General features: G+C 44.5%; 1 protein-coding gene and 1 long non-coding RNA gene across 2 annotated transcripts; both read left to right on the plus strand.

Annotated features, from left to right (window-relative positions):
• The first annotated feature begins 25205 nt into the window (after positions 1–25205).
• LOC144767437 (uncharacterized) lies at positions 25206–43060 on the plus strand. The gene is made up of 3 exons (XR_013598220.1): positions 25206–25421; positions 38706–38770; positions 43006–43060. It is a non-coding gene; the product is annotated as an uncharacterized LOC144767437 (long non-coding RNA).
• Positions 43061–51373: 8313 nt separating this feature from the next.
• LOC144767326 (uncharacterized) lies at positions 51374–55802 on the plus strand. Its single transcript, XM_078650832.1, has one exon. It carries the CDS (start codon positions 52585–52587, stop codon positions 53911–53913), a length of 1329 nt encoding a protein of 442 aa, XP_078506958.1. The 5' UTR covers positions 51374–52584; the 3' UTR covers positions 53914–55802.
• Positions 55803–72089: the final 16287 nt, after the last annotated feature.

The following is a 72089-nucleotide window of genomic DNA, read 5'->3' on the forward strand; positions in this document are numbered from 1 at the left end:
GAAATTAAAGCAAGCTCATCAAGGGCCAATTGGACTAGGCTACAAACTAGTAACAGCTAAACAGATTGTTTTTAATATGAAATTATTGTCCTGAAGAAGGTGACGAATCTTGTTTCACCGAAACACCGCATCGACAGTTCTCATTTTGAATGAATGAATGAATGAATACGCATATATATAGCGCATGGCTACCCAAGGGCATCCCAGCGCATTGGTGACACCTAATTATTCTTCACTGATCAAGGAAAGAGAAAGGTTTTCAGCAGTCTCCTGAAACAGAGATAGGTAGGTTCCAGATGAATGGAGTCGGGGAGCTGGTTCCAAAATTTTGCGGCATGAAGTGAAAAACGTTGGCCACCCTTCCGTGTCCGTTTAATCCTAGGGACTGTAGGAAGTTTTTTATGGTTAGATCTAAGAGTCCGGGAGATATAATTGCAGCATAGGCTGAATCAGAGCGGGTCCGTTGTCGGTAATGGACTTATGAAGAGTGCACATGGCCTTAAACCAAATCCTTTGCTGCAACTGACAAAGTGCTGACTTAGCAGAATTCTGCTTTGGTACATTCATTAGAAGTCGGGCGGCGCAATTCATTAGAAGTCAGGCGGCGTAGTTCTGAACAATCTGCAGGATTTTTGTGGTTCCATGAGGTGCGCCCAGGTGGACCGCATTAGCGTAATCTAACCGCGATAAAATAAGAGCTTGAACCAACAGACGTCTAGCTTCAAAAGGAAGAAGAGGCAGAATCTTCCTGATCAATCTAATCAGGCCATAACAGGTAGTAACGACCAATAAATAACGAGGCCCCCTGGTTAACGTGCAGGGCAGACAGCAGGGGAAAAAAATGAACAACCAAACTAGAAACGATCTGCCCTGATAAATGCAGGTTAGCGGCTCACAAGGAGTCCAGAGGATTCAAATTAACAACATTGAGCTCACCACAACACACAATCAGGCCGCACGATAAATCAGACTGCATATAGAAAAATAGATATTTTTATTCTCATTTTAGTATTTAGTTCCGTAGTGCATCAAAGATTTAAATAACAATACAATTGATAACATTTCGCATTTCACAAGGTTCCATAAGGACCCCACCTCACCCTCTCAACACCCTCAAAACAGTTCATTTGAATCCTTTGCACTCCTTGTGAGCCGCTAACCTGCATTTATCAGGGCAGATCGTTTCTAGTTTGGTTGCTAATAACAGGTAGTAGAAACTTTACGTGATTGTACTAAGAAGCTAAGATTAGGGTCCAGCCATACGCCTAGATTCTTAATTTGTTTCTTAGGTGAAGGGGGAGGGCCAAGGCAGCTAGGCCACCAGGGATCTAAATTAATGGGGGCCATGTGTCCTAGCATCATAATTTCCGTCTTAGAGCCATTAAGTTTAAGAAAAGACGAATCCATCCACTCAGATACTTTGCTCAGTAAGGTTCTTGTCGCAAGTATCATGTCGGCTGAGGGACACCACCAGCTGAGTGTCATCAGCGTAGGTGACCAACTGGACCCCCAGGGAAGCACCACGTCCGCCAGGGACCTCATGTAGATGTTAAACATGGTAGGGCTTAATGAGGATCCCTGAGGTATGCCATACTGCAGAGGAATCTGTTTCGAAAGAACATCCTCTTCAAACACCGCGAAGGATCTGTCAGAGATAAAGGACTGCAGCCACTAAAGGGCAGTCCCTGCTACACCCACCTCCCTCAGTCTTTGAATCATGGTAGAATGATTTACCGTGTCGAAGGCTGCGCTGAGATCTAACAAAATAATAGCAGCGCAGCCTCTGGTATCCACGATTTTCCTGGCTTCTTCGACTACGGCAAGAAGGGTGGTCTCCGTGCCCTGCTTGCTTCTGAAGATCGTCTGGGTGGGGTGTAGGCCTTTGTTATTCTCCACAAACGCTGCTAATATGGAATTAACATGTTTTTCAGCAAGTTTGCGAATACCTGGCAGTAAAGAGATGGGGCGATAATTCGCCCAGTCCTCAGGGTCTAAATTGAGTGTTTTCAGTAGAGCTTTAACTCTTGCTTGTTTCCATAAAGGCGGTACCAGCCCGGTTGCAAGGGAGGAATTAATGACATCCCGAATAACTGGGGAAACAGTCTCCGAGACCAACTTAAGAATGGGAGGGGGCGCGGCGTTGGCCGGGGATCCCGACTTAAGATTGCCCTGGAGTCGCTGCAAATTGGATAGGGCAAGCGGAGCAAATTCCTCCAGCCTAACTTGTTGAACGGGTGGAGGAAATTGTACTTCAGGCTCAGTTTGCTGAAACAGCGAATAGATGTTAGAGACCTTAGTGGTGAAAAAATGTGCTAATTCATCACAGCGTTTTTGAGCATTCACCGGTTCAGTCAGAGGACCAGGGGGAGTGATCAGGGATTTAAAAATGTTAAAAATTTCCCTGGGAGAATTGGAGGCAGAGTCAATTTTCTCCTGATAATAGCTGGCTTGTGCAACTTTTATTTTACTTTTATAGAGCCTAAGTGCAGTTCTGTAATTGCACTTAGTGGCCTCAGAAAAATCCTTCCTCCATTTCTGTTCGGACTGCTTGCATGATTGTTTAAGCAGTCTTAATTCGAGGGAGTACCATGCTTTTTTATTAATGCCAACTCGATGGCATAATTCTTTCTTAGGGAGGGTGAGGTCCAAAGAGGACTCCCGCCAGCTATTTAAATACTCATTCGCCCTAATATGATTAGAGCAGAATGCAGGGGTAGAGTTGTTAAGGTTATTTGTTCATTTTTCCGCTGAGAGTTTAGACCATGTGCGACCCAATTTTTTAGTCCTTATAAAAGGTTGTGACCGATCTAGGGGGGTCCAAACAAAGGATAACAGGAAATGGTCCGACCAAGGTACAATAAAGGTCTCAGCCAAAATAATGTTATCAAGATTAGTGAAAAAATGGTCGAGCAAATGGCCTAATTTGCGGGTAGGGCCAGTAACAATTTGTTTCAATTGAAAAGCTTCAAGGGCTGCCATGAGATCGTGCGAAGGGGAGGTGTCAGGTTCGTCGAGGTGAATGTTGAAATCACCCAGAACAGAACAATTGGAGGTGAGACTGGCACAATTTATGGCAATGTCTGGCAGATCATTGCAGAAATTGGCATGTGCTCCTGGTGGGCGATATAAAAGAATTCCTGAGAAAGTACAAGTAGGAGAGAAGCCAATAGCAAAGGAAACACTCTCACAATCCGATAGAAGACACCTAGTTGATCTACAACTATAAATATTGTTGTATATAATGGCAATTCCCCCACCCCGGCCACTGTCTTGATCTTGTCTGATAATAGCGTAGTTCGGTGGGAAAGCCCAGACCACATTGGCATGCGAGGCTGTATTTGTCCATGTTTCAGTAAGAAAGAGAGCGTCAGGACGGGAAACATCCTTTACAACGCAACTTTTACCACGCAGTGCCTATACGACGCAACTATTACAACGCATGTCATTACAACGCATTGCGCTGGGGGGCGCTCTAGGATAGGGAATAGATTTAATTTACTATCCAACACCTTCCCTACTATCCACGGGGACTGGAGTTGGAATAGTAAATTAAACTATTCACTATCCAGCACCTCTAAGCGCTATGCGTTGTAACAGCATGCGTTGTAAAAACTGCGTTGTAAAAGCATGCGTGGTAAAAGCATGCGTTGTAATGTCATACATCCGTCAGGACTCCTCTCTTCTAAAAGCAGGCATATTTCACTCGCATGCTTGGGAAGGAACGGCAATTAAGAAGTAACGAAGAAAAAGATTTTACTTTCCCAGCTTCTAAAGGGGGGAACTCTAAAGGCTTAAATTTAAAATTACAGAGAGGACAGTAGTTATGTTCCTTCTCAAAAGACATAGTATGTCTACATATATTCGTCCTCTCACCTCGGATCCTCAAAAGCTGCTCCCTGTTGTAGCAGGAATTACCGGGGGGGGTTTGAACAGGGGTTCCGGCCCCTAGCCCCGTCCTGGCGCAGACGGGCGCAGACAAGCTTGCCTTTGGCGTGCCTTCGGCGCGCCGGCGGCGCACGTCCGCTGCACGGGAAGTGGGACATACTGTTTAAGTAGGCAGGGGTGACCAGAGCGCTAACCTCCCTGTCCCCGCCCCTCGCCAGCCGGCAGAGCAGCAATGGAGCTGCCTGCACCCTCCACACAATCGGTACAAACCGCGGTGGACCGGGGTGCGCCGCGGAAACAGGAGAAGATTAGGCAGGTAAGAGAAAAGTGCCAGTGGTAATAATAAAAGCACAACGATAAAAAAGTATTTATAAATGACCCCCAACCAAGCTGATTCCTAGCCCAGGAAACCTGCCTGTAGTGTGTCAATTTTATAATATAAATTATTTTATTATGTATTGTATTGCTTTTTAATAAATATGATAGTGTTTTTACCAAGAATAATGAAGAAATAATATTGTTTGATAAATAAAACAGATATATAATTCTTTTTTTTTAATTGTTTCCCTTATTATTCTCTATTGCTCCTTGCTGATTGTGTCCCTTCTGGAAGATATAATACTGGTTATGGGAAAAGTGGTATAAATTAAGGATGTAAATTTGTTAATTTGTTTTTTGACTCCACCCTACATTTCTTACACCAGTTGTTAACATAGTAGACCTCAGGGTTTACGCCCACCAAGATTTTGGCCTTATAAATCAAGGAAAGGGGACCCTTATATTTGTTGCATATAAACCCATCCCCTTTTCCATAAAGGATATCTCCCAATACTTTTTTGGGCCCATGATTTTAGGAAAATCCACAGTAAAAAATGCCCCACCAGTCTTAGAAACAGGCTCACAAGCAGAAAAGTAGAGGTACAGCTAAAGGGGTTACGAGACCCGGACAGAACTCTTCATTCGGTGTTTCAGAGGTCGGGCTGCCTGTCAGGTGGCAACACCCCTGATGCCTCCAGTTAATTGTAGAAGTATTTCCAGAGAGACAAGCATGCAACACCTCCATGTGTTTTGCACAAAATAGCTGGCACGCCTAGTGCTTTCTCAAGGGAATCATAGAAACGATGAATAGTCTCGTTCATAGTACACATCACACGAAGGAATCCCAAAAAAAGTCTCTGTAATCATTCCATATACTGCATGGCTCTCGCTTGAATTACTCTGATAAGCAGCCAACACCACGGCCCTCATACTGACCTGTGGGACCAGCTCTGGCACTGCCACACTGTCCTACAGGCCGGTCCATCCCTCTACTGGAGGTGTGACCAGAGCATGTGCTCAGGGTCAGAGACTCTTTGATGATTGTTTTCGGAAATGTACGCCAGAACCAATGCACATATATTGTTACAAGCTGGGCCCTGAAGGCGTTTCCAATACAACCCAGCCACCTCTATGGGCCCAGCTCAGACTGCAATAGGATTAAACAAATGAGCGCTGGCTGCACTCAAGTCTCAATGAAAGCAAAGCGCTGTGAGAAATGCTAAAAAAGTGTGGCAAATGCATTTTAGTGTAGAAATGTGGTGAGATGCACTAAAATGTGTTAACCTAACCCGTGATGCGTGGCACTTGGCACGGCTGATACTTGACAATGCCTCCTCCCTGTGTGGAACATTGGAATTCTTTCGGCCATCAAAACAAAAGTAAAAAACAGAATTAACAAAGAACAGCTCTTGTAGTGTCTTGTGAGTTAGCGATGATGGGTATGGTCCCTGACGGACTCAGTAGAACGGTACATAAGAGATAGGGTGTGGTTAATAAAGATTCTTGACATAGAATATTCAGTCAACAGTTTATTCAGTGCAGAATAATTTTTTTTATAATTGACCTCTGTGTGTGGCGTGATCATTTATATGTACCCAGGCTGGGGAGGAGGCTACAACTGGTGACAAGATAGGGTTTACATAACCCAAAGAACAAGAGTGCTCCCCCAGAGAGTTTGCAGAGGTCAGCAAACTGCTCATGCGTGCCACCCGTGACTCATTAGAATAGAAGATCGACGATTGGCGTATGTAGAGTCAAAGGGCCACTCCAGCCAGAGCAAAGCTGTCGAAGGAAACAAAGGCTTTTCAAAGAAATTTACATATCCTCGGCCAGACACCTGCTTGTAAGGCCGTGAAAGAGATACCGCGCCACAACGTGACACAGATCCATAAGTCATACCGACCATTAACTCTAAATGTAGCAGCAACCAGGTACAGAGAAGCCTGTTAAAGCACGGTCTTTTAGAGGCAATTAAGATGGACACACACAAAGGCTTCAAGAGTGGCTCTTTATTGCCAATGAACTGCAGTTGAGACAATTTGCTAGTAGCTGCAAAGAGATCTAATTTTACAGAAGGGAAATCAGTCCTTTTATACAATTTTCAGAACGAGAACATGTTAATTATTACCTTAACACCATGGCGTGAGCATTTCAGAAATCTTCACAAATATTCCACGTGTACATTTGCTTTATGCATGACGCACATGATTTGGCTAATATTTAGCCAAACTCTTACGCTGCTGCCTCCTGACCTGCAGTCTGAATCTGTTATCTTGTTTTTGTCAAACATGCACTATCTGATCTGGACAGCAGATCCTCGTGTTTTCTGCTTTATCTGTTCATGTCCACACACGGTATTTATTCTGAGCAAATATTTTACCCAAGCAGGAGCAGAGCAGTTTGACATGTTCCTAGGTCAGCAAGTCCACTTCCAAGAAGTGGACCCGCTGAACTGGCTTCTGCAAATAACTGAAGGTTAATGAACAATTACACAACGTGGAGTTACAACAGAAGGGACACGTACTCTTTCATTTGCAATCCATTTGGTCAAATCTGAATTTCAGACAATTTAGTTTAACCCTGTGTGTATTATGAAGCTGCCTTGTATTGTGGTGGGCCCATATTACATTAGTGGGCCCATATTATTTGCAAGCTGGTGGAACACAGAAATTCATGTAAAACTACGGTTCATCTTAATGCATTCCTTCCTCAAAGGGCTAATTAATTTTTCATCTTTCACAAACGACCCTTTGAACCTTAGTTTAAAATAATTTCATCTTTATACATATCAGTATTCAATATTTGTATTGTGCATAGTTATCATTGTCAGAAATGTCTATATGCATCAATTCAGTAGTTACTGTTTGCAGCAGTATTTTATCATTTTCCTTTGATATTGGTACTGGACATTTGGTCAGCTGTCCCAATAGTTGGCAGCACATAGGCAGGCAATTAATACATAGACAACAGCCTATTATTAATAGGAATATTGTTATTAGCACCATTCCTATCTTCCAACCCCATGCACTCAACCAACTCCAAAGTGAACTTTCCACATCCCATGTGCCGGAATCCCTATGTGCTTCTATACCTATATGATGCAGTCTTTTTATTGCTTCCCTTACCGTAACAGAGGAATCAGGGACATAGGTGCAACAGGACGCCCCTATAATAGCACAGACTCCTCCCCTTTCTGCTAACATCATGTCAAGAATCATTAAATTTTGTAAAGAAACTAATCTCACAGCCTGAAGCTGTATCTCTTTGATCCACACTTCTCCTGCCTCGCCGTGGTGCGTGTCTTTGCATGTCCTTTCGTACTTCTTTTGTTTCTTTTATCGCTATAGCAGGTAGTACAAAACCCAGGTGACAACATCCACCCCAATTTATTGGAAGCCATGTATAAGCCCTTTCTCCACAAATAAAATAAATTGAGTCACCTACGTAAAGCGGAATGCTATTATTTCCGGCTGTCATTTCGAATGTCATGTTACAATTTGAACTATTGCCCACCTGATAGGTCCCATTACTTGTAATACAAATACTCCCTATTGTGTTGTGTTTTCTTAATTTTAACTTCAAAAAAGGTATATTCTTGTTTGCCTCTTTTGATGGGCCTGCTATCCCAGTGCTTGTATTCTGAGTTGGAAAGATCGGGGTAAAGATGTCAGACAGGGGAAATGTTGCATTCTGCTCTACTACCTCCGTGCAATTTCCCAGTGTCAGAATATCTACCATATATTTGTTATATAATGTTCCTGCAGGCGGAGCCGTAGTTGCCCCTGAACCACCAGAAGTGCTTTTCTTTAAATTCTGTAAAACAGCTATTATCTCTATTTTTACTATCGTTACGTAAATAGCATAACAGGATGCTGCAAAGGGCAATGGAACTTGAACCAGGGGCAAACTTTGATCTACAGAAGCTGGGAATTGCAAACATATCCAGCAATTTCCCATTGTTAATATCTTATTGGTGTGATGCAACAAAGTCACAAAGGAATTATGGTGCATGTCTTCTCTGTGGGCTATTTCTTCAGGTGACAAAGTGTATGCAGGTATGGTAGCAGGTGGTGTTGGTGTCGGGACCATTTGTTCTATGGGATAGAACACATCCAATAGGTACACAGTAATCAATGCTAACAATAGCAGACAGAATATTACTCCAGGTATGCACATTTTAGACTTGTACCATTTTTCCTCCATTTTTAGAGCTGTATATTTCCTATCCATCACTATCTATTCCTATACGTTCTTTAATTAGATGTGGTGTTATTAATGAAACTATGCTGTGAATTACCACTGTGAATCTTTACTATAATATAAGCTAAACATACTAAAAGCATAAACACATATAAGGTGAGGCTGTAGTACACAATATATTGCGAACAGTTATTAGTTAATATTTCAGATGGCCTTTGAGAATGTCTTTGTACTTCCCACCTCCCAAAGATATGCATGCAATTCATGTAATGCACGACCCTTTGGTCATGTATATCAATTGGTAGTGCAGCCGCACTTAATTTCACAGGAGTGTCCACTATAATCCACCCCAAAGGTAGCTTTCTAAAGCTAGCTGTCTTGACGACCTGGAAAATGTTCTTTGCTGGTTGCTGCAGCAGCACGGGTGCTCGCAGTGACAGGAGGACTCGCAAATACCTCCTGGATCAGTTCATCTACTATTTACTGCAGTGGCACGGGCACTTTGCAGTGACAGGAGGACTCGCAAATACCTCCTGGATCAGTTCATCTACTCAATGCTGGACTGGCACACTTTTTGCTTTTTTCTTTTTTTTTTACTTTCTTTCTAGACTAATCATTCCCTGATGACTTGTTGTACTTTTTCCTTGCTATGCAAAAAGAGCTATTACCCCTGGTGGTAGTGTGCAATATATCTCTTTCAGTCTGAAAGTACTCTATTCAAAGCTTGTTGTAATGCTATACTATTTAAATCTCGCATTAATTGATATTCTAGCTGATCAAATACTTCCTGAAGGTGAATTAGTGCGTCTTCGCTGTTTTCTTCACTGCTATTCTCAAAGTCAAAAATTTTTGTCAAAATATCTGTTAGGATAATATCTAGTAGTAGTACTTCATCTACTTCCTGTAGAAGATCAGGTACCGGAATCACTGACATTTCATCTCCTTCTTCTTTGTAGATCTCAAATTGTACCTTTTTTCCTCTTTGACTGGTTCTGGTGTTGGCGTGTGTTGCTGACTTGTGTCTTGACTGGATGCCGTTTCAGGGGGTGCCCTCTTTATATGACTGGCGTGGATCCAGGATTTGTAGTTGGTGCACTTTACTGCAGTCTTTGTGGCGAGCAGAACTTGCTGTGGACCCTTCCAGCGAGCTTGGAGACAGTTGGACCTCTGGAATGATTTGATGAGGATCCAATCTCCGGGCTTGAACTTGTGCCCCTCGACTTGCAGTGGCTCTGGAAGGGCCCCCTTCACGTGCTGGTTGATAGAAGCAAGAGTACGTGTAAGTGACATGCAGTAATCATTCAACAATTCATTAGTCATCATAGGCAGAGCATTTTTGTCTGGAACTCCCCAAGCTACCATTGGCAACCCAGTGACTATTTCATGTGCACTGAGTTTTGTCTTGGCATCCGGTGTGCTCCTCATGCTCATTAGGGCAATTGGTAAGGCATCCATCCAGGTCAATTTTGTGTCAGCACATACTTTTGCTATCTTGTTCTTTAAGACGCCATTTTTCCTTTCTACTGCACCAGCAGCCTCTGGATGATAGGCACAGTGCAATGTTTGCTGTATTCCCAGAGCTTTGCATGTTAATTTTATTAGTTCATTACAGAAGTGGCTGCCATTGTCTGAAAATATTATCTTTGGGACCCCAAAGCGTGGGATCAACTCCTTTATCAGGCACTTGGCTGTGGAGATGGCATTGTTATGTTTCACTGGATATGCCTCTATCCATTTTGAGTACATACACACTACCACCAGGATATACCTATACTTATTTTTAGGTGGCATCTCCACATAGTCAATTTGCAGGGCTTTGAATGGCATTGTTGGTTTTTCAAAGTGGCCTTTAGGTACTGGAGCAGTCTTACCCACATTGTACTGTGCACATACCATACATGTTTGACATATTTCCTGTGCTACTTTTCTTATGTTCTTGTTCACCCAGAATTTGTCCATACAATTTACTATGCCATCCCTGCATATGTGGGCCGGGCCATGCATGGCCAGACACATTGAGTAGACCATTCTATCTGGTAACATGTATTTCTCCTTGGTCTCATTCATCCAGCATCCTTGAACAAAAGACCCATTCTTTGACCAACCCATCTGTTCTTCTTCTGTTGCTCCTTGTTGCATTAGTCTTACACCTTCAGTTGTTAGATCTAGTGACTTCACTTCTTGTGGTAATTCTTGAGCTGTTAATACTAATGCTGAATGACTTCGTGCTGTCTGTTTTGCTGTCATATCAGCAAATGCATTTCCCTGGCCTACTTTGTCTGTCACCTTTTTGTGAGCACTGCATTTAACTATGGCCAATTTCTTTGGAAGTGCCAAGGAGTTAAGTAATTTGGTGATAAGCACTCCGTTCTGTATCTTTGTGCCTTGTGAGGTAATAAAACCTCTTTCCTTCCAGAGTCTTCCAAAGGAATGTGCCACATTAAAGGCATATTGACTGTCTGTGAATATGTTAACACATCTTCCTACAGATAACTCACAAGCTCGTGTGAGTGCCACAAGCTCTGCTGCTTGTGCGGACAACTCGGGTATCTTACAGGACTCAACTACAGTTTCATTTGTTACAACTGCATAAGCTGCTGATGTATTGCCATCCTCTGTTCTAAGGCATGACCCATCCACCCACAATTCTCCTTCAGCATCTGCAGAGGGTGTATCAGTCATATCTATTCTACCCCTTGTTTGTTCCTCAGTTAACAAAATACAATCATGGTCTGAGTCCACTAGATCATCAGTGGGAATAGGTAACAGAGTGGCAGGGTTTAGAACATTACACTTGTGCAGTGTTACATGTGCTGCAAACAAACAGATCTCATACTGCGTGAGCCTGGCATTTGTAAGGTGTTGAGTACGTGTCTTATTCAGTATCAGCTCCACAGCATGTGGAACATACACATCAACTTCATGTCCCATTATTATGCTTTCTGCACGTTGTAGTGATAGAGCAGTTGCTGCAACCGATCGTATACAGGAAGGTAAAGCCTTGGCTACAGTATCCAAGGTGGCAGAGAAATATGCGCATGGTCTTTTGTGGTCACCAAATTGCTGGCAGAGAACCCCAAGAGCACACCCGTCAGACTCATGAACATAGAGTTGGAAAGACTTAGAATAGTCTGGTAGGCCTAAAGCAGGAGCAGAGCAGAGAGCTTGCCTAATGGCAAGGAAGCTTTGTTCATGTTCTGGCAACCACTGAAGGGGTTCGGGCGTGTCCTTGTGGGTCAGGGCCAATAAAGGTTTTGAAAGCAAGGAAAAGTTAGCAATCCAATGTCGACAATAACTGGCCATGCCTAGAAAGGCTCGCACCTGTTTTTGGGTGCGTGGCACTGGTGTCTGTAGAATCAATTTAATGCGCTTGTCATCCAATCTTCTCTGCCCTTTCGACAGGATGTGTCCTAAATAGGACACTTCCTGTTGAACAAATTGTATTTTCTCTGGGGACACTTTGTGACCACGTTCAGCTAGGAAATTCAACAAATTAATGGTGTCAGTTGTACATTGTGTCTCAGAGTTGCTGCCAATCAGCAGGTCAGCTATATACTGTATTAGCACAGAATCGGGTGATAAATTGAATGTATCTAGTTCTCTTTTCAAGGCCTGATTGTAAATACTCGGGCTCTCTGTGAACCCCTGTGGAATTCTTCGGAAACAAAATGTTCTCCCGCCGACAGAGAATGAAAACAGGTACATGCTACCCTCATCTACTGGAATTGAGAAGAAGGCATTCTTCAAATCGACCACTGAAAAATATGCCATTTCTGGTGACAATATTGAGAATATTTATACTACATTTGGGACAACCGGGAACTGTGGCACCACAATCTTATTTATTTCTCTGAGATCAACTATGGATCTGTAACTCTTTTCAGCAGTGTTTCCATCCCCCTTTTTAAGGACCGGTAATATAGGGCTGTTGCAAGGGCTGCCTGTTATTTCTTTCACAATCCCTTCTTTTAGCAAGTCAGTTACTATATCCTGCAACCCCTTTAGGCCTTCTGGAGCTATTCTGTACTGTGGTATTCTTGGTAATTTCACATTCTGTTTTATTGTAATTGTTACAAGTGTTATGTTCATTTTCCCTGTGTCATTTTTATGTTTTGCCCAAATTCTCGAATCAATTTGATCTATTATGTGTGCTGGTATATTTTGTATTCCTATTGACAGTAAACAGTTGTCTATTTCCTCTGTCATCGGCCCATCTACTTCCAAGAAAACTCCATCTGCCCTACACTTAATTGTTGCATTCATTTTTTTAAGCAAGTCCAATCCCAACAAATTAAATGCACATTTTTCTGATATTAGAAATGAATGGGTGTCCTGTATTGGGCCTATACTGTATTTTAAGGGTGCCAAAATTGGGCTTGTTACAGGTATGTTGGTGAATCCCACTGACTTATTTATTTGTCCCGAGAGAGGAATTGGTGGCCCCTGTATCTATTAATAATTCCACAGGTCTACCTTCAATCTTTCCCCTTACATATGGTCCAGTGGGTTCTACAGGGACTACCATCCGCTGTATTTACTCTCTCGGGCCTCCCTATTGGTTATAATAGTCCCATTCCCCTTGGGGTCCTTCTTGATAAATCCCATCATAGGGGTGATGTACCTGCATTTTTGGTATTTCTGCATTATCAAAGAAATTTGTATTGGGGGATACTGTGTTGGGTCATGTTGTGAGTCACGTCCTTGTTGTTGATGACCAGCTCTCCCCATACTCCTTCCCCGGCCTCTTGATCTCCCCATCCCACCCCCTCTTTGTGACTGTTTGACGGGGTGTGGGCATTAAGCTCTCCAATGATCTTGTCCCTGTGTGTGTGTTTGCTCATTTGTGGTGTTATGCTGTGCTGGGGGAGCTGAAAATGATCTTTGTGGGCCCCCACGGCCTCTTCCTCTCCCCCTGCCTCTTTGTCCTCTGCCGTTATACTGGTTTGCCTGCTGAATCAAAACTTTTGTTTTTAACTCCTTTATTTTGTTATTTTTAAATTCCAAATCCTTTTTTCCTAGCATCTCGTAATACTGTGCTAATTGCGAAATTTCTGTCAGTGGTTTGCATGACCAAATAGGGTTGTATTCTAGAATCCCTTTCTTAATGGCAGGCCTTAAATTATTTACAAAGCAGGAGACAAGTGCACTTTGTGTTGCCTCTTTTTCACTGTCTAGTCCACTTGAGGCTGTGAACACCTTCTGTATTCTAGCAAAAAATGCAGACACTTTTTCTTCAGTATCCTGTATACATCCATTTAATTTTGACCAGTCAAACTGTTTTCTTGGTACCAGTATATTTATTTTAGCCATTATTTTGGCTGGTAATTCCTTAATATCATCTGAAATATCCTCTCCTTGTTTCCTTTTTTCTTCAGTTAAATTTCCCCACTTTATTTTTAAGCCTTCATCATCCTCTCTCCTTATTTTCCCCCAAATATCTGGTGGCAATATTATAGAAAACATTTGTTCTATGTCATCCAGGGTGAGAGTGCCAACTCGTAGTATTATTTCTGTCTGTCTATACCATTCTTCTCTGTCTTGTCTAATATCAGGAAACTGAAGGGCAAACCTGTGTAACTCAACGTTAGACCATGGTGTGTGCACTTTAATAGTAGTGTGTCCTGGCTGACCTCCTGGTACTTCTCTCAAAGGCATGGTGTGATCAGGAGAAAGAACACAAGAGTTGGTTAGTGTATTCCCTTCCTCCTCTTTACTTTTTTTCATTTTTGTACATTTGTGTTCTAGTAATAGTAGCGTATCTAGCCATTCTGCTAATATCTGGACGGCATCTAATATTTCTGTGTTTGATGCCCTTACATCATCTACTACAGCTAATATTATATTGATATGAGCACGGGACAAACTGTCTGGTTGGGGGTATCCTTCTTGAGCAGGCCAATATTTCTCCCACTCTTTAAACTTGAAGAACGCCTTTTTATCAAGTTTTTCCAGAGCGCTGCGTTGAAGTGTAGGCGTGAGATCAGTTGGGAAGCGGCATTTTCCTGTGTGCAATAGAGAAGTACCATTTTTCATTACCTCTTTTACCCATTCTTGTACCTCTTTTTTCTCTTTGTCTGATATTTTTATGCGCAAGTCCCTTTTACTTGTGTGGGGACTAGATGTAAATTGTTGTTGAAGAGGTGTTGTCTTATCAGTTTGTCTTATCAGTTTGTGGTGTGTGTACTGCTGACTGAGCTTGCATTCTTTGTGGACTGTATGCTGGTGGAGTTGTTAATAATGCCTCTATTACAGGATCTTCTGTATCTTCCTGTTCTAAGGGAGCATTAGGTAGAGTGGGGTAAACATCTGGTATTGGTTTGTGAACTGTGAAACATTTGTCTATTTCCATTTCTTTTTCCCTACAACTAGTTACACATCTTTCTTGTGCCTTTCCTCTATCATGTGCCATAGCTTTTCCTTTCAGTGTCCTAGGCTCCCCATACCATCTATTGGCGGCATATGATTGCCATGCATGAAATGCATCCCATTGTAATAAACGTACTTTTTTCCCTTTCTTTTCATGTTCTCTTAAACAATCTTCTAAATAAAGCATTTTAGCTCTATCAAACGTGCCATATTCTGGCCATTGCAAATCAGGATTTTTCCTGGTATAATGAGTCAATTGATCTAGATGAACAGCTGTAGGGTACCCTTTTTTTCATGCCATGTACCATGCTGGGGTACCACAAGGAGGTGTAGGTTGAGTGACATCTAAGGCGTCTCTAAGCCCCTTGGCGGTACTTAAAAATAGTTTACTGAACATTTTTATATTAGAAAAACACAGTTGTATAACCTATTTTAACCATATGCATATATTTTTAGACTTCTTTCAAAGCTGAATTTTTAGGCATGCTCTGTTTGGAGGCAACCACCCACAGTCCCTCCTGAGGCAACCACCCTCGGCTCCTCTTCTGTCCTTGGGATCCTCACGATCTTTCACAGACTGGACAGCCCTCCTCAGGCACCTATCCTAAAGGTGCCCTCAGACCTCCCCTAGGGATCCCTAATGAATCCCAGTGTGTACCCTCATATGTACCAGAAAAAACAACACTAAATGTATAACATTGAGTTCAGTGCACTACGCACTGCCTACCTGATCACCTGACCAGTAATACCGTTGTATGCGTCCTTCTTGTTGAGGCAAAAAAATCACCTGAAGGCTCGAAGGGAGCTGCTGGTGTCTGATGTCACAGGCTTATCAATGGAGTGTCAGTGGAGGAGTGTGGCTCACTGATTAGAGCGGCAGACCCTGATACAGAGGTCTGGCCCGGGACCAGGGTTCAATTCCCGACGCGGCAGGGTACTGAGCCCAAAAAATGTCCACGGACTCGATAATTCTCGCCTCGGTGCCTATTCTAATCATGGGGTCCTGCGCTGCAACTCTGGGCAATAGTTGCTTAATCTCCACTACTGCGGCCCACCCGCGGCGGGATGCCTGGCTTTCACCCTGGGGATACCCAGTAGGGGTTATCTCACAGGGAAAAAGCCAGGACGGGTTCCCAAAGCAAGCGCCTTGATGCCTTCGGGTGATACGTGCGCTATATAAATCGCAATACATTTACATTTACATTTACAATGGGAGCCTTCTCGTCTGGGCCTTGTAGGAAACGAAGTCCAATCAGCAGCTGCGCAGCATACACCGAGACTGGAAGGCCCCCGAAGAGTCCTGGGACCGCAGTAGATTAACCCCTGCAGAGACCACCAGTCCCCAGCGAGTCCACGGCACCATCTGTTAAAGCACGGTTTTTTAGAGGCAAGTAAGATGGACACACACATAGGCTTCAAGAGTGGCTCTTTATTGCCAATGAACTGCAGTTGAGACAATTTGCTAGTAACTGTAAAGAGATCTATTTTACAGAAGGGAAACCAGTCCTTTTATACAATTTTCAGAACCAGAACATGTTAATTATTACCTTAAACACCATGGTGTGAGCATTTCAGAAATAGTCACAAATATTCCACGTGTACATTTGCTTTATGCATGACGCACATGACCATGCTAATATTTAACCAATCTCTTACGCTACTGCCTCCTGACCTAGAATCTAAATCTGTTATCTTGTTTTTGTCAAACATGCACTATTTGATCTGGTCAGCAGATCCTCGTGTTTTCTGCTTTATCTGTTCAATTTCCACACACGGTATTTATTCTGAGCAAATATTTTACCCAAGCAGGAGCAGAGCAGGTTGACATGTTCCCAGGTCAGCGAGCCACTTCTAAGAAGAACCTCGTTGAACTGGCTTCTGCAAATAATCTGAAGGTTAATGAATAATTACACAACGTGGAGTTACAACAGAAGGGACACGTACTCTTTCATTTGCAATCCATTTGGTTTTAACTGAATTTCAGACAATTTAGTTTAACCCTGTGTGCATTATGGAGCTGCCTGCATTATGATTATGATTAGTGGGCCCATATTATTGGCAAGCAGGTGGAACACAGAAATTAATGTAAAACTACGGTTCATTTTAATGCATTCCTTCCTCAAAGGGCTAATTAATTTTTCATCTTTCACAAACGACCCTTTGAACCTTAGTTTAAAATAATTTCATCTTGATGCATATCAATATTCAATATTTATATTGTGCATAGTTATCACTTTACCCCCGTGCATTCAGCTATAAGGGACACGGGACACGGGAGAGCCGGGTCTAAAATACAACAGTCAAAATTTAGGGGGCTCTCCTTTTGTAATAATTACCCCATTAGATAGACCAAACACTAGAACCATCACCACCGAGTTAAGTGTAAGCCCCACTAAGACACACCTAGATGAAAATTGACTGCTTGTCGAAACTGACACATGTATAGTAAATGGGGGCAGTAGGGTGCACACTTCCGGTGAATCCAGTAATGGGCCACAAAACTTTGTCCTACCTCATGGAATATTGCTGGGTTGAAGAATAAATTATTGTCTTCTGACTGGCTATCCTTTATTGAAACCAATGAAATAGTGGTCTTTCAAGAAACCTGGTCAGTGGGTCCTGAGTTCAGATTAGGTTACATACATTTCTATAAACCTGCTATTGCTGGCCAGAGTGTAGAGACCGAGGGGGGGCTAACTATCTGGGTAAGACAGAGTGACAGGTATACAGTTCAGCAGCTGGACACGGATAGTAATGATATCTTAATAATTAAGATAAAAGTCCTCGGTGTTGAGGACCTTATACTTTTTAACCCCTTCAGTGCTAATGACAAGGGTAACTCGTCATGTAGGGCCCATTGATTTCAATGGAAAGTCAATGGACCTACATGCACACCCCTTAGCAGCCAAGTGGTTAATGTATATGCCAGAGGGTTGCCTGAAGGGAAAGTTTCAGGCACTGTTGCCCTTTTTGATTCCTATCTCAACCAGTACAAAGGAGAGGGAAACATAGTGGTCGCTGGGGACTTTAACTGTTCTTTTGAACCGTTAGATACAAACGACGTAGAATTAGGACAAGAGGAAGATTTGCTATGGGACGTCCCGCAACTAACATTGAATCCAATTAAGAAATGGTCGGAGGCGGCCCTAGAGCTTAAAGTGCTCTGCTTGGAGCATGGATTAAGGGCGGTCAAAAAAATCTGACAAGCATGGCTCCCCCACTTATAGAAGCGGGTTGAGGTGTAGTTGCATAGACTACATACTCAATAACAAGGAATATTGGCCTAGTCTATTAGATATGATTGTCCAGGAGAGGGTGGAAAGTGATCATAATCCCCTGGTGTTAGCACTTGTACCAGTAGGCAATCGCATAGAAGTTGGTTTTTCTGCGGGTGTAGAATTACATCTAAGTAACGACACCAGAAGAGTAAAATGGTTGAACCTACTAAACAAAGAGGATCAGTTGGAGGCCATCAATAATTTGGTGACAAAGGTGAGCACAGACCTCCAAAATTGTCTTGAGCAACAGGAAAATAAGTCCAGTGTTACTTCTGCTCATATTGAACTTTTTAATAAGCGCAAGGGCATTTTTACATCTAACAGAGGAAAAACAAAAAACTCTGCATAAGGCATCGGCTCACTCATGGTATGGGAAAACATGTAGGGTGGCATTTAAAGCATTAGCTATGGTGATAAGATCCAAGAACAGGGACAGGATCCAGGATGCACCGGTGGAGTATAAGTTAGCGCAACACAAAGCGAAAAAGGAATGGGACAAGGGACATTGGAAAGAGCTGCATTGTACTAGCCAAGACAGGAACATGGTTGGATTTTGGCACTTGGTTAAGTGGGGTAAGGGAAATCCGAGCCAACCGCCGAACAACCATGTAGCTCCCGAACTCTGGGTTTCGCACTTTAAGACACAGTTTGCCAATGATGCTCGAGAATGTGAATTATCCCAGGGTCCTTTGATTACCCAAGTTGGTAATCCTGCACTGCACTTTGCCAAGCAGGAAGTTGAAGCTGCACTTAATACTGTACCGAGTGGCAGAGTGCCCTGGCTCGATTGTGTTCTTGCTGACCTGTTCTTGTATAATAAGGCTCTGTGGGTAACATACATACAGATCTTAGTGAATGCCATTTCAAAGGGTTCTCCAATCCCTGAGTCATGGATGGGTGCGGAGATTATACTGATTTTTAAAAAGGGGGACAGATCGGATCCTGCTAACTACAGGCCTATTAGTTTAATCGACTGCATCCAGAAGGTGACAGCCAGGCTTGTGTTAAGTAGAATCCAGGGTTGGACTGACGAGTTTGACATCCTTTCACCTTTACAGGCCGGGTTTCGCTCACATCAGAGCACAATAGATCAGGTTTTTAGATTTGTTTTAATTTATTGGCGTGTGGTGATCCTTAATGGAGGTAGAATATATGCCGCTTTTGTAGACTAAAAGTCGGCTTGTGATCTAGTCCCACGAGCCAAGTATTGGAGTGTCCTTGCAGAAAAGGGAATGCCCTTGGACCTGCTGGCTTTTTTAATCAAACTTTATGACGCAAACTTTGCTCAAGTTCGCTGGGGTCAGCAAGGTCAAGTGACAGATAGATTCCCGATCGCTAGAGGGGTTCGACAGGGGTGTGTACTGGCACCAACTCTTTTTTCTCTTTATATTAACAGGGTGACCCAGTACTTCATGGACCATCCTACTGATGCTCCAACTTTAGATGGCAGGAAGATACCCCTGTTAATGTTTGCCGACGACACCGTGTTAATTTCAAAAACCCAACAAGGCCTGCAGAAGGCGATAGGGAGATTTGAGATGTTCTGTCAGGATTATGGTCTTGAAATTAACGTAGACAAGACCAAGTTCATGGTGCTACTCAAACAAAAAACTGTTAGAGGGAGAGTCAGCATGAACGGTGTTACACTTGAGCAGACCCATGTTTTTAAGTATCTTGGCATCACACTAGGCTCAATTGGAATCCACACTTGGATCAGCTGTTACTTAAACACGCACAGCTATCTGGTGCTCTGCTGAAAGAACACTGTTTATCCTTTATGAAGCCGATTGCCCCTGTGCTAAAAATCTATAACGCAAAAATTGCATCTTCGGTTTTATACGGGGCTGAATTATGGGGTTTTAGCAACCTAGCGGCACTTACGACCTCGCAAAATAAATTTATGAGGGATATAACAGGTTTGCCTCAATCTACTCCACTAATACCACTCTATTATGATTTGGGAAGCCAGTTTTTTGAGGATGTGGCACGCTTCAGACCAGTGGCCTACTGGAGGAGGCTCTGGGTTACCACCGAGGTCACCCAGTATGCACAAGCCCTACTTGTGATCAGGGACGCCGATAGTGTGGGCAAAATGTCATGGTTGAGGCAGGTAAAGGCCACTTATACTGACATGGGCCTTAATTGGCTGTGGCAAAATCCCACAAATAGTGCATTTCCATCTCGAAAGGATTTGAGGGGGCTATACTGGAACATGGTCACTATGAAACGCTTTGTCTATGACGAGTTCCTCACTGTCAAGAGACTTTCTAGAGACCAAACATGTATCTGACTATGAAGGGTACTGGGACCTTAGTACGGTACCCAGTGATAGGAAATGGTACCACCAATTTAGGATAGGTACCCTTCCTATTAAATCATTTACTGGTAAATGGGGTACAGCAGATTCCTGCACGGAATGTCCGTTTTGCCCGACACAGTCAGAAACAATAGCTCATATTCTATTTGTTTGCCCTGTTGTTAGATTTGGGGTCTTTGGTTGGCACAGGTAGGTACTTTTGACAAGCCGGGACCCTCTCCTCTAGTCAGGATAAGGTGATTATACTCCTAAAATAACCCCTGCTCACCCCCTTGGTAGCTTGGCATGAGCAGCAAGGCTTTATCACAGAGGAGTTCTAAGTTAAGCATTTGTGACCACATACAGTAACCCAGTGACAACACTACAAATGGACACCACACAAGGTTTTATATAAAAAATAAGGATATTTTATACAGAGTTACCACAAGACCAATAAACAACAAAAAGAATCCTCAGTACTATTAGATTTCAAGAGTTCTTGTAAAAAGGCTTAAATCAAGGTTCTGTGCGAGTCGGTAGCCTGATCCGGCTACAGCGTTGTTGAAAATAACACAGAGTCTAGCAGATCTAGCGGACCGCGTCGGTACGGGCCACTCAAATGTCGACAGACTCAGTCACAGTACCTTTTACTTGTGGTGGCCGGCACGGATGTGCGAGCCGGTTCTGGTGATCGTCACGGTGCAGAAAGGAAGCGTTGCAGGGCGCGTTGTCCCTCGATGCGGTGCAGGCAGCGGCCCGTTGACCGAGTCAGTGGATCCGAAGCTTGAGGGCGAGACGGTGCTTCGGTACGGTGCTTGCAGCTTGCGGTGCGGCGAATGAGCCGGAGTTCGGGAGCTGGCATTGATCAGTCCAGACAGCGGTACGAGTCGTGCGGTGCGTCGTGAAGCGTGCGAGGTGGTGCCCAACTTCGGTGTGGTCACAGGACTCAAAGTCAGCAGCAGTGACCGCGTCGGTCAGACCAGTTCGTTTCGGTGTAGCGAGGCATTGCATGTCGCGGTGTCTACCAGTCGCGGTGCAGGCTACGGCTCGGTGACGGCGTCAGGACGGAGTCAGTGAGCGCAAAGGTTGCTTTGTTCGAGGCGGATGTTGCTTGATGTGGTGCCTACAGGACACCGGCCTGGTCGTGAGAGTCGGTCACAGCTCCCTGCCTCTGTATCCACTTGTTTCCAGCAGCAATTCACAAAGACTGGTGAAGTCCACTGGTCCTGAAACTTCGGTCAGGGGGCAATCTCTCTTCCAAACCCTTGGAGATCTTTGCACAAGTTGAAAGAAAAGTGCACAACGTTCTTTCTCCTCCCTTTGGCAGTCAGGCAACCACTGCAGGCCAATCCCTCAAGCAGCACTTCAGCTTGGGAATAGTCTCTCCTCAGTTTCTTCAGGTTCCTCCTCCTTCGCAGAGGTTTTGTCTTGTAAATCCAGAAGTGATCTAATCTCATGGGATCAGGGTCTCAATATTCATACCCCAAAATCCTTTGTTCTCTGAGGGGAGAGGGGCCTGTGCCCAGTTCAAGCCAGTTCTGAAGCACTCTGTTTACCAGACCTCTCCTTTCCTTTCACAGCGCAGGGAAGGCACATCAGATGCCCCACAGGAGGTGGAGCCAGCATTGTGGAAGGCAAGTATAGTCCTGGAGTACTTTGTTGACAGTCTTCCTTCTCTTCTTTCAGTGTGCAGGGCAGAGACATCAGACGCACCACAGGGGGTGGAGCCGGCATTGTAGAGGGAAGGCCCAGCCCTATTCAGGTCCCAGGTACATCTTCTCCCTCCCATCTAGATGCTGATCTCCCTATTCACCACTGGGCTGCCCCAGCCTGTCTCTTGTAATCCCCCAGCCCTGTCGCTCACAGAAACCAGACAAAGGAATACACAACCTCCCAGAGGCGGGCTCAAATGTTTAGGCAAGCAAATACCTATTTTCTAAAAGTGGTATTTGCAAACACAGAATATTAAAATAAACTTCACTAAAAGATGTATTTTATTATTCTGAGTTCAGGCATACTAAACTCGAATTTCTACCATGTTCCTTGAGTCTGCTAGTATTATAAACATGTTTTAATCCAGCAGCCCAATCTGGCCTATGGAGAACAGGTAGTCTTGCAATAGTAAAAAATGACAAATGGATGTAATTCACTAATAGGACATGCCACACATATCAGGGCTTGTCCTACCTTATACTTACAATGCACCCTGCTCTTGGGCCTACCATAGGGGTGACTAATATGAAGACAAGGGAAGCTTTAGGGACTGCCAAGTGGGTGCACGTGCCCAGTCAGCATGACAGTACCAGACTGCACGCATGCTCTGCAATGGCAGACCTTAGACACATTTTACAAGGCCGCTTCTGTGGGTGGCACAACCAGTGCTGCAAGCCCACTAGCGGCATTTGGATTTACACGCCTTGGACACACTCAGTGCACTGTACTAGGGTCTGACAACTAAAACAAAATATCCAATCATGGAACCACTAATCAATATATCAATTTATAGTAGGGAGCACTCGCACTGTGGCACTGGACAGCAGTGGCACAATGCCCAAAGCATCTAACACCAGTAAAAACACCTGAGGCAAAAGCAAAAAATGGCTGGGAGACCCACGCCAATTGTGCCAGGTCTAACAGACACTATGGTGGGATTGTACGTTACAGCTGTGGACAGCCTTTTTTCGAGCACAACTGCCCACACTTTATGCTATTTGTGGGCACAGAGTCTTGGCCTCTCACTGTCTGAGCAGGACGGGCACGACCTTTGGAAAGACCATACCAGTTTCCTCCAGGAGGTCAGGTTGAAATTCAGTTATTTCAAGTTCCTACACTGGACGCCGGAGTGCATCTATAAAGCACATACGGCAGATGACTCCAAGTGCTCGAGGTGCTGACGTTGTGGTGCACTCGCCTGTGACATTTTGCCTTTCCTGCGGACTGTACAGTACTTTGTGCTTCTGGGAATCTGTTTGGGATACCTTGATGACCAATCTAGAGCGGGCACCGCAATGATGGCCCATCTGACTCTGCTTCACAAAATGTCAATTTTCCAAGATTTAACACTCCATGGTAAGAGTTATCCGGCTACGACCTTCGTAGTGGGAGTTGTCTTTTTGGGGGCGACCATGGGGCCTGGTACCCTGCCTTTTCTCTCCTGTTTTCATGTCCCTTCCCCTCGTGTTCCCACTCGTCCTCCTTCCCTGATCATCTGCGGGATCTTCTGGGCCACATCACCTCTATCTGAAGGAGTTGTTTTATTTATTGTTTTTCCTGATATCATTGTCTTCTCACAAGTTTTAGTTTACAAAGTATCTTGGACTCTACTGAATCGATAAACTTTCATAATTGTTATATGCTCATTGTATATGAAAAATCAATAAAGAATTGAGGTATTAAAAAAAGACACAGGGAGTGGTGTCACTTAACATTCAACTTTGACAATATCAAAGGAAGAGACATTACTGAATTTATAGACATGATCAGAACAAATGTATTGTGATAAAATTAACAACCAAGTCTCACTAAAATAGACATTCAATTTAACATTCTACTGAACTGTGTGCAGTACTCGTGGTGAAATATGAGTAAGGTTTTGCCAACAAAATGTGGGACAGAGGTTCTGTTCTGTGCCCAATAGACACTTGTGAAGTTGTAACTAATCCCCATAGTTTGGAAGAATGGACCAGGTTTGAGTGAGACTTCAGACCGACCTCCAAATGTGTGAGTGCCACTCATGATGAGTGAGGCTTGAGGGCTCTGATGTATACACGTCCAAACTAATGTCGCTGTCGAGGCACTCAAGGCTGCTTGCATGACAATGCTACAAAGAGTTGATGCACTCACTAATCCACGGTGTACTGATGACCAGCGTACTATGATCTAGGGGCTTATATAAAGGAGTACAATATTTTCGAGTAATGAAATGCCCCTCCCCCGTTCTTCAGACCAGTAAAACACCCACTCGTTTTTATGATACAATGCAAACTGTGCGAGAAAATTCTGGTTCATACTTGATATCTCTATCTTAGGAATTAATTGCTTCAAAGATAAATTGCTTTTGTTTGTCACTGAATCTTTGTTGAGAGAGGGAGGTGGTTACTGTAAACAAAACAACAAAGCCTGGAAGAGGCCGCTATCTTAATAATTTAGAAGACAGTTGTGCTCTTAAATCAGAAACTCAAAACCTAATTAGAGCATACATTTCAGTCTTGTTCGAGGATATAAAACTGTATCAAATATAAGGAATAACCGACAGACAAAGGAAAATTGAAAATAAACTGTTCTTTTAATTGTCGCTTTGACACATGACCTATGCCAAATTTTATTTGATCTGGTGTTTAAAACTCCATGATATTTTCCTCTGTTTACTTTCCTATGTACCACGCTATGGATTTGAAAAACCTGCAAATAAGTCATTTAAAAAAATATATAAGCTGTCCATTTTCATTGCAAAACTGACCCATATAACCATATATTCATTGAAATACAGATAAATTCATTGAAATACAGACTGTCACTTCCAGTTGTCACCTTTCTGTAAATACTCTTTAGTCCTTTACATCAGTGTTTGGAAGATGCTCATCTGAAGTGAAGCTATAAATACTTTTCCACAGCAGCAGCCAAGTGTGAGGCCTGTACTTGAACTGTGTGACCCTTAAAAACATTCACATCTGTGACATCTGAAATCCCATGTCTTTGCATGTATAAAGGCTTGTTTGTGTGAAATTTAGTCACAGATGGAGCCTGGAGGCTGCGGTTCCGTCAACGGCCACCAGAGGGCGCTCTTCGCCTGCTGATGAAACCCACTGAGCTGCACATTGTATGAAAGGGAGAAGGGTTTCCTCTTCCGGGTCAGCGGCGGCAGAGACAGCGGCAGCAGCGGTGACATCACTTCTTGTCTCTCCTGGTGTGTCCAGCCTGCTGCAGAGGAGGAAGAAGCCCTGTCTGGTGGGCAGTTACTTCCATCTACAGACCCTCACAGACCCCCCTCAGACCCCAGACCTGCTTCTGCCCCCCCTCAGACCCCAGATCTGCCCCCCCCCAGGAGGAGGAGAGAGCCTGGACAGGTTTCTGCTCAGGTAGGAGAGCTTCTAACTCACTTGGCTGCAATTTATTAATCCATGGATCAGATTTCCCCCGCCTGGCATTCATGGTCAGGTCAGGAGAGCTCATCTCTTCCTGCTGCTGAGCCTGAGTGGGGAGCGGAGGAGGTGAGGCCTGTCCAGGGGAGCAGTGTCTCTCTTCGGGGCCTGTGCATAACCCCCTGAGGCTCAGGTTGGAGTCAGAGGCGCTGTATGGGGTGGAATGAACTCTGGGCTCCTCTGTCCTGAATGAGAACCCATCACCGAGAACTCCTGTGAGAAGCACAGAGAGGCCTGTCCAGGGGTGCAGAGGAGGTGAGGCCTGTCTAGGGGTGCAGAGGAGGAGAGGCCTGGCCTGTCCATGGGTGCAGAGGAGGTGAGGCCTGTCCAGGGGTGCAGAGGAGGTGAGGCCTTTCAAGGGGTGCAGAGGAGGCGAGGCCTGTCCAGGGGTGCAGAGGAGGAGAGGCCTGTCCAGGGGTGCAGAGGAGGTGAGGCCTGTCCAGGGGTGCAGAGGAGGAGAGGCCTGTCCAGGGGTGCAGAGGAGGAGAGGCCTGTCCAGGTGTGCAGAGGAGGAGAGGCCTGTCCAGAGGAGGTGAGGCCTGTCCAGGGGTGCAGAGGAGTTGAGGCCTTTCAAGGGGTGCAGAGGAGGCGAGGCCTGTCCAGGGGTGCAGAGAAGGTGAGGCATGTCCAGGGGGCAGAGGAGGAGAGGCCTGTCCAGGGGTGCAGAGGAGGTGAGGCCTGTCCAGGGGTGCAGAGGAGGAGAGGCCTGTCCAGGGGTGCAGAGGAGGAGAGGCCTGTCCAGGTGTGCAGAGGAGGAGAGGCCTGTCCAGGGGTGCAGAGGAGGTGAGGCCTGTCTAGAGGTGTAGAGGAGGAGAGGCCTGTCCAGGGGTGCAGAGGAGGAGAGGCCTGTCCAGGTGTGCAGAGGAGGTGAGACCTGTCCAGAGGAGGAGAGGCCTGTACAGGGGTGCAGAGGAGGTGATGCTTGTCCAGGGGTGCAGAGGAAGTGAGGCCTGTTCAGAGGTGCGGGGGAGGTGAGGCCTGTCCAGGGGCAGAGGAGGTGAGGCTTGTCCATGGGTGCAGAGGAGGTGAGGCCTGTCCAGAGGAGGAGAGGCCTGTCCAGGGGTGCAGAGGAGGTGAGGCTTGTCCAGGGGTGCAGAGGAGGTGAGGCCTGTTCAGAGTTGCGGGGGAGGTGAGGCCTGTCCAGGGGGCAGAGGAGGTGAGGCTTGTCCAGGGGTGCAGAGGAGGTGAGGCCTGTCCAGGGGGTGCAGGGGAGGTGAGGCCTGTCCATGGGGCACAGAGGAGGTGAGACATGTCCAGGGGTGCAAAGGTGGTGAGTCCTTTCCTCACTAGTTGGGGTGCTGTGGATGTGAGGCCTGTCCAGGTGGGTACAGAGGAGGTGAGACATGGCCTATAATAGGGAGTGGGGGGAGTACAGAGGAGGTGAGGCAAGTCATGTGCTGAGGAGGCAAGGCCTGTCCATGGGGGGGGGAGAGGAAGCATGGCCTGTCCACGAGGTACAGAGGAAGCGAGGCCTGTCCAGGGGGTGCAGAGGCTGTGATGCCTGTCCCGGAGGTGCCGAGGAGTTGAGGTCTGTCCCGGGGGTGCAGAGGAGGTGCGGCCTGTACCCGTAGTGAGGCCTGTCCTGGAATGCAGAGCAGGTAAAGCCTGTCTGGGGGTGAGTGCAGATGCCTGTTCAGGGGGTGCAGAAGAGGTGAGGCCTGTCTTGCACAGGGGGGTGTGGGGGTGCAGGTGAGGTGATGCCTGTCCTGTGCAGGCGAGGCCTGTCCGCGGGGGTACAGAGGAGGTGAGGCCTGTCCAAAAGGGTTGCAGAGAAGTTGAAGCCTGTGCAGGTGTTGCAGCAAAACTGCCTGCCCTGACTCGGGGTGCAGTAGAGGTGAGGCCTGTCCAGGGGGGGCGGTGCAGAGGAGGAGAGGCCTGTCCTGTGCTTGGGGTTGCAGAGGAGGTTAAGGCTACCCAGATAGGGATGAGGAGAAGGTGAGATATGTCCGGATAGATGTGCAGCAGATAGATAGATTACTTTTTTGTTTGATTAGTAAAAATCAGTACAATAATGATGTACAGATACTAAAGCATATATCTATTGATGGTTAAGATGTTTGCACACAATAAAAAGAATAAGTTTCCTCACAATCTATAAAATCCCAAATGCGGCCCTTGGGCCAATAAAGGTGTGATGTGTGATAGCAGATAGTAGAAACTTATGATATTCAACAATAATCATTGCATAAAACCAAGTCAGCACCTATTCAAATCTTGTGGGCCCTCTAAGTTCATTCTACTTCAAGTGGGGCTGCCTCACACGGTGAGTTCTGAACCAAAGACCACTTCAATTATGTTACAGTCAAAAGACACTAATCCTTTGTTAAATTTGAACTCCTTATTAAAAGAAGGGAGCTAGGCTCTCGTCTTTACTAAACATCTAACAACTCCACTTACATTGTACAGATCAACTTCTAGGGTATGGGAAATTGTGTAAATTGGCATTTTTATGGTGTTGGAGTGGCCCAGTGCTGGTTGATAATTATTGACTCATCGGCTCTCACATTGAGTAAGCCTTTTTGCTGCTCTTGTAACAAACCTGGTGAACCGGATCTTAAGCATCTGGTTCTCTGGGTTCATGGACGTAAGGATGGCTTGATTTAATTCCAAATCATTTGTGGTGGTGCAAAAGAACAAGTGATCAAGCAGCGTCTCCAAGCCGACCCTGGTGTGGCTGAACAGGGCAAGGTCATCTGGGTACAAAGGGTTACCGACCCTGGTTCACCCAAGTTTTGAGAGTGGGAGTTCATATCTTCAAATGACTGTGATAGATCCGGGATAAAGAGGTTGGAAAGGAGAGGCGCCAACACACAACCTTGTTTTACTCCGCGTGTTTTTTTTTCTGGAGATGTGGGCGCCGTCACGCCGTTTATACGGAACCACGTATTCATTGTAACTGGATAATTGACCCCCAGGCACATGTTTGAAAACTGCTTTGAAATCAACAAAGCAGTAGTGAATTAGCATTTTTGAAGCCGCAGCTTTGTCCAACAGGACTGATATTGCAAGCAAGTTTTTTCCTGATTTTGCCTCAAATCTCGTCTGGTTGAAGCGTATGAGGTGTTTTTTGCCACAGTGACAGATCTTGAAGCAACAGACCTGCATAGTATTTGGATTCGACTTCTAAAAGTGCAATCATCCTGTAAGTTCTTGGATCAGATCTCAGGCCACCTTAATAAATTCGCTGTATGATGGCTCGACTCCAGGACTCAAGTATTAGCTGGTTACTCCAAAAATAACCGAAAAGGGGTGCCAGGCGTTCGGCCCAGACGTCGGTACCCTGCTTGTACACTGCCTGTGGAATGCCATTTGGCCCGGTATCCCTATCTGAGCGGCTTTTAATTATAATATGTGCTGTTCTAGTAGTCAGAGCATCTGATGCTTTTGATGCCTGTTGGAAAGGCACGGCCCGCTGGTGCAAGGATTTAGTATCAGTTGCTAGTGGCATCCAAGTGGCCATGTCTATGGGTTGCTCTAATGTCCCGGCATGTGTTATGGGAAAGCTGTAGTTGACTTGGGTTGATTGGAGGAACCATTTTTAAGGGTTCTGCCAATAGGCCTGCTTCCTTATCAGACACTTTAAAGTGGGCTGTTAGAAAGGTTGCCCATTCATCCTTCGGATATTAGGGCTACTTTGACCTCCTTCGCTCTTTATTTTCCCGTTCACAAGGAACCAAAAGGTCTTTGAGTTATGGTTTTTACTCGCATGGACTAATCTTAACCAGAACTGGTCACAGCGTTTTTGTGTCTCTAGGAGTATTGCTCGCCCGAGTACTTTTTGGGCTTGTTTATAGATGTTAATTAGTTGGTCCTTCCCCTGGCACCTGTCTCAATTCTGAGTTACGTAGATTTTTAAATTTCCTAACTTCAGCAGATGTAGTGGTTGAGTTGCATCTTTTTGTTTTTTGTGAGGAGTACAACATTTTTTTAAGCAGTTGGCTAGAAAACATCTCCCATGACGTAGAGAGCGGGGTGTCATCAAGGCTCCTTGTCGCTAACTGGACTCGGCATGTTGTCATTATTGTTGCTATCAAAGGATCTGACCATTTGAACTTTTTAAGGTTCTCTGTAAAAATTCCTTTTGTTGTCAGAAATGTCATGCCGAGCTACACTAAGTGACAAGGTGATTACTTGGGTTCGATAGTCGCGATCACCTCGTGCAGCGATGGTGTAATTTAATTTTGATCGGTGGGAGCATCACCTTATTGCATATAGTGTAGTTTATAGAATAAGTGCGGCCATTTGTTCATGTCCAGTTTGGAGGGGTGTCCATGGGGAAACGACCATTCAAAGTTATATAGCCCCGAATGTTGAACCGTAGTAGCACCTATTCACCAAGTTTACTGTATCTGTTGGTGGTAGGCTTTGTTTGTTCCATGATGTTATGTTATGTTATGTTATGTTAATTTGTGACTTTTATAGCGCACGGCTACTCAATGAGTGTCCCGGCGCTTTATTGACATCCTAAAAGCAAACATAACACATAAAGAATAGAGAGAGAAGCACAAAAAGAATTTTAATTATTTTGTAAAATCTAAGAGGCAAACAGCCAGGTTTTGAGGGCCTTTCTAAAAGATAGCAAATTAGAGTTGCTTCGTAACAGAAAAGGCAGAGAGTTCCAAAGCTGAGGAGCCCAAAGCATAAAGGAACGACCTCCCAGTCGAGCCTTCCTCACACGGGGCACAACGGCAAGAAGCTGTGATCCTGATCTCAAAGATCGCGACGGGCAATATTGCTTGAGCCTCCTCTGCAGGTATTTAGCCCCAGTTGAGTAAAAGGCCTTATGGGCAAGAGTCAGAGTTTTAAAAACTATCCGCTGTCGGATAGGCAGCCAATGAAGTGCCTGTAATAGGCCAGAGACATGCGCTCGCCTGTGCAAGCCAAAAATGGGGCGAGCCGCCGCATTTTGGACCACCTGCATTCGCTGCAAGAGGTATTCGGGCAGGCCCAGATATAAGATGTTAGCATAGTCCAATCTTGAACCGATCAAGGCCTGCACCGCAATCCTCCTGTGATCTTCTGAGAGCAGCGGAAAGAACTTCCGCAACATGCGAAGAAGTCCAAAACACGAGCCTGTAAGAGTGAGAATCTGAGATCTGAGGGTCAAACCGTTGTCAATTTTGACCCCCAGATTCTTTGCCACCTGCGACGACTGGCTCGGTGGAGACATGTCCATCGGCCACCACATCTGCCAGTCCGGGTCGGATTGACAACCGAAGAAGAGTACCTCCGATTTATCTGAGTTGCACTTGAGGCTGTTCAGTTGGAGCCATTTGAAAACAGCGCCAAGGCACTCACAGATACTCTCTCCGTCAAAATCCTCCCCTTTCCGGCAGGTGAAGAGAAGCTGGGTGTCATCCGCGTAGGATACGATCTGGGCTCCATAGGACTCCGCCAGAGCCGCCAAAGGGGTCATAAAGATGTTAAACAAATGGTGGGAGGACTTCTTGCGTCGTGCTCATCTGGAGAGTCTTGAAAGAGGTTTGTGTTGTATCACCAGTTCTCAGACATTCATACTCACTTAATAGGTTACACATGATCCGGAGCTGGTGATCAAACTTGAGCCTTTTCTCCCTGGCGCTTGGTGAAATATATACGGTGATCAAGAGCATTTGTTTGGTAGATTTGGAGCTTCTGATTCTAATACGAGTAATCCAATCTTCTTCGAATTGTAGCTGGTCGATGTTCACGTTTAACTTGCCAGTGCCAGGTGCTGAGGAGGTGAATCTTGTCCAGAGGTCAGAGGAGGAGAGGCCTATCCAGGGGGGTGCAGAGGAGGTGAAGCCTGTCCTTTGCTTGGAGGGTGCAGAGGAGATGGAGCCTGTCCATGGGGTGCAGATGAGGTTAGGCATGTGCAAGGGATGCAGATGAGGTTAGGCCTGTCCTGTGCTTTGGGGCATTTAAGAGATGGAGCCTGTCCCGGAGGCTGTAGAAGAGGTGAGGCCTGTCCAGCTGATACAGAGCAGAGGTGAGGCCTGTCCAGCTGATACAGAGCAGAGGTGAGGCCTGTCCTCTGCTGGGGTGAAACCTGGCCTGAAGGGGTAGACGGTGAGGCCTGTCCTGACTCTGCATGATATACTATCTGGTAATACTTCCTTGAAATGTTGCTCATTTTGCCCCTCCTTCAGTCCATATGAAGCCAGTGTGCGCCACATACCCCCACCCACCCTCTTGACCAGAGAGTTCCCAAGATCCAGTTGTTACATTCTCACCTGTCACGAGAACTGACAGACAGAATAGGACCTTTCCTGCTGGTGGACACTGAACGCTTCCTGTTAGTCTCTCCATCGAGTGCAGTCCCATCGGTGCTGCGGCTGCACAGAAGCAAAGCACTCAGGTACATTCCCTGACCTCACCTGTCAGAATGTCAGGAGCGCCCCAATATCTTATCCCACATGACTGCCCTCGAGTGCTCTAATCGGCCCCAAATCAGTGAGATCGCCCTCAAAACAATCATCTCTCCATCAAAAATATGTTCCTTCTCAAAAGATTTCACCAGGTTCATCTAAAGGATGAGAGGTGAGCAGTGCACATTCGAACAGCCTCCCCGTATCCATCAGGATGCACCAAAGCTGCTCCAATTTATGAGTTATAGATGCATCTCGTTAAAGAACCCTACATCACTAGTGCATTAACCGTCCACAAACCAGATAGTCTCCTATCAAGTCTTCACTTTATGCTTGTCTTTGACCATATACAGTGCTCTGTTGCCGGGTTTGTGCTATAGTAATGCCATATACATACATACATTCATCCATATTAGCATGACCAGTGGGCCCTTCTACAGCTTCCCTGTCCGCTCAAATGCCTGCACGTTCCTCTGCTGAGAAGCCGTGCTGGCCTCCAGTCACTGTTGCCGGCCATGGACCCCGGAATGGGTGCCCACCCATCGTACACAGCATTGCTTCACTCCTTGCCCTTCCAGGGCAGTGGTCACTGATTGCAAATCGTCATCCAATCTGCATCTTTTTCACTTGCTCACAGGCTGCCTGGTTTCCTTCACAATGGAGTGCCTTGAGTTCCTGCCATCTCGAATGTCCCTCACTGACTTGCTGACCCCGGTATCGCCCACCAGCCATTTGGCTCACATGTTGTTGGTGACGTGTCCCCTGATGCCTCCACCTGCCTTCAGTGCCCTTTGGGCTGGGTCACCTCCCTTCCACTCCTGGTTCACCTTAAGAGCAGGGATTGGATGCATTGATGCCTTGTTGCTGCCGTTTGTTTGCACGCTGCATCAGCTTGAACTTGAAATGCTGTTGCTCAGAGTGCAAGGTTTCTGTAACTCTAAGAGTGGTTCACTCATTTATGGAGGGCGGGCAGAATTATGTACAAGGACTTTAACATGACATTTGTCAACCAGATTGATTTAATTTGTATGTTTCATGGGCTCTAAATGGAAAGATGGGGTTATGAAGAAGCAGGCTTATATGTTCGGACCTGCTCTCTGAGACTGTGTGTGGGCTGTATATTGACTAAGACCTTGTTCAGCCTGTGGGTGCACTGTATGCTGACTCAGACCTTTTTCAACCTGTACGTGTGCTGTATGTTCACTAGGGGTGGGCGGAATTTGCGTAATCGTGTTACGCAAATCTCAGTGAAACGGTAAAAAATCTCCGCGAACAGGCAGAAATTCTGCGAACACGCGGGATTGCTTGTTCGCGATGCTTTTTTACTGTTCACCATCGCTGTTTGCGTGCTTGAGGGAAAATATCTCGGGAACATGCATTTTAGAACACGAACAAGCAAAAAATTCGGCAAAGTAGCGGAATGCACAATTTTGGGCAATTTCGCGTTCTTTGCGGAACGCAAAATTACTCAAATTCCGCAAACGAACGGAATTTACCGCCCTGGCCTAATGTTCACTCAGACCTTGTTCAGCCTGTGGGTGGGCTGTATGTTCACTCAGACCTTGTTCAGCCTGTGGGTGGGTTGTATATTGACTCAAACATTGTTCAACCTGTGGGTGCGCTGTATTTTGACTTAGAGCTTGTTCAGCCTGTGGGTACGCTGTATGTTTACTCTGACCTTGTTCAGCCTGTGCGTGTGCTGTATGTTCACTCAGACCTTGTTCAGCCTGTGTCTAAGCTGTATGTGCACTTAGACCTTGTTAAGCCTGGTGGTGCGTTGTCTCATCACTCAAACTTTGTTCAGTCTGTGGGTGCGATGTATGTTGACTCAGACCTTGTTCAACCTGTAGGCGTGCTGTATTTTGACTCAGACCTTGTTCAGCAAGTGATCATGGTTCATTGTGTGTCCATTGTAGTGGGTGAACAGAAATAATATCGAGTTGGAAATATCGAGTAGCAGAAATATCGAGTCTAAATTCTCTGACTACAAAAATATCGACATTCAGAATATCGTTGTCAAAAATATCGAGTTGAAGATAAGTAATATGGTTTTTCAAAATATCGAAGTAATGAATATCATTAGCAAAAATATTGTTGTTAAAAATATCGTTAGTGTGTATTTTACATGCATGTGTTTTATTTTGTTGTGTAAGTATTGCATTTGTTTTTTAATATATGTGTTACCTTTTTAGAAGAAGTTATTAATTTTTTTTTAAGTACATTTTGTGTTTTAGTTCCATAGCGGGTTGTGGGTTTATAGGGGAATAGGGTGGGAAGTAATTTAATTATAATAAATTGAATAATAATTTTTAGAAGTTATTAATTTATTTTAATTGCATTTTGCATTTTTGTTCCGTAGCGGGGTGTGGTTTTATAGGGGAATAGGGTGGGAAGTAATTTAATTATAATTAATTAATAAATAATGTCGATCAATTAATATTTATGTATTTAATATTTTATATTGTTAATTGTGGTAATTCAATAATTATTAACTAGTTATTATTTGGTTGTTTATTATTAATAATTATTTTTTAAATATCTTAATTGTTTTATTTTTTTAGGAGCGGGTTGTGGGTTTATAGGGCACTAGGGTGGGAAGTACTTTAATTATAATTAATTAATTTAAAAAAAATTAATTCATAACTATGTATTTAATATTTTATGTTGTGAATTGTGATAATTAATTTATTATTCACTAGTTATTAATTGGTTGTTAATTATTAATAATTAATGGTAAATATCTTAATTGTGTTATTTTTTAGGAGCAGGTTGTGCGTTTATAGGGGAATAAGGTGGGAAGTAATTTAATTATAATTAAATAACTAATATTTTGTATTACTTAATAATTAAGTATTTAAGATTTTATATTGTTAATGTGGTAAATAATCTATTATTAAATAGTTATTATTTGATCGTTATTTATTAATAATTAATTAGTAAATATCTTAATTGTGTTTTTTAGGAGAAGGTTGTCGGTTTATAGGGGAATAGGGTGGGACGTAATTTAATTATAATGAATTAATTCAGGTTATTTATTACTTAATAATTAAGTATTTAAGATTTTAAATTGTTAATTGTGGTAAATAATTTATTATTAAATAGTTAATTGATTGTTAATTACTAATAATTACTTGGTAAATGTGTTAATTGTGTTCTTTTTTTAGGAGTGGGTTGTGGGTTTATCGGGGAGTAGAGTGGGAAATAATTAAATAAATATTATTTAATTTATATATTTTTTTTTTATATTTATGTATTTAAAATGTTATACTGTTAATTATGATGTATAATTCATTGTTAATTATTTATTAATTGGTCATTACAAATTATGTATTAATTATTCATTATTTTATTTGTGTCTTTTTTTTAAGAGTGGGTTATGGGTTGATAGGGGATTAGGCTGCAAAGTAATTTAATTTTAAAATATTTTGTTAAATGTTTGTGTTATAATATTTACTTTAAGTTGTTTTATAGTGTTAATAGTGTGATTTAATTAATTATTGATTGTTTTTAAATTGTTTGTTAATTTTAATTATGAATTCATTATGTTAATAGTGTTATGTTTCACGCTATTTATGGTGTCCTCTATAGGGCAGTATGGTGGGAGGTAATCTTTTTAATTATTTAATGATTTGTTACTTAATTTTAAATATTAGTGGGAATAGTAAATTATTCACCTCCTCGTCAACACTTTCACAACTGTTGCACTCGCTGGAGTGGGAATAGTAAATTATTCCCCTCCACTATTCAACACTTTCCCTACAGATCTACATGCTGGAGTGGGAATAGTAAATGATTCCCCTCCGATATTCAACACTTTCCCTACTGTTGTACTTGCTGGAGTGGGAATCGTAAATTATTCCCCTCCGCTATTCAACACTTTCCCTAATGCTGTATTTGCTGGAGTGGGAATAGTCATTTTATCTACTCTGCTATCTAACACTTTCCTTAATGTTGCACTCCCTGGGGTGGAAATAGTAAATGATTCCCTTCAGATATCCAACACTTTCTCTACTGTTGCACTCCCTGGAGTGGGAATAGTAAATTATTCCCCTCCGCTATCCAACACTTTCCCTACAGTTCTACCTGCTGGAGTGGGAATAGTAAATTATTCCCCTCCGCTATCCAACACTTTCCCTACTGTTGTACTTGCCAGAGTGGGAATAGTACATGATTCTACTCCACTATCCAACACTTTCCCTACAGTTCTACCTGCTGGAGTGGTAATAGTAAATTATTCCCCTCTGCTATCCAACACTTTCCTTACTGTTGTACTTGCTGGAGTGGGAATAGTAAATTATTCCCCTCCGCTATCCAATACTTTCCCTACTGTTGCACTCTCTGGAATACGTATAGTAATATTTACCCCTTTGCTATCCACCACTTTCCTTAATGTTGTACTCCCTGGAGTGGAAATGGTAATTTATTACCCTGCGATATCCAACACTTTCTCTACTGTTGCACTCCCTGGAGTGGGAATACTAAATAATTCCCCTCCGCTATCCAGCACTTTCCCTACAGTTCTACCTGCTGGAGTGGGAATAGTAAATTATACCCCTCCACTATCCAACACTTTCCCTACTGTTGCACTCTCTGGAGTGGTAATAGCAATTGTTACCCCACCACTATCCAACACTTTCTCTACTGTTGCACTCTTTGGAGTGGGAATAGTAAATTATTCCACTCCGCTATCCAACACTTTCCCTACAGTTCTACCTGCTGGAGTGGTAATAGTAAATTTGTTAATTAATTTTAAATATTTTGCTTGAGTTGGAATAGTAAATTATTCACCTCCGCTATCCAACACTTACCCTACTGTTGCACTTGCTGGAGTGGGAATAGCAATTTTATCCCCTACGCTATTCAACACTTTCACAACTGTTGCACTCGATGGAGTGTGAATACTAAAATATTCCCCTCTGATATCCAACACTTTCTGTTGCACTCCCTGGAGTGGGAATAGTAAATTATTCCCGTCCGCTATCCAACACTTTCTCTACTGCTGTACTTGCTGGAGTGGGAATAGTAATTTTATCTACTCTGCTATCCAACACTTTCCTTAATGTTGTACTCCCTGGAGTGGAAATAGTAAATTATTCCCCTCCGACATCCAACACTTTCTCTACTGTTGCACTTCCTGGAGTGGGAATAGTAAATTATTCCCCTCCGCTATCCAACACTTTCCCTACAGTTCTACCTGCTGGAGTGGGAATAGTAAATTATTCCCCTCCGCTATCCAACACTTTCCCTACTGTTGTTCTTGCCGGAGTGTGAATAGTACATTATTCCCCTCCACTATCCAACACTTTCCCTACTGTTGCACTCTCTGGAGTGGGAATAGTGATTGTTACCCCCCCACTATCCAACCCTTTCTCTACTGTTGCACTCCCTGGAGTGGGAAAAGTAAATTATTCCCCTCCGTTATCCAACATTTGCTGCAGTGGAAATAGAAATTTTATCCACTCTGCTATCCAACACTTTCCCTCCTGTTGCACTCTTTGGAGTGGGAAAAGTACATTTTTCCACTCCGCTATCTAACACTTTCCCTACAGTTCTACCTGCTGGAGTGGTAATAGTAAATTTTTCCCCTCCGCTATCTAACACTTTCCTTACTGTTGTACTTGCTGGAGTGGGAATAGTAAATTATTCCCTGCCGCTATCCAATACTTTCTCTACTGTTGGACTCTCTGGAGTGGATATGGTAATATTTGCCCCTTTGCTATCCAACACTTTCCATAATGTTGCTCTCCCTGAATTGGGAATAGTACATCATTCCCCTAGGCTATCCAACAGTTTCCCTACTGTTTTACTTGCTGGAGCGGGAACAATAAAATATTCACCTCTGCTATCCAACACTTTCCTACTGTTTCACTCACTGAAGTGGAAATAGTAATTTTATCCCCTCTGCTATCCAACACTTTCCCTACTGTTGCACTCCCTGAAGTGAGAATAGTAGTTTTATCCCCTCCGCTATCCAACATTTTCCCTACTGTTGCTGTTAATCTAGTGTTAAATGTAATTGTAAAAGATTAAAAATATTTAATATTTTAAATTATTATATATATATATATATTATTTTTATTTTTATTTTACTGGTATATGTATGTATATGTATTTATTATTTTTAATATGTTTCTAGCATTTTTATAATTTATTATATTAATTTTTATTAATATTAAGTAACATTATATTTTATATATATATGTATGTATAATTTTTGTTAACATTATATTTATTATTTATACTTTTAACCCCTTGCATACTGATGACGGCCGGGATCCGTCATGGCACACAGTGCTCGTGTGCTGATGACAGCTCCCGGCCATCATGACCGCACCCGCGATTGGAATGTGCCGCACAGGCGCAGAATCGTGGCAGCATGCAAGGAATTAAACATTTTCTAATAATTCTAACTATGTTTTTTAAATTATATGTATTATTTACTTCAGTTTACATTATTTTTTACACAATTTAAAGAAACGATATTTTTAACATAATTTTTATTCCAATATTTTTGTACTTCCCAATATGTAGATAGGACTTCGATATTTTGGACAACAATATTTTTGTCACAATATTTTTGTACCTCGATATTCTTGTTGTCGATATTCTGTCAGTGATCCATTGTAGTGCAAGGTTTAAATCTTGAGGATGTTGAGTGTTGTGGGTTTGGTCGTAGATACCAGACGAGTAAAAAGGTTTTAAAAAATATTCTATTATTCATAGACCAAAGGTGTTTTATAGTGGTTTTGTAGAGAACAAGAGTTTGTTTTCCTTTGTAAGTGAAGGACAGTTGTTTTAGAAGATGAGATGAAGTGTGATTCATGTTTGATGCAAATAAACTCTTGGTTGAAGTGTCTCTTTACTTCCTTTCAAGGTATTCTGGGATGGACCAGGTGGTGCGACTGCCTCCCTCGGAGAATTAAACAAAATTACTACCAGGTAACGTTTCCTAGTGCCTTCTGTTTCCCTTTCTTCTATTTCTTCTCAAGTCTCTCTCTGTGTCGCTGTTTTTATCTCTCTTCAGCTTTAAGAATTTGACTCCCTCTCCAGACCATTCTCTAGCTATATAGCTTATGATCTTAAAAATAAATAAATAAATCAATAAATAAATAAATACATGGTTTTTACGTAGTCCTCTTCCTTATTTGTTTTTATGCTAGCTGTTTTAAGCATTTTTCCTTTAAAATGTTGGTATACTTCAGGGTCAAGTTAATTATCTCCAGTTTCATAAATTGTGTGATGTTTTTGTTATAATTGGTACAACCCTCCATTCCCCCTTTGTCATGCCACATTTGGAATGATCTATTATCTGTTGGCCTGAAGGTATGGAAGCTCAATCGATCAATCAGTCAGGGGCTTGTAAAGCATGCTACTTACCTGTGACGGTCTCACGGCGTGGGAGGTGTAGCCCCGGTCAGCCCAAAAGCAAGGTCTTGAGGCTTTTCCTGAAGTTGTGAAGGGTAGGGGAGCATCTGATGTTGACTTGGAGCTCGTTCCAGGACTTGCCTGCGATGTAGGCGAAGGCTCTTCCACCTGCTCTGGTTCTGAGGATGTGCGGGGTCTCTGCTAGGGCAAGGTCAGCAGAGAGGAGGTTTCTTTTGGGTATATGGCAAGAAATTCTTTCGGTGAGCTATTTGGGTCCAATGTTCTGGAGGGATTTGTAGGCGTGGGTGTGTAGCTTGAAGGTAACTCTCTTCTCGACCGGGAGCCAGTGGAGGTCTGGCAGGTGTTGGGTGGTGCCAAGGATGAGTCTGGCTGCGGTGTTCTGGATGGTCTGGAGTTTGTGTAGCAGGGATTTTTTGATTCCAGTGTAGAAGACGTTTCCGTAGTCCAGTCTGCTCATTATGAGTGCATGGGTGACTGTCTTTCTGGCTTCTGGGGTAGATCTACTTGAAGGTCTTGAAGGAAGTGGAGGGAGTTGAAACATGTGGAGGCGACACCGTTGATCTGGCGATTCATGGTGAGGGAGGAGTCTAGAATGATGCTTAGGTTTCGGGTGTGGTCCATCGGGGTGCGTGGGTTTTCGAGGGCAGAGGGCCACCAAGTGTTGTCCCAAGTGGAGGGGGAGTGTCCAACGATGAGGACCTCAGTCGTCTCTGATTTGAGTTTTAGGCAGCTGTTGCTCATCCAGGCTGCAACGTCTTTCATTCTTCGTGGAAGCTTAGTCAGGTGTCTTCGGAGTTCTCCGTGAGGGAGAGGATGAGCTCGGTGTTGTCAGTGTAGGTTACTATGCTGAGCCCGTGATGTCTGATGATGGCGGTGAGGCGGGCTATGTAGATGTTGAAGAGTGTGGGGCTGAGAGATGATCCTTGGGGTACTTCGCAGTTGATCTCTGTGGGTTTGGAGAGGAAGGGTTGGAGTATGATCCTTTGGGTTTTGCCTGCGAGAAAGGAGCGGATCCAGTCAAGGGCGGTTCCCCGTATGCCGGCTTCGTGGAGTCTGGCTGCAAGAGTACAGTGGGAGACGGTGTCAAAGGCTGCTGGGAGGTCTAGCAGGATGAGGGCCGCGGTGTTGCCCTGGTCGAGCAGCCTGCGGGTTTCGCCGGTGGCAGCGAGGATGGCGGTCTTGGTGCTGTAGTTGCTGCGGAATCTGGACTGGGAGGAGTCTAGAATGACGTTCTCGTTGATGAAGGATGTCAGCTGGGCCTTGACGAATTTCTTGGTGACTTTGGCTGCAAAGGGAAGGAGAGAGATGAGCCGATAGTTTTTCAGGTCAGTCGGGTCCACAGAGGGTTTCTTGACGAGGGGCTTGACCTCAGCCTGCTTTCAGCCATTTGGGAAGATGCCGGATTCGAAAGTGGCGTTAATTGTGCGGCGTAGTTCGGGTGCAATGGCGGTGGCGACTCTGTGGAAGATGTGCAGCGGTCAAGGGTCCTTGGGAGCTCCTGAGTGAGAGCTCTTCATGGTCCTGGTGGTGTCTTCGATGGTGACCGTTGTCCAGGCGGTGATGGTGGGCTAGATGTCGTTGCTGGAGGGGAGGGTAGTTTCTGCAGTCCATTAGCTGAAGTTGTCATAGAGTGCCTTCATTTTCAGGTGGAAGTAGGAGCCGAGCTTGTTCCAGAGGCCCTGGAACAGTGTGATGTCCGTGGCTTCGCTGGAGGGTTTAGTGAACTGCTGGATGATGTTGAAGAGTTCCTTTGGGTTGCTGGTGTTGATGAGGATTTTGTTCCGGATGAAGGTCCTCTTGGTGGCTCTTATGAGTTGGTGGTATTCTGTCATGGCTTGCTTGTAAGTGGTCTGGTCTGTGGTGAACCAGGCAGCCTTCAGGGGGCGTTGTCTGTCGGTGTGGCGGAGGGGTGAAAGTTTATCTGCGCAGCTGGTGATTAAACAGTGTAGTTCAGTGGCTGCATAGTTGGTATTTGTTGTGGCAGTGGGGGGGTTGAGGATGAGGGCGGAGTTGAGGTGCTCCTCTGTGACCTTGCTCCAGTTCCTCCAAGCTGGGCTTGGGTTGGCTTGTGTGCGGTGGTGCTGCTGAAAGAGAAGTGTATGCAGTGGTGATCTGTCCAGAGAGGTTGCAAAATGTGACTGAAGTGGAAGTTGGTCCCTTCTGCAAAGATGGGGTTGAGGGTGTATCCAGTCTTTTGGGTGGGGGTGGTGATGAGCTGCTTCAGTCTGAGGTTGGTGAGGTTGTCCAGGAGGGCGGTGGAGTCAGGTACGCTGCGGTTATCGGGTTGGAAGACTCCGATTAGTATCTAGGCCATGGAAGCGATGGCCTGGGGTGCAATGAGGTCGGCAATGGTGGTGGTGAAAGGAGCACGAGGCCCAGGGGGTCTGTAAGCGAGGGTGCCACGTAGCATGGTACTGGAGCTGGTCAGGATCTGGAAGTGGAGGTGTTTGGTGTTGGAGAGGGAGTCGCTCGTGCTGGAGGTAGAGAGTCGGAGAGAGCTCTTGTGTGCGAGGGTGAGTCCTCCTCCAGGGCGGTGGGGGCGGTCCTTCCTCTGGATCTTGTATCGGTCGGGAATGGCAGTGGCGATGTTGGGGCATAGGTGGCGTTTGTCCAGGTTTCTGTGAAGAAGGCAACATCTGGCGAGAAGGTGTCGAGGAGGTCCCAGATCTCTACGGCGTGTCTGTGCAGGGCACGCACGTTGAGGAGGATGCACTTCAGGGCTCTGGTGGAACGGGCGTCTGGCGTGGGTACGGAGGCAGTGGGTGTGATGTGGATGGTGAAGGAATGTCGGCGGTGTTAGAATTGGCTGTGGGTGGTGTTTGGCGACGACAGCTGGCAGCTGTTGTGCCTTCCGAGATTGAGTGCGAGGAGGGCAGCTGGCGCGTAGCGGTGGAAGATGGGAGATTCAGGGTCCCTGGTGCTGGTCGCGGTAGGGGCGCAGATGGGTGCAGATGGGCTTGCCTTTAGCGTGCCAGCGGCATGCCTGCTGCGCCCAAAAGCTATTAAATAGGGGAAGGGGGAGGGAAGTGCAGCTGGGAGTCGGGAGCGGGAAAAGAGGCGGGGAAGATCAGGGGCCAGAAAGCGTAGAGGCAGTAGAAGGCTATGAGCAAGAAATGAGGAAACTCAAAATGAAGCAGAATAGGAAATAAGGCAAAAAAGGTGAGTTAAAGCTAATAAAGAACTGTTGAATTCTGCCAGTGTATTCTCTTCATAACAGTTTTCTTCTTTGTGCCTCTTACTTTAGGGCTCTTATAAATACTAAGGTTTATCTGGCAAAACGTTCCGCCACATTTGGTCGTTGTAGCAGTGGCCAGCCACCCCATGTTCCTGCAAACCTCCCCCATCAATTTTTGAGATCCCACTAACCCTGGCACCCATCTGATGTAGCCACATTCCTCAAGGAATATGACTGTGGTGGGATCCTAGCGCAGGTCTAGTCCCTTCTCAGGTTGGGAAGCATTGGTCCCGGAGCACGCTTCCGTCCCTTGTTCACCAGCAGTCCCTTGACTGTCCACATAGTTGTTTCCTCTATTCCATGTGATTCTATCCTCCTCTCAGTCTGTTCATTCTTCGTCCTTCCTCTCTGGATCTGACTTCCACCTCTTTGCTTCCTCCCAGTCTACCCTTTCCTGTCCTGTTTGTCACCTCCAATGCCACACTGGGTCTCTTTGAAGAAGAGTGGAAGATAGCCTCTATTTCCTTATTCCTCTGGTTTTCTAAAGTGTTTGTCTTTTCATATCCAATTTTAGTTTCCTTTCCGGTTATGCTGCTTTATTTTCCTTTTTCAGGTGTTGCAGTGTCTGGGTCCTGTTAAAGGAGTGTGACAAGTTCTGTGCCACCAGGCAAGTACTTATCTTCCACACAATTTGAAATGGTAAATTCCACTGAGCTAACTGGACACAGCCTCAGTCTACGTTGGTGATCGAGGGGAAGAGGTGTAACATTTGTTAGCTCAAACGTAGGTTACCCACAACATCGTAAACTCAATCCTCAGCAACACAATTCACAATAACACATAGTTTGGCCCATAGAAACTCTACAATTTAATCACAATCATAAGGTCCTCCGTATGAGCTAATAGGGACTCAGATAACTAGAAATGGAAAGCCACTCCTTCATGAGGACCTGTAATAAAGACGCGCCTAGCTAATAATATTCACACAATATTATTAAAATCATCAATAAGTAAGGACAAACACATGGAATAGTTATCAAGTTATCTTTCTCTAAACTTCAAGATTGAATGGTCAAAGCACAAACATGCACTAGAATAATTTAATAACGGTTATTCTTTTGTATACAGGTAAATCACAGCACATCACAGCTCAGGCCAAATACATAGTCAAATAACACCTATTGGGGAAGGAAGAGAGAAAAAGAGAGAAAACACATTGCAAAATAGAATTTGCTATTTGGAATCATAGAAACGGTTGTAGATTCATCAGAACCAGGACACGAGATTGACCCAGTAGAACACTAGAGCACAGCGTGCAATAGCCGGAGTCATAAATTCTTCAGCTGAAAGATTTTACCTGCTCAACTTCACCAGCCGGTAAAGTGCGGAGGTAATCAGGAGATGTCAGTTCAGGGAAAAATCAGAGTTCAGACCAACAGCATGTGAGGCCCAGGACTTGCAAGGGAAAATAGGAGCATGCTGTCCTTTTCCCAAGGGGCAATTATACCGCCAAACGTTTTCAGTTCCTGCCAACAAAATAACTTTTACATAGTTTGCATGATGGCCATTTGTCAAAATCCATGGTGCAACCGTCGTGTGATCGTTCTCTAAACCAATTCATCCATAACCCATACGTAATACCTTTGTTCAGTGTTCACTGTTCTTTAACCCCTACTGTAAGTCAAGGTGGGCATGTGCGCGCGACGGCCAGTGCCGTCCGAGCCACGCCTGTGATTGGAATGTCCAGCACCGCTGCGGAATTCGCGCAGCAGCCAAGGTGTTAAGAATGTGCAATATCACTTCCCTTCGGAAATAAGAAATACATTTGCAATTCGACGTGTCCACTCCACACTCTCTCTTCTGAGCTTTCAGCAAAGTCAATAGGGTTTTATTCTGACAGAAAGGATGTCCATTTTTTTTTTTTTTTTTATTTAGAATTTTTTTTTATTGGTATACAAAAAGAAGGTCGTACAAAAATATATATATACAGATATAGGTACACAGATGGTGGTCATATCTATTGTTCTCCCTCCACTGGAGAAGAAAAGAGAAAAGAAGAAAGGAGAGGAGGAGAAAAAGGGGGGGGGTACGCACGTAGTTGTCCTTGATTGTCCTTTATTGGGTCGTCCTCAGGAGCTCGTCGAGCGGGTCCCACATGTGCAGCTTGGCTTTGTGTTCTTTCGAGAAGGTGCCTGTAATGTTGTCGGCTCCTCTCAGGAAGGTAATCCAGTTGATCCATGTTTTAAAGCTTGCTTTGGCTGTGTTTTTCCAGTTCGTTAGGATCATTTTGAGGGCTGCTGTGAGAAGTAGGTCTAGGAGTTCTCTCTCTTCTTTACTTTTTAGGTTCGCTGTTAGGTGCTCAGTCGCCAGGCTGACGAAGCTGATCTCCAGATGTGTTTTGAGCACATCGTTCAGGAAAGTGTTGATTTGTGCCCAGAACTTCCTGACTTTCACGCAGGTGAAGATAAGGTGTTCGAGGGTACCTTCCTCTTTCAGGCAGTTCCAGCATTTGTCTGAGTCTGCTATGCCGACCTTGTGGAGTTTGGATGGCGTCCAGTATGCGTTGTGGAGCAGCCAGTATTTTGTTTGCGCTAGTTGTGGGGTGATTTTGTTTGTTGTCGCTGAGCTCCACATTATCGCTCGCTCTGTTTCATTTAATTGCCTGCCCAGGCGCGTCTCCCATGTGTTGGTTGCTTTTTTGTTCTGCGCCATCTTGGATGGGCTGAGGAGTTTATAGATTTTTGCCGTTTGGTGACCTGCTGAGTTGATGAGCTGCAGATACTTGATGATCCCCGGCTCTCCTCCGCACAGGTTGGCCTTTGTTATTGCTGTCTTAATTTTTAGGAAGTTATAGAACTCTTGGTTCGGGAGGTCATGTAGCTGCTGTAGGTTCTGGAACGTCAGCGGTTTTTTCTTTGTTTCCATTTGACTGGGCGTGCTGATGCCTTCTCCAATCCACGTGTCATTGTGCAGTGTCGCCCCCTGGTAGGTCACTTTAGTGTTGAACCAGATGGATTCCCAAGCAGTGCCTTTCAGTTTCTGCGCCATGTGCCTGTCCACTTTCAGCAGGGCGTCTCTCGTGTGTTTTAGTATGGCGCTCGCTTTCAGTGGGTGCCGGTTCGCTGTTAGGAGTGCTATTGGCTTGAGTCCTCCTAGGATGTCTTGTTCGACCTCCAGCCATACTGGCATGTACGTTTGTGTGGCATCTACCCAGGCGATACCCTGTTTCGCCAGACATGCCGTCTGGTATGTCTTGAAGTTCGCCAGGTTAAGGCCTCCGAGGTCTCTTGACAGTCTTAGTTTTTGTAGGCTTATCCTTGGCTTCTTGTTTTTCCACAGGAAGATGTTTATGAGCTGGTCCAATTTTTTGTGGAATGTCTCTGTCATTGGGAGTGGTAGCATTGATAGCGTGTAGTTAATTACCGGTGTTATCATCATTTTGATCGTTTCAATGCGTCCCCACCAGCTGAGGAACTTTGGTGACCATAACTCCAGTCTCTCCTTTATCTTCTTCAGCGTGAGGTCCTCGTTGTGTTGCAGCGTTGACGTGAGGTCTCTCCCAAAGTGGAGCCCTAGATATTTCAGTGGTTTCGTCTGCCATGCCAGGCCGGAATCGCCTAGGACTTCTCTTGTGGTGTGGACATTCATTGGCTTACACTCCGATTTCTCCTTATTGAGTTTGTAGCCTGAGGCTTCTGCGTATTCACCTATTGTGGCCATCAGAGCTTTTATCGACGTGGAGGTGTTCGCTGTTGTGATTAGGATGTCGTCGGCGTAAGCCGCTAGTTTGACGGTCTTTCTCTTGAGCTTTACGCCTGTTATCTCAGTGTTGTCCCTGATTCTGGCTAGCAGGGGCTCTAGAGCGAGCAGGAATAGTCCGGGGGAGAGAGGGCATCCTTGTCTGGTGCCTCTGCCCAGCGTGAGCGTTTCGGATGCGCTCCCATTTACCACTATTTTCGCCTTCGGTTTGTTGTAGAGGGCCATGACCATCGCCGTGTACTTCCTGCCTAGGCCAAAGGCTCCCAGACAGTTACCCAGGAAGGGCCACGAGACTCTGTCGAAAGCCTTCTCCGCATCCAGCGCTATCATGACTGCCTGCTCGTTGCTGCTTGCTGTGTGGTTGATCAGGTGGCACAGTAACCTTGTGTTGTCCTGCGACAGTCTGTTCTTTATATATCCCACTTGTGAGGGGTGGATGATGTTCGGCAGGATCCTGTTTAGTCTGTTGGCTAAGACTTTTGCGTAGATCTTGCAGTCGACGTTTATTAGCGATATTGGTCTGTAGTTCTGGGGATATTGTGGGTCTTTCCCCTCCTTGGGAATTATGGTGATGTTGGCCTCGCACATGGACTCCGTCATCCTCCCTTTCTGGATGCATGTGGAGTATGTTTGTGCCATCAGTGTCTTGATGTGTTCGCTGAAGGTTTTATAGAATGTCGCCGAGTAGCCATCTGGTCCTGGCGCCTTGTTCCGTTTCAGTTGGCTTATGGCAGTTCCAATCTCTTCCTCCGAGATGTCAGCTTCGAGCGACTCTCTTTCCGCCTCGTCTAGCTTCGGCAGATTGGTTTTACTGAGTAGGTCACGTCCTGCATCTTTGCTCAGGTTTTGATCCTCAGTGTACAGTTCTTGGTAAAATTGTCTGAAAACCTCCAGTATTCCTTTGTTCGTTGTTTGGGATTTGTTCGTGCGGTCAGTTATCGCTGCTATCGTGTGTTGCCTTTGTTTTGCCTTTAAGTAGGACGCCAGCTGTTTCCCTGCTTTGTTTGCTGCACATAGGTTGACTGACTTGAACTTCGTCAACCAGGAACCCGCTCTTTCGCTTAGGATCCTGTTCAGCTCGTATTTCTTTTTTGTGAGCAAAGTGAGCGTGTTTTTGTCCGTTATGTTAGCGCAGTGACCTCTCTCCAGTGCTGTTATTTCCTCCTCGAGCTCACGGAGTTTCTTGTTCCGTCCTCTGTTCATCCTGGCCTTGATGTTTATCAATTTCCCCCTTATTGTCGCTTTGAGGGCATCCCATACGGTGTCTTTCCCTACCTCGCCATTGTCGTTGTGTTCGAGGTACTCTTTGATTGTAGCTTCAATTTCTTTGACGTTCTCTTTGTTCTGGAGGATGTCATCGTTCAGTCTCCACCTCCTCGTTGGGTTTTCATTGTGTTTCCCACTTAGAGTGAGTGTTATGTGAGCATGGTCTGAGACGGTGATTGTGGCTATCTCCGTGTCTTCTATGAGGTGCGTGTGTGTGTTGGACATCAGTATGTAGTCGATCCTGCTGTAGGAGTTATGTGGGTGTGAGTAGAAGGTGTATTCTCGCGCTGTCGGGTGTTGGAGCCTCCACGGGTCTGCCAGTTGATGTTTGGTGCATAAGTCTTTCAGGGTGTTGTTGTTGTTGTTGGAGTTGTGACTTGGTCTGTTTGGGTGTCTGTCTGTTGCCTGGTCCATCGTCTTGTTCATATCCCCGGCTGTGATCAGGAGGTCCTCTTGGGGGAGATCTGATAGCTTGCTGTCCACTCCCAGCCAGAATTGCTTGTCTTCCGAGTTCGGACCATAGATATTGACCATGTGGATTGTGTCGCCTCCTCTCTGGACGCTTGCTGTGAGCATGCGGCCATCTTCATCAGTGTCCACTGCTAGTGTTGTCATGTTGGCCTTCTTGCTCAGGATGGTTATTACTCCTCTTTTTTTTCCCTTTTGCCGGTGAGCAGAGTACCTCCCCTATCCATCTGGCTTTGAATAGTTTTGCCTCCTCTTTGGAGAGCTTGGTCTCTTGGAGCATGTACACATCCCCCTTTAGTTTGGACAAGTAGTCCAGGATTTTCCTGCGTTTGACTGGGTGGTTCAGTCCTTTAACATTCATGGACACTACCTTCAAATCAGTGGACAGGCCAGCTCTTGTTGGGTTTGTCATGGTGGTTTCGCTTCGTCGCTTGTGCTTTGCGTTCTGCGGCCCCCCCCGGGGTGCTGGATGGGAAAAAAGAAATAGGAAAAGTATAGGGTGCCTGTGGAGAAAGGCAAGATTCTAGGTCCTTTGTTCATGACGCAACCGGCGGCTCTGCCATGTACTGTCATATCCGCCGACTTCACTCCCCCCCCTGGCCCGACCCCCTCCCCCCCTGGCCCGACCCCCTCCCCCCTCCCCCCTCCCCCCCGTCAGTAGTAAACCGGGTGTGCGACAGCAAGGGTCCTCACACTCCCCCCCCCCCCAAGTTCTTCCTGAGTCTTTTAGTCCTTAGCGTGTTAGCCAAAACCCCCCCGCCCCTCATGGTCAACTCCAAAAGAAAAGGATATGGTCAGCGGTTGCCCGCCCGTTCTTCCCGTGGCCACCGTGGCCTTGCTGAGGTAGGTATGGTTGTTCTTGCTGTTTGGTGGCTCACGGCATGTTCTGTATCCCGGTGGCTGTGGTCAATCTTGTTCTGTGGCCATCTGAGGTAGTATGTTGTTGTTGTGTGGGGTAGATTCCCTTTTTTGAGGTAGGTTGTTGTTAATGTCAGAGTTTCCTTGCATGGGTGCGCATGCTTGTTACTCCAGGCTATTGTTCGTAGCAGTCAAGAGTCTCGGTGGTTGCTGTTGCTCCTGTACATGGTTGTCTGCGACATGCGTGTTCCTTCAAAAGCACTCCTTCTTATTCACCTCCTTCGTGTGTTTCGTCAGAGGATGCCCTTCTCTTTGCCCCCGGGCTCGGCAGCTCCATCTCCTCTGGTTCCGGGTCTCGTAGGTATCGGTGCAGGTCGTTGGGGTCATCGAAGATTCTGCTTCCGTGTCTATCTGTCACTCTCATCCTGGACGGGCCTGCAAATGTAAAAGCAATGTTCTTTTTCCGCAAATTTTCCCTTTGGGCTAGGAAGCCTTTCCTCACCTCGACTGTTAGTTTGGAGAAGTCCTGGGTGATGGTTACTTTGCTCCCGTTTATCATCATCGGGCGGCCCTTCCTGGCTACCGCAAATATCGCCTCTGTTTGATTTTCTCTTAGTGGTCTGCATATTATGGGTCTGGGGGCGTTGCTGTTCATTTGCTTCCTGGCTGGTATGCGGTACGCTTTGGTGATCTCCAGCGGTTTGTCGAAAGTAAGTCCCGTTATTTTTGGTATTAGGGCCTCCAGCATGAGGGCACATGCTCCTGGTGTATCTTCTTCCTCCTCGGGTACTCCCAAGAGTCTTATGTTCCCCTTGCGACTCCTGTCCTCCTGCTCCGCTACGGCCTTCTGTAGTGCCGTTGTTCTCTTTATCACCAGCCCCATGTCCTTATGTGTTATGTTTGCGTTGTCTTCTAGCGCACCTATTCGCTTCTCTGCCTCGTCAATTCTTCCATTGGCTCTGCTTTGCTCGGCTCTGATTGCTATTAGCTCCATCTGGATGCTGTCTACTGTTTTTTTCGTGGCTTTTGCCAGCTCGTTCCCCTCCGTTATTTTCTTCAGGAGCATGTCCAGCGTTATGGTGCCATCCCCCTGATTGTTCCGTTCTTTGCCCGGTGAGGGCGGTGTCTCATTCTTGCTTTTCTTCAAGTCGTTGGCCCCTTGTTTCCCGTCCCTGCCTGCCATGGCTTCTGTTCCTCTTTTGGCCTGGTTGAGACTGAGCCTCCCCTCTGTTAGCGGCTGTCTTTTTGCGGCTTTGTCTCCTCTTTCTCCCTCCTTGCCCCTCGAGGTGCAAATCGGCGTTATAGGGTCGTCTCTGAACCTGGGTGGCCACCTGACCACTCTGGTTTTAGTCCTAAGCTCCGCCAGCCTTCTGCGCTGTTCTTTGCTCTGGCCGTGTCCCCTCTACTATTATTATGCTCCAGCTCTCGCCGCCGTCTGCTCAGGCTTGTTTGTCACCTCCTAGGCAGTCGCTCTGCGGCGGTACAGTCTGAGAGTTCACGGATTGTACCTCGGCAATATTGTATGAGGCCGCGATTTGCCCCACGAGCTTGCGCCCTGCTCCTTCCTGCTGCCTTCGTCTGCCTCGCTTCGGCCTCAGTCCCGCTTCGGGGGTGTCCATTTTTAACTGTAGGACAGAAACTTCAGCGATAATACTCGTAGCTACAGTGCAATCAGGACAACATTTTTAGTCTATTCGAAGGAAATAATGAAAGACAAAATAAATGTTTAAGGCCTACAAGGAAAACCACAAAATCATTATTTTCTAAAGAAAAAAACTTACTGAATATTGAAAACAGTAAAGAACTAGAGATCCATAAGAAATAATATAAAAACACCATTTCATTATACATGTAAGCTTAGCCTAATTACATTTCTTTGAGAAACGTGCAAGCACTTTCTCTCGGAATTGCATCTCAAAGAAAACATAAGCAGGACTCATTTTACTTGAGCATTTTCATAATCATATTTTGTGTTAACACTACAGACTGCATTATTACCTTTCACATTATTTTCATAGCACATTAGTAGGTTTCTCTCTCTGTCATGAATGAATTAATCTCAAACCAGTTTGTGACCCTTCTGCATGCTTTTTCGATGCAGTTTTAAACTCTCACGTTTCACGAGGCACACTGTTCGTCATGTTTCTTAAGTACGTATTATGTATAGTATCACACCCAAGGGTAAGGAATTGATCGACCAAAACACTCTTAATAAAATAATCACGCTCCACCAGTGGCATTTAAAGCAGTGATTACACCAAGGCAGATTCCTTTGTTCAATGAAATGTCCCTTAATGGATCCCTGAAATAAGGAATAGAAGAGTCCTTTAAATGGGCAGGGGAGTACACAGCATCTGATAATTCATTAAAGGAGGTACAAATACCTTAGTGTGATGCCAGTCGTCATCACAGAAAGAGTAAATTGTTGGTGTTGGGTGCTTCTGAGAATCTGTGTCATGATGCATGTGTAACTTGTGTTTCTTTCTACAGTATTCACTACTTTTGCTCTCACGATATTGAGTTTCAGTGGTCCCGAGCTCCCTGTCTATGCAGTATCCATGAACTGTTTTACCCCCTTGGAGTGCAACTCATTTATAATTTCTAACTCTATTTTTACAGGTCACTGAGGCAACAAAAAGAAATGTCGCAATTTTGGAAAAAAATTTAAAAAGGGATATTTTGAGGAAAGTAGGAACATTCTTGATCTCTTAAGAAGAAACTAGTTCTATGCACCAGGAATGGTGAGGAAGTTGGTACGGAAGAAACGGCTGAATGTGAAAGTGATTTATCAACTTTCTTACAATCATTATTTGTTGTCAAACCCTTGAAGTACAATGACCAGAAACATTTACCAAGTGTCAGTTATTGGGATTGAATAACCTCTGAAATAATAACTGTACCCGCAAGTAAATTGAAAATCTACTGCAACTACTAATTATAAGAATATTTTCACTTAAAGGAAACATTTCACGATTGGTCAAGCAAAGAACATTGGCAGCAACTGATCTTCACACAGAGCACAGTGTTGCAAATTCTGTCTGATGGTTTATGAGAAATGCCTTGGAGACCTAAGCCTCTCCCAGCAAATCAGTATCCGTAGACGTGATGTGACAGAAGTGTCAGGAAGGCTAATAACCTCAGTTTACACGAGCAAGCTTATGTCTCCGTCTCCTGTGATTCGGAGGAGAGAACACATTGTATTTTAAAAAATAACTGAAAATTTTCTTCTCAGATGTCATTACAGCAAAGACACTGGATTAACATCGACAATATAGAAAGATTTTTCCCACCCTCTCTATCTATTGGGTTGATCTATGTTGTTTCCAAGTGTGCCAGACCTCCAAAGTTAATGGTGTACCTTTTCGGGTCTCACCGGAATAGGAAGCTTAAAAAAGGCCAGTGTTACACTACTGATAATTTGTGAACTACCCTAACATGTTTTCATCCCTGTTCATTACTTGTATAAATGTCATGTCATATATACCTCACTTGTAAGTACTAATCCCCAAAGACCCTATCACTGCTTTTAAAACTCCTAAATTAAATGCGATAAACTGCAGTCAGAATGAGCTTAATTCTAGTTGAACGAATCCTTGTGGGCATAACTTGGAGAAAATGAAGCCATGAGGGGGCATCTTAATAAAAATAAGGGGCCCCTCAGTGAAAGTTTATAAGACAAGTTAGATAGGCTGGCTTCAAAGGTAAGAACATTGATCTCCAAATAAAAGCTATAATTAGTTAAATGCAAATGTAAAGAAGAGCTTCAGCAGCGTAGTTTAGAAGTTAATGTTGAGTTTTAATATAAACAAGTACAGACTCCGGAATTAGATTCAGACTTAAGATGGCATGTATCCAGGAACAACCCCAACTTGGAGATACAAACAACTTGAATAAGAGCAATGAATGTGAGAACAGCTTTAGTTATCAATCCCACCTCACTAAACACAAGAGAACTCGTACTGGACAAAAACCGTATCAGTGTCCTGAATGCCGGAAAGGCTTCAGTCGAAAAAGCTATCTCATTCAACATGTGAGAATTCACACTGGGCTCAAACCGTATCAGTGCACTAAGTCCCTGAAGTGCTTTAGTCAGAAAGACCATCTCATTCAACACGAGAGAACTCATACTGGGCTCAAACCGTATCAGTGTTCTGAATGCTGGAAAAGCTTCAGTCAGAAATCTACTCTCTCACCACGTGCGGTAACTCACACTGAGCAAAAACATTATCAGTGCTCTGAATGCTGTAAAAGCTTCAGTCGGAAATTTAGCCTTACTTTACATGAAAGGACCCACACGGGGCAAAAACCTTTTCAGTGCTCTGAATGCTGGAAAAGCTTCAGTCATAAATTTGGTCTCACTCGTCATGAAAGAACTCACACTGGATTAAAACCGTATCAGTGCTCTGAATGCTTGAAAAGCTTCAGTGAGAAATCTGGTCTCACTCAACATGAGAAAACTCACACTGGACTAAAACCATATAAGTGCTCAGAGTGCCAACAAAGCTTCAGTTGTAAGGCCAATCTCATTCAACATGAGCGCATACACACTGGGGAAAAACCTTATCAGTGCTCTGAATGCTGGAAAAGCTTCAGTCACAAAAATGGTCTCACTCAACATGAAAGAACTCACACTGGACTAAAACCGTATCAGTGCTCTGAATGCCAGAAAAGCTTCAGACAGAAAATAGCTCTCACTCTCCATGAGAGAACCCACACGGGGTACAAACCTTATCAGTGCTCTGAATGCTTGAAAAGCTACAGTCAGAAATCTGGTCTCGCTCAACATGAGAAAACTCACACTGGACTAAAACCGTATAAGTGCTCAGAATGCCAACAAAGCTTCAGTTGTAAGGCCAATCTCATTCAACATGAGCGCATACACACTGGGGAAAAACCTTATCAGTGCTCTGAATGCTGGAAAAGCTTCAGGCACAAATCTGGTCTCACTCGTCATGAAAGAACTCACACTGGACTAAAACCGTATCAATGCTCTAAATGCCAGAAAAGGTTCACATTGAAAAAAAATCTCACTAGACATGAAAGAACTCACTCTAGGCAAAGACCTTATCTCAGCAACATCCCACCACATCATTCTCCAGTCTCTGTGTCTCTGGGCCACGAAAGACAAGACCAACCATATGCTAACCATTCCTGTCACTACCCTAAATAGTCCTAATGACTTCTGTTCCAATGGGACACAGATTCGTATTACAAAGATCCACTTTAGTGACCTCTTTCCAGGTCCATTTTTGTTACAAATGGAACATGCTTCCCATCTGCTGAGGACAGTTTTACGAGCTTTAAAATCACATCAGTCATACCCAAGAGAGTCTCACAGATAATCTGAGTTGTACATTTTTAGTACTACTAAAGAACTACAAAATGCTTTTCACAAATTACGTGTGGTTGTTCTGCCTCTCCTATCTTTTTCTGTGTGTAGTTGTCTGCCCCGACTTCACAGTTTCCGCACACATTAGTATAGTTTTTAGTAGTAAATGTGGAAGGGACAGAGGGAGTGGCTGTAAAATGGGAAATGCTTATAAATAAAGGGGAGGGATGAAGGCAGAACTAAGGAGGAGTATAGGGAGGGGTTTAGGGAAAAGACAGGCACTCACCCACTAAAGAGTAAGCCCATTGCTGTTTATAAACCACAACTATAAAGTCATTAAGCCATAATGTACCTAAAACAATCGTAAATGTACTTGTTCTCAGAGCGGGATTAAGTCCAACATCACACATGGCCATCCACTGCAACTGCAGAAAACTCCCATAAATAATAATGGTGGTAGGGACATAAAATAAAACCCCATAGGAAATAATGCTGAATTAAATATTTAAAACTAGTTTAAAAAATCTAAATAAATGTAATTTAATGGCTAACAATAATTAAAGAAAACATTTCATTATTTTTTAATACATTTTAAAAATGTAAACACTAGTATAACATTCATTATTAGTAAAGTCAAGTTACATGTGTTCAGCACATTTAATAATTATTAATACATAAACAAAATGTTACTTCAGATGGGAAACCTTTAATTTAATCTTAAGAAAAATTATAATCTTTAATATGTTCAACTAGGGTGGAGATCTCCCTGTGCAAAAATATATGGGATATTTTGAATGTTTTTTAAATAAAAAAAAAGAAATCTTTTTAAGTTAAATATTATTGTAAATTAATTTTTAAATACTTTATATGTAGAACATGCTTGAATACTATTAACTTTTATTTTAATTAAATATGTAATTGATTTTAAATGTGTTAAAAATGTTTTTTTAAAGATTTGTTGAAAAAATCCCACTGAAAGTATAATCCCAGTATTTTCTTATTATGTACCCTAAATTACTAAATTGCCTCTGTTCAGATGGTACAGAGCCTTAAAAAAGTTTTGTATAGAATTAATTGAAATTATTTTTTGTGAAAAGACAAAATACATTATTTTAATGTACCTTTATTTCTTATGAGGTTCTATTTCTAGGTCTTGGCTAGACACTGCTTGTGCTGTCTCAAAGAGACATGTTTATCTCCTTTATGGGCTTCAGCCCACCCACAGACTTACCATTTGCTGGCTCCACCATCGATCTAATATGATTTATCCCCATTTGTCCATGGCATACATTTGTCACTACTATCCATCCCCAGCTGCTATTTTAGCATTTGTTATCAGTGCTAATTTTTTCTTTCATTCAGATCAATTGAGACGAACGCTCATGGTTTATGGAGCACCGCTGTAAACAGGAATTAAATTCTTGTTCTTATCTCATAATATTTGCTGTCCATTCAAACACCAAGATCAAATGTCAGATGCTGTCTCATCTGCTGCCTGTTATCATACACAATGGTTCCGCCCTGTGTTCCGCCCGTCTGTTTCGCCCCATTTAGTTTACCTGCACCCCCCCCCCACTGCCATACAGCGCGTTTGTGCCTCGCAATGTGCATGAAAACTGAAGCCCGAAATCAAATGTCAGATGCTGTCTCATCAGCTGACTGCTCTCTATACAATGGCTCCGCCCTGTGTTCTGCATCTGTCTCTCTCATCCCTTACACCGTTCTTCACCCCCCCCCCCACTGCCACGCCTTACAGTGCATTAGCGCCTCTCAATGCGCATGAAAACTGAAGACTGAGATCAATTGGCAGATGCTGTCTCATCTGCTGACTTATTTACCCTAAATGAAGCGCAACATGAGGCTGCTTAATAACAAAGGAAAACAAAGGAACAAAACTTGTGCAGGTCTCCCCAGCACAGCGAGAGTCCCCCTGCTACCGTATTTACTGCTTTCTCAGAAAATAGCCCCATAATGCCTTCGGAGCCTTGCTGTTTGAACACATTTTGGCCCATATCTCTGATTGTGGTGGTACCATGATGACTGGGCCACCACCAAAAAGTCAACACAATGCAGTCTTTCTTTTAAAGGTACTGTCAGAGTCCACACCCTTTGTTGGGGGGACTGCAAAATGATCACTTCCTCTGGATTTCCGTGTCTTTTTGAGCTCTCTCACTGCTGTAGCTTTTACTCCGCAGCCGGTAGTGTTTCAACCTATAGGGGCCACATGCATGGTAATTTAATGGCATTTATTCAGACCTCGAAGGCCTGGAATCCAAAAATGTGATGTTGCTCTTATGCCCTCTAGAGGCTGACTACATGGTTGCAGTGCAGTGCTTTTTCAGTGTGATGGCCTCTACGGGTTGTTTTTACCATTGCAGCTTACATATCAAAACCATGAAAGAATACACAAACACAAGGTTAATTACTGAAAAAATCTTAATGGGGTTACCATAATGATTTCAAATGTTTTATTGATTATCACAATAATGTGAACGATTTTTGCAAATGGTATGCGTTTATTACAAAACAAATGATTGGACTAACTTGAGATGTTTGGGTGACTCCTCTAAGGGCTCCCCAGTGATTCATCAATGGCATCTATGTTTGTTCCATCTGACAATGTACATATTTGTAAACTATTTTGTAGTTTTTTAGAAGTGTGTCTTAAATAAATGTACTGCTTTTTCTAAAGAGAAGGTACTGACTGGACAATCAGTTATTGGGTGTTATCATTTCGTGCCAGTGATTGGTGATTACTAGCCCACACCACCTCCCTTGAGTAGGACAGCTAACCTGTGACTGTCAAGCACTACAATGGGGTGTTTGGTTCCCAGTGAAGACAATTGTGGACAAATCTTTAGATATGCCTGACTGCTCTGTCCCAAGCTACCAGAGGTTGAACACAGGTTATCTTTTAGTGTGTATCTAGCTTGCCCTGTAGAGAGCGGTGGTTCCTGCCTGGCTTGGTTGCATACCTCAGCCTACCAGGAATCCCATTGCTAACATTCTATCAACCATCGTAAATCAGCTATTTAGGGTCAACAAGCCTCTTCCTAATCATTTCATATAACATGAATATCAACATTTCAGAGCAGGTTGAAGCCTCACCAGCAGCTCTTTGAGCACAGCAACATCATAGCAAGTGAACATTACATGGTCTTTGAGTCAGTGACCTCACATAACCTTTGACAAAGTGACATCGCAGGAATTCACATCATATGGTGTTTCTTATACATTTCAGTCCCTTACTGCATGTGGTCTGTAATTGGTGAGCTATTTATAGCACCAAATAAAATACAATTCTACTGAGTCAGAATTCGTAAAGTGTGATAAATACCATCCAGTGTGAAGATTTTTTCATACCATGTTTGTTACACACATTTTCAAATCAGGAGAAGGTTGCGTTTTGGTGCCAACCCTGTTCTGCCTCTTCGTGAACAGTGTCATATCCCATCTTGACAACGTTAGGGACAATGACGCTCCCCTGTTGGCAGGCAGGAGGGTTCCGGTTATTATGTTTGCCGATGATACCCTCCTGCTTTCCAAATCCCCCATGGGGATCCAACGAATATTAGATGGGTTTGGTCTTTTCTGCAGACAACATGGTCTAGAGATCAACACAGAGAAGACCAAATTCATGATGTTCAACCCCTCCTCTAAAACCAGGTATAAAGCTGGAACAGAACTTGTCATAGTAGAAAACAATTTCCTCAGACATCTCCTGGCCCTCCCCCGTGGCACACCCTTGCTTCCCTTAAGACTAGATGTGGGCCTCCCTTCGATAAGCGATGACCTGGAACTAAAACCGTTAAGATTCTGGCATAGGCTATGGACCACCGGTGAACTCACACATTACAGGCAAGACCTTATTCATATAATGAATTTGAACCAGCGCGACAGAATCCCGTGGTTGGCCTTCATAAAGAGAGAACTGTATCATCTGAGACTCCCCGAGTTGTGGGAGTTTCCCGAACAAGGCTGCTAAAGGCTCCCCCGCAAAAGATTGGTCGATATGTACAAGGAGAACAGACTAGTTTCTCTGATGTGTGCACCCAATAATGGAATCTTAACTGATCAATTTTTGGACTCCAAAAATTCTTACCAATTAGAGGGTTTTATGGACATTATTTTTCCAATTTTAGCTAGGAAATTGTTCATATAATGGAGGCTAGGCACCCTGCCGATCAGAACCTTCACTTGTAAGTGGACAATGAAGGATGACAAGCTGTGCCCAGGGTGCACTAAACATGACGAGGAGGAAATTCATGTTCTGTTTTTCTGCCCAGCCTATAATAGACCTAGGAAATATTGGCTAATGCCATTATACAGGAATCTGGGCATAATGAGTCATCTACATTCGTACAGAATACTGAAAACGAGTACCCTGCCCCACATAGTCTTTGCTGTTGCCAAGTCTTAATGGCTATGTGGCAGATAAGAAGTAAACTAGTAAAAATCTGAATATTGATATGAACTGTAATGTTACTCCTACTCATGACTAGACTCTTAAGGAAATTAATTTTTATGAATGATTATTGGTATGTTTTCATTTTAAGTGGACTGTCTTTTAAATGCTGAAAGTTTTTATTGTATCTTTTATGGTCTGATATGGCCGAAATAAAGAATTTTTGGATTGGATAGAAGGTGAAAAATCCTTAGCTAAAAGACACTCACATTGAAACGCCTGTAGCTGTCGAATTGCCGAGACCTATTGAATTTATCAGTGCTTGTTAGGTCTCTGCCTCCATTATTTTCTAAGGGAGGGCGTTGCATTACCAGTGGTTGGCAGTGCGTGGTGCTGCATTTTCTATTGCTCCACTTTGGCTGCATTAGGTTACATTTGCAAATATGACTCCACCTCTTTTTAAGCGTGTGCAGGCGTGTAAGTCCACACTTTTGAAAAGGGGAGAATGAATTGCGACGCCCTGAGCCCTGCTGCTAGCCCCTGGCCCATAACACTCTTTGCACTTTATTGAGAGTCCCTGGAGGGGCTTTAATAGCATTGCGGCGGTCCCGAAGCGTCGACGTGCATGGGAGGTGTCCGAGCTCGGCCCGGGCCAAGACCGGGCCAAGATGGACCCGTCTTCGCCCGTCATAGACCGTCAGAGGCCAGTTGGACTGCTATTTTCTTTTATCGGATTGTGTTTGGGGATTTTGACTTTCCTTTATGTTTGCTAGGACACATCAAAATAATGGGTAAAAGGAAGACAGGCTTCACACCCACTATCGCCTCAAGAGTCGGAGGACAACAATCCTTGATGACCTATTTGACTGGTGCAATGGGGGGCACTGAGGAACAAATAAATACAGTCAAAGAGACTCTTATCCAACCCAACCTGCCTTGGGTACGCTAAATGCAAGTAATACACATGTTAGTTCTCCATATAAATCTCTTACTGCAGTATGTGATGGGCAAGCTGCCCAGGTCGTTGAGGATGGGTGCATACAGGAGACATCAGATTATATATATGAGAGTGACCCAGAGGATGATCCTCAACCGTCCTCGAAACGTAGTAAGAACCCTGATGTATCTGTGGGGATACAATCAGTAAACCATGCTGGGAAGTGTCCTGTGAGCCTAAGTAAAATGTCGCTCTCTAAGAAAAGGAAAAATACTGGTAAACAATTAAAAACAGGCAAACCTGGAAAGTCTGTTAGCTCAGGGAGACCCACCGTGAACATGCAAATTGAGGGTCAAACGCTTGAAATTGATAAAATTACGAGGAAAATTGATGATTTATATAATTATGTGGTTGGTGCTTTGGGGAAATTAATAGAGAGAGTGGCTGTTATAGAGGGATGTTTAAGCAGAGACAATAGAGTTACAGCTGGGGGTGAGAATATACAATGTAATGCTAACCATCCCCGTAGCTCACTCTTAATCCACAAGTAGGGAACCATTCCCTCAGTATTGAACCCGTAGAAACCTCGAGCACAGATTCCAGGTCTGGTACAGCAAGATTGGCCACACATAGATCAACACCTCCTTGTAATAAATCGCAAGTTAATAATAATCATAAAAAGCCAATAATTGAGAAGAAAGGAGTTAATATCAGAACAGGGAGACACCCAATTGGGACGAGGGAATCCCCAGAGAACCTAGGATATAATCCTCTTGATTTACCACCGGCTGCCACACCATACATAGTAATCCTAGTCAATGTTCCTTCACTGCATACATCAGTGTATGAAACGTGGGAGGGTCTTCAAAATAAATCTCTTTATCGTCTTGGTAAGAAAAAAGGTCTTACTGATGCATTATTTGAAAAATTCAAAATGCTTAGACGGGTTACATAGGTGGAAATGGCCGTAATTTCTTTCAGGGAGATTGTATTGTTTTGACTTTTTGCGACCCTATGTTAATGCACTCAGCTCTCACAAGGCCAGGGAATGTACGTAATAATTATACAGAAATTAATGTCTTACCCCTAGGCACTTTCTATCAGACCCCAGTTGTGAAGCATTTTAAAAGCCATATAAGGAATCCCTATGTTGACACATCGAGCTCATGCAATGTCCCGCTGTATAATCGTTTTTATTTGTTAACCACACTTGAAGATATAGATTGACCAAGGGTACAGCATATGAGAGGGGATGGCCAAACTAGGCTGGAATATCTACCATTCCTTGGTGATACCTCACAAGAGCAGCTCCTTGGTCAAGGGATTGCATTTGTTACTGGGATAGATTGCAATTTGAAAATAGATCAAATAAACAAGGGTGTGGACACTTACGTAAACATAATTAACTCTGAAGTAAATACTGAAATTAGTCCTAAACATATAGTACCATCAATAATGGGTGGGGACAACCCCAACGGAGAAGTGAACATTAAGATCCCAGGAGGGGGACAGGAAAAGAAAGACACAGTTAACACCTTGCCTGCTAAGGCAATTCCCGCTGGGCGCTGAAATGTACAAAAACCCATTCTTCATGACAAGGTCAGCTCCTCATAAGCACAGCTCCAGTGTACTGCATGACGAGCTGACCTTGTCATTAGCATGGAAGTGGTTAAGGCATGCAAAATAGTTTGTTGGAATATTGGTGGGCTATCCACACAAGTAAGAGACCCTCAGAGGTTAACCGTTGTAGAAGAATATTCTATAATCTGTCTACAAGAAACCTGGACAGCTATGGAAAAACATATCCATGGCTATCGAACTTTTCATACACCGGCAGTCATCAGTAAGTAGGGGCATAAAAAAGGTGGATTATGTACTTATGTCTCTAACACTGAGGGGGTGACCAACTTGAAACTTACAATTGAGACTGATTATTACGAGATCCTAGTAATGAATATGGTAGGAGGACACTGTTCAGTGTTACTCAACTTCTATAATAATATCCCCAAAATTCAGACAATGAGTGTGCTAATGAATTTACGTCAAGCATCGAGTAATTTGGAAGACAAGATGTCTGGTGATATGTGTATTATATTGGGGGGGGGGGGGTGATTTATGACTGATTCTTGTGCCAACATAGTCAAAGGGGTATGTGTGGCCTAGGAAAAGACAAAGAAGATACACTGTCCCATTTTTCACATATAACACTGGAGGATTTGTTAAATAGAATTGTTTTTCAGTTTGACTTGGGATATGCCAACGAGTTGTGTACTCCCTTAGTACCTTTTGAGCCTACCTTTAATTCTAGAGGTTGTAATTCAATTATTGACTTTGTTCTAGTGTGAAATAGGTACTCAAGAAATGTCCGTACTTTTGAAACACAGGGTATTAGAATGAGTGATCATTATCCAATCAGTAATGTTTTCAACCTAGAGAGTTATGATAGAACCAAGAAGAATAAGGGTTTACACTATAATTTTAATATCAATCTTCCCAGCACAAACGGGTATTCTTTAAATTGGTCAAAAGTGGATCCCATGGTTTTTATTAAGAAACTTGTATAAAGGTCCAGAGAAAATCTTGAAGCTTGTCTCTCCGAGGAGAGGGATGACGAAGATGTTCTAAATGCCTTCCTTAAAATTACCGGAGAGGTACAAAAATGATTAATTAGGGAGCAGAAACGGGGAACGCACAAGACACAGGGCTGGTTTGATAGGGAATATAGTAAGGCGCACATCCATTTGAAGTATTGCATAGGTAAATTAGAAATAGGGAGGAAATAAGACAGGCTAGAATTACATATCGGCAGGCGATAAAAAAGGGAAAGGTACAATTAAGGCGTGGCAGACGCTACACCAGGCATGTTTCAGAAAAGATAGTAATAGCTTTTGAAAAGCGGTTAATGCACCATTTTTTGATAACAGGGATACTGACATTGTAGATATTACCTTTACTGAGGATAAATGGGTCCAGTATCTTACTGGTCTTTACAATGATGAGATCAACAGATATGATGAGGCATCCTCAGTAGTTACGGTGACTGATGATAGTGTACAGACTACAGTATTTCCCATAGATATTTGTTTTTTATTAGAGGAAGTAACTAGGGCGATAAATGAGAGCGCATCTGGCAAAGAACCGGGGCCGGATGGCGCCCCTGTGGATGTTTATAAAACTAATATTGAGCTGTGGGCCCCACTTTTAACTAATGTTTTAGCTAGATGTAGTCGACACGTTTCATTCCCACATGGTCGGACGCAATAGTGATCCCCATTTTTAAAAAAGGGTGTAGAAACGAAACAAGGTGCTATTGTCCAATTTCCCTGTTAGATTCCCTCTTGAAAGTAGTAGGGAGGATAAATCTAAATAAACTACAATTATGGCCCGATGAGACAGGAGTGTTATCTAATCTTCAATATGGGTTCCGAGCGGGGGCTTGGCACGATAGAGCAAGGATTCAATTAAACCCTGATTATAAGTAAATATACATTAGCAAAGGAGGGGACACTATTTTTGTCATTCGTTGACCTTAGTTCAGCGTTTGACTGTGTAAAACATGAAAAGTGATGGGGTGTTCTTAAAGGGATGGAAGGTGATACACCTTTGCTTTTATTTATAAAGGAATTGTACAGGGAGGCAGGAGCAAGGGTTCAATTTGGGAGGCAGGGGGAGTGTTCAGCTAAGTTTCAAATGAGAAAGGGAGTGAGGCAAGGCTGTGTACTTGCCCCCTTTCTTTTCTCATTATATATTAATAGTCTTGGCCAATATTTGATTGGACACCGGCAGGAGTGTCCAATCATGAAAAATACACCCTTCCCATTTTACTTTATGCGGCTGACGCAGTTATAATGGTGCGGATGCAAATAGGGTTGCGGAGAACTGTCACTAATTTTGTTCATTTTATGCAGGATAGGGGTCTAAATGTGAATATCAGTAAGACTTGCACAATGAATTGTGGAATAAAATGACTAAAACATTCGAAATTTGTATTAATAATAATAAAATTGAAAGCACTGACAAATTCTCCTACCTGGAGATTAACTTTGATCGGACAGGGTCTTGGACTGCGCTATTCAGGCAAGAAAACTAATGTTTTCCAGAGTAATAGGTGCAGTGATTAATTCTTCTAGGAAATGAGGCTGCAGACCTGTCCCTGAGTTACTAGCTATTTACAAATCCAAATGTCTATCAACAACTATGCACGGGGCAGGTATATGGGGATTTGCTACGCTGCCTTGGCTTGGTTATATGAAAAAAATGGCGAATGAAATCGGCCATCCTGAATTCTTTGAAACACCGGAGACCATGGTAACAATCCCTAGAAAACCCGTAAAAGCAGATTGTTTGACCTACCTAGAGAATAAGCGATGGCTTCAAGAAAGAGATTTAAAAAAACATCATGGATAACAATTTGATGACAATTCGCCCAGGTATACAACCCTATTTGGAACAGGTACAATGAAGCTTTGTTCGCATGCCTTTTTCGCTTTCGTTTTTGGACTTTCCATAGATTAATTACCTTTCCAGAAATTAATGACTGGTCGAGAAACCTACTCCCATGTCCATGTGATGACATTCCAAGCAAAACCACGATGCATAGTATTTTATTTATTTTGTAAATTTATACATTTCCTAGGAAAAGGTTTTTATTACCAATTTTGAAGAGTATGGATTTAAGACAATGCAGAATAGCTTACCTGAAGATACAATCTTTAGAAAATCAATTGATTATAATGGCTATTTCCTTCTATCCTCTAATCACACGTTTACTCTCTTTGTTTTTGACCATTTACAGAGCTCTGATGCGTTTCAGTGATAGTCATGGTATGATAATAAGACATATATATATATATACATATATATTGTGAAACGTGTTCACACTTGAGTAGTTTTCATCCCTCTTACAATGTGATGTGAGAAGTTACGCTCTGTATACTGATTTCCATTTGTGATTCAATGTTGTGACCTGATATGTCAGACACATGATCTCTTAAAAGGTCTTCCTGTAACTCGGTCTGGAGCTTGTAACCAGCTGGAGCTGTGGCTGGAAGAGCTAAAAGGTACCTATGGTATTTACGGATCGGTATATAGAGCGTTGAAAGATGACAGAGATCACACCAGACTCCACATGACCTGGACGGATGTCAGCAGGATTATGGTTGGCAACGAGGAGCCGAGAACATTCTCTAAAACATAATGTATCATTGCTGTAGGACTGAATATCCATCACGCTGCAGATTGCCAGACCCTGTCTTTCTTTCATCACCCAGCTCCTCTCCCTGTTTAAAGCTCCTGTGCATCGTCTGTAACCAGACGCCACCAAGCTCACATCTCCCATATATGTAAAGGAGCACTAGGCTCGTATCCTCCTCCCTTTGTAAACACGCTAGTGTGCTGTCTCTAAGCAGGAGCCACCAATCTTGTGTGTAAATGAGTCTGCGTGCCATCTGTACTCGCTTCGCTTGTGCATATGTACACAAGCACCAGGCTAATGTGACTTCTCGCCATGTAAATAAGATTATGTGCCGTCTGCAACCAAAATCATTATACTTTTAGTAACCAAGCTGAGGTGTGGGGCCCTTTATAATCGAGAACAGCCTATCCTAGTTCTCATTTCTATGTAAAGAACATGGTGGCACTCTGTGACCAGGAATAATCAGGCTCCTATCCTCATTATGTAAATCGCCCTTTTACCACAGAGGCTAATTCTGTGATACATAAATGCTATGGTGTTAGTGCACCGCGAGTGTTGATGGTCTCTGATAGCACCCAGTGATGAACATCTACAGCAGACAGGCTACACAAGGGGGAAAGTACCTTCTGTCATACATTATACGGATATTGCAACTCACTAAGGAGTTCTGTGACCATGTACAAGAACAAGGCTTACGACAAAGCTCCTTGTTAGGGTCATGGAACTCAGAGATGGTTTAAAATGTTCTTTTAAATAAGCCTGAACAGTGAGCTCCGCTCATTTCGCAGTGTTTTCTGCACTCCACAGAACACGCAGAATTTCACAGAGCAGAGTGTTTTCCTTGCTCGTGCTCGTCAGCGTCAAGTTGGTGAGCTCGAGCGAGGAAAATCAACCTCCTCTCGAGATTTCTGAACACGGGTGGTCGGATTTGTCAATGAAAGTGGTCATGGCAGGTCACGATCACTCACATTGAGAAACCTTCCATTCGCCTTGAGAAAGCTGCAGCACGAGTAGAGAATCTACATGCGCCCTCTTTCACTGCGCATGGTGCTGTTCGCAATGTTTTTTCAGTACTGGTCAAACACCCGACACTCAAAATCACCGCAAACGACATAACCACCCTAACGCACTCCACCACTCGCAGTACTCTGAGTAGCGAAGCAGAGTTTTTTGTCACTTCGCTGAGTTCCCATGAACTCTGCCCGGGCTTCTTTTTCCTGCGCATCAGGCGGGATTTTCTAACTCATAACTCATCGGCTAGACAGATCAATGCGCCTTTTATTGTGGGTGGGAAAGCATAGTCAAGTGATGCTTGCAAAGTTCAAACTTTCAAGGATGAAAGTGTCACAATCTTATGACCTTATGACCCCCAAGGGTTGGATTTAAAACCCCCTTGTGCAAGGACTCATTTCAGTGCACCAATATGATTAGAATACCACTTTGAACTGCGACCCATACACCACCCACTGAGCAGTACTGTGCATGAAGTGTTTTCAGGTTATCAGTCCCACTAGGTGAGTTCAGTGACAAAGTGGAACTCCGAAACCCTTTTTCATAAGTGAATAACATGCTCAAAATTGCAATAAGCTGAGACGAGCTGTGCAACGCTGTTTTTGTTGTATATGCTAATTTTATGGAAATCACGATTAGAAGTTTGCATTGTCACATGTATCCATCAAAATGTATCCTCCTGGCCAATGCCCGGTATATATCATGTAACATGTAACTCAATAAAATATATTGTAAAAAAAATTGCAAGAAACATGGGATATGCTTATAAATGTTTACTTCTAAAACCCAAGCTTAGTGTATTTAATATGAACAGTAACTAAACAGAAAGTGAAAATAAATGCAGTCGTGCATGACAAAAATATGAAGATTTCTAATGTGATTTGCAAGTTCTATAATCCCTCCACCCTAACTCTGTTTCCAAGCTCTATGCTAAAACGTAGCTCAAACAGTAAATAGAAAGCCTGTAAATCGACTTTCTTAAGATCGATTGCACAGCATACCTTCCCTCTGTGTTTAGCTATTCTCTATCACAGCTTTACCCTGGTATGCTAACAGTTTCTTGTGATGGATCGCACAGCGTACCTTTCATCGGTGTTTAGCTATTCTCGATCACAGATTTGCCCCAGTATGATAACAGTTTCTAAAGATGGATCGCACCGCATACATTCTCTCTGTGTTTAGCTATTCTCTATCACAGCTTTGCCCAGGTATGATAAACAGGGCAAGGCTGAAGGCCACTCCCTGAGCCCGTCTCCCACAAACTGAGGTGACTTCTGATACAATAGTTCCATTGAGAAGCCTGTCTTGTATTGAGGTATATGGTGTGTCTAGTCGGAGCCTCATTACGTACAGGAGCAAATGGCACAACATGTGTATTGCCAAATTGAGGGGGGTGGAAGTTGTATCTAGTCTGATCCTCCTCCATACAGAACAAAATTACGGGCACAAGAAGGGAAATGTAACCATTGGGCCGGGGCCCGGGCGCACAAGCTGTGTCTAGTCTGCTCCTTACCCCATGCAGGAGTAAAGAGCATAATGCTAATTGTGGGGCTTAGGGGCCAGGTCTACAGGGTTGAGATTCCTAACCCACAGGCTGAAGGACTTTGTATAGTGCAGTGTCACTGAGTAAGGGAATCCGGGTTAAATGTAGCCTTGCACAACCCACTGAGCATTCCTGCAGGTATGGTACTTGATTTCAAAAGTTTATTGTCAGCAGTTTATGCCATAATAATAAAAACATTGATATTTACAGCACATAATAAAATAATCATAATTCACTTAAAACAACGTAAGCACAGTTCATATAAAAACTACTACACTTTGCGAATCATCCATGATCTGACGTAAAATGCAAGTGCAAACGGATGATGTACATCACTATTAAAACCAATCAATTAGATAGAGCGGTCATTAGATCTTACAAAGCGTACCAGCTAACAAGCGCGTACCTAGGTGCAGATACTGGCGTCTCCATATGCTTGTTACCTACTCAGAGCATTTAAACCATAAGAAGCCTGACAGCTGTCTTATAAACAACCGAAATAAAACAAGAGCACAAGTTTGTCCATGGGGGTGCAGAGGTTGTTAGGCCTGTCCAGGGGTGCAGAAGAGATGAGGCCTGTCCAGGGGGGTAAAGAGGTAAACTGTAGGAAGGTGGAATCTGACTACATGGTTGCCCCCACTTTTTCCTAGTGTTTTGATGGCTTTGGACTTAGTTTGGCTGTGATCCTGCTATCCAGGGTCCCAGCATGTCAGCTTTCCTCTCTAAATTGATTCCACGTACTATAGGTACACTCCAGTTTGGGTACTGGGGTACCCTTGTGAGTCCCTAGTATATGGTACACCAGGTACTAAGGGCATAGGTACCCCAGAGGCCTACCATGGGCTGAAGCATGTATTAAGCCACCCCTGGCAAGCCTTCCAAAATGGCACCACAGGACTGCTACTGCAGCCTGGGTAAGGTGGCACAGGCACCCCTTACTAAGAAATAGGCTACCTATATCTATCTTTAATCACTGACACATATAAACCTATCAGTCACTCCTATGGCAGGCCTTATCAATCCTGAACGCAGGGTGCTTGGTTTTGTGTGAGAGGGTGCCCATGCATGAGCAGGACCCCTCTGCAGCTTTTGGATTCTCTGAGTCTGTTCTGTGATGCAGCCAGCCCATATACTCTTTAAGTGCATTATAACCTCGCGGTAAATGCTAACTTTGGAATGGCTGCATGGAAACATGTTGTGTTTGGTGGCAAACACTTTGAAATCCTACTACCCCCCCCCCCGCCCCCAGTCCTGGCAGCAGTTGTAGGATTTCACCCATTTAGAGAGAGAGACATGTACACACTGGTCTAACCAGTAATAGTTTTAAAGAGCCCTGGCATCACAAAATGGATGCTGCAGCCACAGACACGAGTCTGGCCTCCTGCTGCTGACCGAAACTCCGGCAGTGGAGGCCTGGACAATAGGTTTCCTGTCACAGACAGGCTTTAGTGTATTAGGCTGGGTGGGTGCACTCCAGGAGTGCTTTGAAAGTCTGCACTGGGGGCACATTTTGTGTCCCTGTGCAAAGCCCAGTTCAAACCGTTTTGCCTTCTGTTAAACTCCCCCTTTTGCCTTCTGTTAAACAATTTTTTTTTGCCCTTTTGCCCTCTGTTCCACTCGTTTTTTGTGCCCTCCTGCCCTCTGTGCCACTCGTTTTACCCTCTATTTTGTGCCCCTTTTCCTTCTGTTACGTGTTGTCCCTCACCGGCTTCACCGCTGCGTCCCCTGCAGCCCTGCCCCCCTGACTGCCCACTGCCCATTCGTGCCCCCGCCTCCCAGCTGCTCCTCCCTCCCACCTCCTCATATATGCCAGACGATGCGCGGCTGCGCCGCTGTCACGCCGAAGGCACGCCTAGAAACCCTGGACCCCGGACCCACCACGACGACCGCTGACACTACGACGCCACACCTACTTCAAGGCTGCCCTGAACCGCACACACGGCCCCTTCACCTGCCGGAACTGCAGCTACACCAGCCTCAGAGCCGACGAACCACCCACCAAGAAAGACCCCAACCACCTCCGATGCATACTACTGAGCACCCGCTCCGCACACAAGCATGCCGTCGAGCTCTGGGATCTGCTCGACACAACATCCCCGGACGTCGCCTTCCTGACAGAGACCTGGTTTAACGACTCCTCCGCACCCGGCATCGCCATAGCCATCCCAGACGGCTACAAGATAACCCACAGAGACCACACCAATGGAGTCGGAGGAGGAATCGCCATCGTCCACAAGAACAGCATCAGGGTCTCTTACTGTAAGGCTTAGCGGTGGTATGATTAAAGATATTGTCGACTTGCACATTTGCACATTGCTTCTTGCACTGAACCTGCAGACATTTTAAATCGACCGAAGGATTTTTAACAGGGGGAAATCTGTATGATCCTGAAGCCGGGGGGAGGACAAGCATGACCCTTCTTCGTATCGTCCGATCACGATGATCAACACAGACGTGAAGATCTTGACCAAGCTATTAGCCACGCGCCTGGCGCCGTATATGTTCCACCTGGTCCATTGAGACCAGTGCGGGTTTATTCCAGGGCACAACACGGCCATGAACCTGTGGCGATTAAATCACATTATGCATGAGGTGCGTGGCGGGGAGGAGCAGATGGTTCTGGTGTCGATCAACCTCGCTAAAGCATTTGATACAGTCGATTGGGGTATCTACTGGAGGTCCTCCGGGCAGAGGGTTTGGGCCCCAACTTTTGTAGCTGGATTTGCATCCTATATATGGCCCTTCGTGCCAGGATAAGACTTGGAGCTGCACGGTCGGAAGAGTGACGACAAGGATGGGGTACACGCCAGGAGTGTCCCCTCTCACCACTCCTGTTTGCCCTGGCCATAGAGCCCTTTGCTGTTCGAGTCTGAACAGAGATGGCACAGTGGGGCATCGAGGTGGGAGACACATGCAGTGTCATCCCTTTATATGCGGATGACGCCTTGTTTTATTTGACAGCTCCGAGAGAGGCACTGCCGTTATTGCTGCACCACCTGGATCAGTTCGGTGAGGCGTCGGGACTGAAACTCAACCGCGGCAAGTCTTTGATTTTCCCGCTGGCGGGCTTTGACTCGGTGCCACTAGAAGACTTGCCAGATCTCGGGCTACGCCGGGAATGGGAGGGATTCCGTTATCTCGGAATTCAGGTGGCCCCGGCGGACTCACAGTTGCTGGCCCGGAATATCGATCGGATACTTAAGTCCCTACAGCAATCGGTGTCCTTTTGGAATTCCTTGCCACTTTCTTTAATGGGACGGCTCGCCGTCGCCAAGATGGTAATGCTTACCAGGACGCTATACGTCCTCCAGAATTCGCTGTGTCCTTTGCCCCCACGAGTCTTTCACACTCTCAACGTGCTCCTCACGTCCCTGCTTTGGGTGGGTCATCGCAGCAGGGTAGCTCTCCACACTGTCGTGAGTAACTATGAAGAGGGAAGCCTGGAGGCACCGCGCTTCGACTTATATTATTACGCGGCACAACTACAGCCTGCGGCCAGGTGGTTCACAGACGCAGATAAATGGGAGACTTGCCTTTTGGCGGGCAGAGCGACCGTACAGGAGCTACAGGTCACATTGATGCAGAGAAGGGGAGTGGACAAAACTCTGCCTTATGTTGTGCGTCACACTGCGGGCATCTGGCAGTGGTTTGGAGAGAGAGTCGTGCAGCTGGCGCTCTTCCATAGGTAGCTACCGATCTGGATACTGGCCCCTTTTGTTGCCATGGAAAAACATATGTCCTTTCACACTGGCGGGAGGGGGGATGCGAGGTTCTGGCCGCTCTCTACCCCAACAAGTCCTTACTGACTTATGAGCAGGCGTAGGAGGCCTTCGGCCTAGGAAGAGGGCAGTACCTGCACTATCGGGGACTGCAGGATGTGGTAAAGGTGACCTGGCCTCAGTGCCCGGACGCCCCACCAATGACACACACCTTAAACATTCTCCTTTCCTGCGGCAGGGGGCGGAGACTAATCTCTCTGCTATATGCAGCTATGAAACAGGACTCCACCCCACCGGTGCCGCCGTCCTGGGTGGCATGGGAGGCAGATCTTGGTGCTGCGCTGGAACAGGGGCAGCGGAAGCGAATAGGGTCCCTCACGCGCAAGGTATCGAGCAATGCACGATTCAAATTGATGCATTTTAATTTCCTACACGCACCTACCTAATCCCGATCTCGTTGAGGCGCTTGTCTGGAGACAAGGGGGACAGCTGCCCCAGATGTAGTGCCGGGGGAGCGGGCTTCCTGCATTTAGCCTGGGACTGCCCTTTGATCAGGAGTTTCTGGGCGGGCGTGGTAGATCACATAGTCACCACTACAGGAATCCCTTGCATTATTTACTGGTGTTAGTCCCCAAGCCCAAGAAAAGGAAACTCTCCTATAAACTATTGCAACTGATGTTGGTGCTTGCCAGGTGTAGGGTGGCAATTACTTGGATGGGACAGAGGGCTCCAGAGGTGCCCACTTGCCTTAGAGATGTGAGAGTGTGGCCCCTGGCTGAGGAAACTCATACGCAGCTCACTCAGAGGAATGAGAAACTGCAGAAAGATTTACTTGCCTGGCGAAGCATGTGTACCTCGGGACTGGTGGAGAGAGGGCGGTCTTCCCAGGGCGAGTCTGATGGGGCAAGTGACGAATTGTTGTCGCCAATAGGGTCGGGGTCTGATGGGGAGGGAGGGGGGTTTCCTAGTGTTTATTTATTGCAGGGAGTTGTGCGTGGCCTGGCTGCTTCCTCATGATATTATTTATTTGCCTGCTAATCCGTTATTCCTCATGTGTCCGTACCTATCCAGGTGAAGCCTATATACCCAAGTGCCATAATGAGAGGGTCGAACTGTGTACATGTGTTGTAATGATGCAAATTGAGTTTTTTTTGTATCTGTTACATAAACTGAAAAGGAGGCAGGAAGAGATCTGTGAATGATCCCAA

The sequence above is a fragment of the Lissotriton helveticus genome, chromosome 1_1 (genome assembly GCF_964261635.1).
Source record: "Lissotriton helveticus chromosome 1_1, aLisHel1.1, whole genome shotgun sequence".
Taxonomy (NCBI): domain Eukaryota; kingdom Metazoa; phylum Chordata; class Amphibia; order Caudata; family Salamandridae; genus Lissotriton; species Lissotriton helveticus.

What these genes read in the sequence shown, in the direction of transcription:
- LOC144767326 (XM_078650832.1), top strand. Translation starts at nt 52,585, where the DNA reads ATGGCATGTATCCAGGAACAACCCCAACTTGGAGATACAAACAACTTG.